At 38.2% G+C, this 60,948-nt stretch overlaps 2 protein-coding genes across 2 annotated transcripts; both read right to left on the bottom strand.

Moving 5' to 3' along the window:
• Positions 1–14,047: 14,047 nt before the first annotated feature.
• txndc5 (thioredoxin domain containing 5) lies at positions 14,048–25,473 on the bottom strand. The gene is made up of 10 exons (XM_042510567.2): positions 25,227–25,473; positions 23,400–23,552; positions 22,749–22,854; positions 22,528–22,624; positions 21,529–21,644; positions 20,730–20,816; positions 20,049–20,207; positions 17,971–18,053; positions 17,680–17,809; positions 14,048–16,349 (listed from the first exon to the last, which is right to left on the bottom strand). Exons 1-10 carry the CDS (start codon positions 25,409–25,411, stop codon positions 16,227–16,229), a joined length of 1,239 nt encoding a protein of 412 aa, XP_042366501.2. The 5' UTR covers positions 25,412–25,473; the 3' UTR covers positions 14,048–16,226.
• Positions 25,474–44,684: 19,211 nt separating this feature from the next.
• bloc1s5 (biogenesis of lysosomal organelles complex 1 subunit 5) lies at positions 44,685–48,746 on the bottom strand. The gene is made up of 5 exons (XM_042510346.2): positions 48,403–48,746; positions 47,887–47,969; positions 46,898–47,018; positions 46,499–46,557; positions 44,685–45,718 (listed from the first exon to the last, which is right to left on the bottom strand). Exons 1-5 carry the CDS (start codon positions 48,419–48,421, stop codon positions 45,545–45,547), a joined length of 456 nt encoding a protein of 151 aa, XP_042366280.1. The 5' UTR covers positions 48,422–48,746; the 3' UTR covers positions 44,685–45,544.
• Between the last annotated feature and the right edge of the window lie 12,202 nt (positions 48,747–60,948).

Raw genomic sequence — 60,948 nt, forward strand, 5'->3', positions numbered from 1 at the left:
TTCGCACGCTATTTTATCCTGTTTTAACATGTTTTAAGCTGTTTTTGGGACATGCCATTTTTGACATTTTTGCCTTACTATAGCCTTGCTGTTTTGGTCATTTTTTTGACATGCATTTTTATGCTTTTTTGGCCGTTTTGCAACAAACTATGCTATAGCGTGTTTCGCTATTTTATTCTGTTTTAACATGTTTTAAGCTGTTTTTTGGGACATGTCATTTTTGACATTTTGCCTTACTATAGCCTTGCCTTTTTTGGTCATTTTTTTGACATGCATTATTGTGCTTTTTTTTGGCAGTTTTTGCAACAAACTATGCTATAGCGTATTTCGGCACGCTATTTTATTCTGTTTTGAGGTGTTTTCAGTTGTTTTTGGGACATGTCATTTTTGACATTTTTGCCTTACTATAGCCTTGCCTTTTCGGTCATTTTTTTCAGGTGCATTATTATGCTTTTTTTGGCCGTTTTTGCAACAAACTATGCTATAGCGTGTTTCGGCACGCTATTTTATTCTGTTTTGAGGTGTTTTAAGCTGTTTTTGGGACATGGCATTTTTGGCATTTTGCCTTACTATAGCCTTGCCTTTTTGGTCATTTTTTCAGGTGCATTATTATGCTTTTTTGGCCGTTTTGCAACAAACTATGCTATAGCGTGTTTCGCACGCTATTTTATTCTGTTTTAACATGTTTTAAGTTGTTTTTTGGGACATGTCATTTTGACATTTTTGCCTTACTATAGCCTTGCCTTTTGGTCATTTTTCAGGTGCATTATTATGCTTTTTTGGCCGTTTTGCAACAAACTATGCTATAAGCGTGTTTCGCACGCTATTTTATTCTGTTTTAACATGTTTTAAGCTGTTTTTGGGACATGTCATTTTGACATTTTGCCTTACTATAGCCTTGCCTTTTGGTCATTTTTTTCAGGTGCATTATTATGCTTTTTTGGCCGTTTTGCAACAAACTATGCTATAGCGTGTTTCGGCACGCTATTTTATTCTGTTTTAACATGTTTTAAGCTGTTTTTGGGACATGTCATTTTTGACATTTTTGCCTTACTATAGCCTTGCCTTTTCGGTCATTTTTTTCAGGTGCATTATTATGCTTTTTTTGGCCGTTTTTGCAACAAACTATGCTATAGCGTGTTTCGGCACGCTATTTTATTCTGTTTTGAGGTGTTTTAAGCTTTTTTTGGGACATGTCATTTTTGACATTTTTGCCTTACTATAGCCTTGCCTTTTCGGTCATTTTTTTCAGGTGCATTATTATGCTTTTTTTGGCCGTTTTTGCAACAAACTATGCTATAAGCGTGTTTGCACGCTTATTTTATCCTGTTTTAACATGTTTTAAGCTGTTTTTGGGACATGTCATTTTTGACATTTTTGCCTTACTATAGCCTTGCCTTTTCGGTCATTTTTTTCAGGTGCATTATTATGCTTTTTTTGGCCGTTTTTGCAACAAACTATGCTATAGCGTGTTTCGGCACGCTATTTTATCCTGTTTTAACATGTTTTCAAGTTGTTTTTGGGACATGTCATTTTTGACATTTTTGCCTTACTATAGCCTTGCTTTTTTGTTCATTTTTTTGACATGCATTTTTATGCTGTTTTTGGCCGTTTTTGCAACAAACTATGCTATAGCGTGTTTCGGCACGCTATTTTATTCTGTTTTAACATGTTTTAAGCTGTTTTTGGGACATGTCATTTTTGACATTTTTGCCTTACTATAGCCTTGCTTTTTTGTTCATTTTTTTGACATGCATTTTTATGCTTTTTTTGGCCGTTTTTGCAACAAACTATGCTATAGCGTGTTTCGGCACGCTATTTTATTCTGTTTTGAGGTGTTTTAAGCTTTTTTTGGGACATGTCATTTTTGACATTTTTGCCTTACTATAGCCTTGCCTTTTCGGTCATTTTTTTCAGGTGCATTATTATGCTTTTTTTGGCCGTTTTTGCAACAAACTATGCTATAGCGTGTTTCGGCACGCTATTTTATCCTGTTTTAACATGTTTTAAGCTGTTTTTGGGACATGTCATTTTTGACATTTTTGCCTTACTATAGCCTTGCCTTTTCGGTCATTTTTTTCAGGTGCATTATTATGCTTTTTTGGCCGTTTTTGCAACAAACTATGCTATAGCGTGTTTCGCACGCTTATTTTATTCTGTTTTAAGGTGTTTTAAGTTGTTTTTGGGACATGTCATTTTGACATTTTGCCTTACTATAGCCTTGCCTTTTCGGTCATTTTTTCAGGTGCATTATTATGCTTTTTTGGCAATTTTTGCAACAAACTATGCTATAGCGTGTTTCGCACGCTATTTTATTCTGTTTTAACATGTTTTAAGCTGTTTTTTGGGACATGTCATTTTGACATTTTTGCCTTACTATAGCCTTGCTTTTTTGTTCATTTTTTGACATGCATTTTTATGCTGTTTTGGCCGTTTTGCAACAAACTATGCTATAAGCGTGTTTCGCACGCTATTTTATTCTGTTTTGAGGTGTTTTAAGCTTTTTTGGGACATGTCATTTTTGACATTTTTTGCCTTACTATAGCCTTGCCTTTTCGGTCATTCTTTTCAGGTGCATTATTATGCTTTTTTTGGCCGTTTTTGCAACAAACTATGCTATAGCGTGTTTCGGCACGCTATTTTATTCTGTTTTGAGGTGTTTTAAGCTTTTTTTGGGACATGTCATTTTTGACATTTTTGCCTTACTATAGCCTTGCCTTTTTGGTCATTTTTTTGACGTGCATTTTTATGCTGTTTTTGGCCGTTTTTGCAACAAACTATGCTATAAGCGTGTTTCGCGCTATTTTATTCTGTTTTGAGGTGTTTTAAGCTTTTTTGGGACATGTCATTTTTGACATTTTGCCTTACTATAGCCTTGCCTTTTCGGTCATTTTTTCAGGTGCATTATTATGCTTTTTTTTGGCCGTTTTGCAACAAACTATGCTATAGCGTGTTTCGCACGCTATTTTATTCTGTTTTAACATGTTTTAAGTTGTTTTTGGGACATGTCATTTTTGACATTTTGCCTTACTATAGCCTTGCCTTTTGGTCATTTTTTCAGGTGCATTATTTATGCTTTTTTTGGCGTTTTTGCAACAAACTATGCTATAGCGTGTTTCTGCACGCTATTTTATTCTGTTTTAACATGTTTTAAGTTGTTTTTGGGACATGTCATTTTTGACATTTTTGCCTTACTATAGCCTTGCTTTTTGTTCATTTTTGACATGCATTTTTATGCTTTTTTTGGCAGTTTTTGCAACAAACTATGCTATAGCGTGTTTCGGCACGCTGTTTTATTCTGTTTTGAGGTGTTTTCAGTTGTTTTTGGGACATGCCATTTTTGACATTTTTACCTTACTATAGCCTTGCCTTTTCGGTCATTTTTTTCAGGTGCATTATTATGCTGTTTTTGGCCGTTTTTGCAACAAACTATGCTATAGCGTGTTTCGGCACGCTATTTTATTCTGTTTTGAGGTGTTTTAAGCTTTTTTTGGGACATGTCATTTTTGACATTTTTGCCTTACTATAGCCTTGCCTTTTTGGTCATTTTTTTGACATGCATTTTTATGCTGTTTTTGGCAGTTTTGCAACAAACTATGCTATAAGCGTGTTTCGCACGCTTATTTTATTCTGTTTTGAGGTGTTTTAAGTTGTTTTTGGGACATGTCATTTTGACATTTTGCCTTACTATAGCCTTGCCTTTTCGGTCATTTTTTTCAGGTGCATTATTATGCTTTTTTTGGCCGTTTTTGCAACAAACTATGCTATGGTGTGTCTCTGCACGCTATTTTATTCTGTTTTAACGTGTTATCAGTTGTTTTTGGGATGTGCCATTTTTTGACATTTTTGCCTTACTATAGCCTTGCCTTTTCGGTCATTTTTTTCAGGTGCATTATTATGCTTTTTTTGGCCGTTTTTGCAACAAACTATGCTATAGCGTGTTTCCCACGCTATTTTATTCTGTTTTAACATGTTTTAAGCTTTTTTTGGGACATGTCATTTTTGACATTTTTGCCTTACTATAGCCTTGCCTTTTCGGTCATTTTTTTGACGTGCATTTTTATGCTGTTCTTGGCCGTTTTTGCAACAAACTATGCTATAGCGTGTTTCGGCACGCTATTTTATTCTGTTTTGAGGTGTTTTAAGCTTTTTTTGGGACATGTCATTTTTGACATTTTTGCCTTACTATAGCCTTGCCTTTTCGGACATTTTTTTCCGGTGCATTATTCTGCTTTTTTTGGCCGTTTTGCAACAAACTATGCTATAAGCGTGTTTCGCACGCTATTTTATTCTGTTTTAACATGTTTTAAGCTGTTTTGGGGACATGCCATTTTTGACATTTTGCCTTACTATAGCCTTGCCTTTTGGTCATTTTTTGACAGGTGCATTATTATGCTTTTTGGCCGTTTTGCAACAAACTATGCTATAGCGTGTCTCCGCACGCTATTTTATTCTGTTTTGAGGTGTTTCCAGTTGTTTTTGTGACCTGTCATTTTTTGACATTTTTGCCTTACTATAGCCTTGCCTTTTCGGTCATTTTTTTCAGGTGCATTATTATGCTTTTTTTGGCCGTTTTTGCAACAAACTATGCTATAGCGTGTTTCGGCACGCTATTTTATTCTGTTTTGAGGTGTTTTAAGCTTTTTTTGGGACATGTCATTTTTGACATTTTTGCCTTACTATAGCCTTGCCTTTTGGTCATTTTTGACATGCATTTTTATGCTTTTTTTGGCAGTTTTTGCAACAAACTATGCTATAGCGTGTTTCGGCGCGCTATTTTATTCTGTTTTGAGGTGTTTTAAGCTTTTTTTGGGACATGTCATTTTTGACATTTTTGCCTTACTATAGCCTTGCCTTTTCGGTCATTTTTCTCAGGTGCATTATTATGCTTTTTTTGGCCGTTTTGCAACAAACTATGCTATAAGCGTGTTTCGCACGCTTATTTTATTCTGTTTTAAGGTTTTTTAAGTTGTTTTTGGGACATGTCATTTTTGACATTTTTGCCTTACTATAGCCTTGCCTTTTCGGTCAATTCTTTCAGGTGCATTATTATGCTTTTTTTGGCCGTTTTGCAACAAACTATGCTATAGCGTGTTTCTGCACGCTATTTTATTCTGTTTTAACATGTGTTTTAAGCTGTTTTTGGGACATGTCATTTTGACATTTTTGCCTTACTATAGCCTTGCCTTTTGGTCATTTTTGACATGCATTTTTATGGTTTTTTTGGCCGTTTTTGCAACAATCTATGCTATAGCGTGTTTCGGCACGCTATTTTATTCTGTTTTGAGGTGTTTTCAGTTGTTTTTGGGATGTGTCATTTTTTGACATTTTTGCCTTACTATAGCCTTGCCTTTTCGGTCATTTTTTTCAGGTGCATTATTATGCTTTTTTTGGCCGTTTTTGCAACAAACTATGCTATGGCGTGTCTCCGCACGCTATTTTATTCTGTTTTGAGGTGTTTTAAGCTTTTTTTGGGACATGTCATTTTTGACATTTTTGCCTTACTATAGCCTTGCCTTTTGGTCATTTTTTGACATGCATTTTTATGCTGTTTTTTGGCAGTTTTGCAACAAACTATGCTATAAGCGTGTTTCGCACGCTTATTTTATTCTGTTTTGAGGTGTTTTAAGCTTTTTTTGGGACATGTCATTTTTGACATTTTGCCTTACTATAGCCTTGCCTTTTCGGTCATTTTTCAGGTGCATTATTATGCTTTTTTGGCCGTTTTGCAACAAACTATGCTATAGCGTGTTTCGGCACGCTATTTTATCCTGTTTTAACATGTTTTAAGCTGTTTTTGGGACATGTCATTTTTGACATTTTTGCCTTACTATAGCCTTGCCTTTTCGGTCATTTTTTTCAGGTGCATTATTATGCTTTTTTTGGCCGTTTTTGCAACAAACTATGCTATAGCGTGTTTCGGCATGCTATTTTATCCTGTTTTAACATGTTTTAAGCTGTTTTTTGGACATGTCATTTTGACATTTTGCCTTACTATAGCCTTGCTTTTTTGGTCATTTTTGACATGCATTTTTATGCTTTTTTGGCCGTTTTTTGCAACAAACTATGCTATAAGCGTGTTTCGCACGCTATTTTATTCTGTTTTGAGGTGTTTTAAGCTGTTTTTGGGACATGTCATTTTTGACATTTTGCCTTACTATAGCCTTGCCTTTTCGGTCATTTTTCAGGTGCATTATTATGCTTTTTTGGCCGTTTTGCAACAAACTATGCTATAAGCGTGTTTCGCACGCTATTTTATCCTGTTTTAACATGTTTTAAGCTGTTTTTGGGACATGTCATTTTTGACATTTTTGCCTTACTATAGCCTTGCCTTTTCGGTCATTTTTTTTCAGGTGCATTATTATGCTTTTTTGGCCGTTTTGCAACAAACTATGCTATAGCGTGTTTCGCACGCTATTTTATTCTGTTTTAACATGTTTTAAGCTGTTTTTGGACATGTCATTTTTGACATTTTGCCTTACTATAGCCTTGTTTTTTGGTCATTTTTTGACATGCATTTTTATGCTTTTTTGGCCGTTTTGCAACAAACTATGCTATAGCGTGTTTCGCACGCTATTTTATTCTGTTTTGAGGTGTTTTAAGCTTTTTTTGGGACATGTCATTTTGACATTTTGCCTTACTATAGCCTTGCCTTTTCGGTCATTTTTTCAGGTGCATTATTATGCTTTTTTGGCCGTTTTTGCAACAAACTATGCTATAAGCGTGTTTCGCACGCTATTTTATTCTGTTTTGACATGTTTTAAGTTGTTTTTGGGACATGTCATTTTGACATTTTGCCTTACTATAGCCTTGCCTTTTTGGTCATTTTTCAGGTGCATTATTATGCTTTTTTGGCCGTTTTGCAACAAACTATGCTATAGCGTGTTTCGCACGCTTATTTTATTCTGTTTTGAGGTGTTTTAAGCTGTTTTTTTGGGACATGTCATTTTTGACATTTTGCCTTACTATAGCCTTGCCTTTTCGGTCATTTTTCAGGTGCATTATTATGCTTTTTTGGCCGTTTTGCAACAAACTATGCTATAAGCGTGTTTCGCACGCTATTTTATTCTGTTTTGAGGTGTTTTAAGCTTTTTTGGGGACATGTCATTTTGACATTTTGCCTTACTATAGCCTTGCCTTTTGGTCATTTTTCAGGTGCATTATTATGCTTTTTTGGCCGTTTTGCAACAAACTATGCTATAAGCGTGTTTCGCACGCTTATTTTATTCTGTTTTGAGGTGTTTTAAGCTGTTTTTGGGACATGTCATTTTGACATTTTGCCTTACTATAGCCTTGCCTTTTCGGTCATTTTTCAGGTGCATTATTATGCTTTTTTGGCCGTTTTGCAACAAACTATGCTATAAGCGTGTTTCGCACGCTATTTTATTCTGTTTTAACATGTTTTAAGTTGTTTTTTGGGACATGTCATTTTTGACATTTTGCCTTACTATAGCCTTGCCTTTTCGGTCATTTTTCAGGTGCATTATTATGCTTTTTTGGCCGTTTTGCAACAAACTATGCTATAGCGTGTTTAAGCACGCTATTTTATCCTGTTTTAACATGTTTTAAGCTTTTTTTGGGACATGTCATTTTGACATTTTGCCTTACTATAGCCTTGCCTTTTTGGTCATTTTTTGACAGGTGCATTTTTATGCTTTTTTGGCCGTTTTGCAACAAACTATGCTATAGCGTGTTTCGCACGCTATTTTATTCTGTTTTGAGGTGTTTTAAGTTGTTTTGGGACATGTCATTTTGACATTTTGCCTTACTATAGCCTTGCCTTTTCGGTCATTTTTTCAGGTGCATTATTATGCTTTTTTGGCCGTTTTGCAACAAACTATGCTATAGCGTGTTTCTGCACGCTTATTTTATTCTGTTTTAACATGTTTTAAGTTGTTTTGGGACATGTCATTTTTGACATTTTGCCTTACTATAGCCTTGCCTTTTGGTCATTTTTTTCAGGTGCATTATTATGCTTTTTTGGCCGTTTTTGCAACAAACTATGCTATAGCGTGTTTCGGCACGCTATTTTATTCTGCTTTGAGGTGTTTTAAGCTTTTTTTGGGACATGCCATTTTTTGACATTTTTGCCTTACTATAGCCTTGCCTTTTCGGTCATTTTTTCAGGTGCATTATTATGCTTTTTTGGCCGTTTTGCAACAAACTATGCTATAGCGTGTTTCGCACGCTATTTTATTCTGTTTTGAGGTGTTTTAAGCTTTTTTTTGGGACATGTCATTTTTGACATTTTGCCTTACTATAGCCTTGCCTTTTAGGTCATTTTTTCAGGTGCATTATTACTTTTTTTTGGCCGTTTTGCAACAAACTATGCTATAAGCGTGTTTTCGCACGCTATTTTATTCTGTTTTGAGGTGTTTTAAGTTGTTTTGGACATGTCATTTTTGACATTTTTGCCTTACTATAGCCTTGCCTTTTCGGTCATTTTTTCAGGTGCATTATTATGCTTTTTTGGCCGTTTTGCAACAAACTATGCTATAAGCGTGTTTTTGCCGCTATTTTATCCTGTTTTAACATGTTTTAAGCTGTTTTTGGGACATGTCATTTTTGACATTTTTGCCTTACTATAGCCTTGCCTTTTCGGTCATTTTTTTCAGGTGCATTATTATGCTTTTTTTGGCCGTTTTTGCAACAAACTATGCTATGGCGTGTCTTGGCACGCTATTTTATGCTATTATGAGGTGTTTTGAGCTGTTTTTGGGACATGCCATTTTGACATTTTGCCTTACTATATAGCCTTGCTTTTGTTCCATTTTTGACATGCATTTTTATGCTTTTTTTGGCCGTTTTGCAACAAACTATGCTATAGCGTGTTTGACACATCTATTTTATTCTGTTTTGAGGTGTTTTAAGCTTTTTTGGGACATGTCATTTTTGACATTTTGCCTTACTATAGCCTTGCCTTTTGGTCATTTTTTCAGGTGCATTATTATGCTTTTTTGGCCGTTTTGCAACAAACTATGCTATAAGCGTGTTTCTGCGCTATTTTATTCTGTTTTAACATGTTTGTTGTTTTTGGGACATGTCATTTTTTGACATTTTGCCTTACTATAGCCTTGCCTTTTTGGTCATTTTTTGACATGCATTTTATGCTTTTTTTGGCCGTTTTGCAACAAACTATGCTATAGCGTGTTTCGGCACGCTATTTTATTCTGTTTTGAGGTGTTTTAAGCTTTTTTTGGGACATGTCATTTTTGACATTTTTGCCTTACTATAGCCTTGCCTTTTCGGTCATTTTTTGACGTGCATTATTATGCTTTTTTTGGCCGTTTTTGCAACAAACTATGCTATAGCGTGTTTCGGCACGCTATTTTATTCTGTTTTGAGGTGTTTTAAGCTTTTTTTGGGACATGTCATTTTTGACATTTTTGCCTTACTATAGCCTTGCCTTTTCGGTCATTTTTTTTACGTGCATTTTTATGCTTTTTTTTGGCCGTTTTTGCAACAAATTATGCTATAGCGTGTTTCGGCACGCTATTTTATTCTGTTTTGAGGTGTTTTCAGTTGTTTTTGGGACATGCCATTTTTTGACATTTTTACCTTACTCTCGCCTTGCCTTTTCGGTCATTTTTTGGACATGCATTTTTATGCTGTTTTTGGCAGTTTTTGCAACAAACTATGCTATAGCGTGTTTCGCACGCTTATTTTATTCTATTTTGAGGTGTTTTAAGCTTTTTTGGGACATGTCATTTTTGACATTTTGCCTTACTATAGCCTTGCCTTTTGGTCATTTTTTCAGGTGCATTATTATGCTTTTTTGGCCGTTTTGCAACAAACTATGCTATAGCGTGTTTGACACGCTATTTTATCCTGTTTTAACATGTTTTAAGCTGTTTTGGGACATGTCATTTTGACATTTTTGCCTTACTATAGCCTTGCCTTTTGGTCATTTTTTGACATGCATTATGCTTTTTTGTTTTTGTGATTTTGCAACAAACTATGCTATAGCGTGTTTACGCTATTTTATTCTATTTTAACATGTTTTAAGCTGTTTTTTTGGGACATGTCATTTTGACATTTTGCCTTACTATAGCCTTGCCTTTTTTTGTTCATTTTTTTCAGGTGCATTTTTATGCTTTTTTTGGCCGTTTTGCAACAAACTATGCTATAGCGTGTTTGACCGCTATTTTATTCTGTTTGAGGTGTTTTGAGGTGTTTTAAGCTGTTTTTGGGACATGTCATTTTTGACATTTTTGCCTTACTATAGCCTTGCCTTTTCGGTCATTTTTTTCAGGTGCATTATTATGCTTTTTTTGGCCGTTTTTGCAACAAACTATGCTATAGCGTGTTTGCTATTTTATTCCCTGTTTTAACATGTTTTAAGCTGTTTTTTGGGACATGTCATTTTGACATTTTGCCTTACTATAGCTTGCCTTTTGGTCATTTTTTCAGGTGCATTATTATGCTTTTTTTTGGCCGTTTTTGCAACAAACTATGCTATAAGCGTGTTTAAATACGCTATTTTATTCTATTTTAACATGTTTTAAGCTGTTTTTAGGACATGTCATTTTGACATTTTGCCTTACTATAGCCTTGCTTTTTGTTCATTTTTGACATGCATTTTATGCTTTTTTGGCCGTTTTTTGCAACAAACTATGCTATAAGCGTGTTTGACACGCTATTTTATTCTGTTTTGAGGTGTTTTAAGCTTTTTTGGGACATGTCATTTTGACATTTTGCCTTACTATAGCCTTGCCTTTTGGTCATTTTTCAGGTGCATTATTATGCTTTTTGGCCGTTTTGCAACAAACTATGCTATAAGCGTGTTTGACCGCGCTATTTTATCCTGTTTTAACATGTTTTAAGCTGTTTTTTGGACATGCCATTTTTGACATTTTTGCCTTACTATAGCCTTGCTTTTTTGTTCATTTTTTTGACATGCATTTTTATGCTTTTTTTGGCCGTTTTTGCAACAAACTATGCTATAAGCGTGTTTAGCGCTATTTTATTCTGTTTTGAGGTGTTTTAAGCTTTTTTGGGACATGTCATTTTGACATTTTGCCTTACTATAGCCTTGCCTTTTTTTGTTCATTTTTCAGGTGCATTTTTATGCTGTTTTGGCCGTTTTGCAACAAACTATGCTATAAGCGTGTTTGACGCTATTTTATCCTATTTTAACATGTTTTCAGTTGTTTTTGGGACATGTCATTTTTGACATTTTTGCCTTACTATAGCCTTGCCTTTTAGGTCACATTTTTCAGGTGCATTCATTATTATACTTTTTGGCCGTTTTGCAACAAACTATGCTATAGCGTGTTTGACACGCTATTTTATTCTGTTTGAGGTGTTTTAAGCTTTTTTTGGGACATGTCATTTTTGACATTTTGCCTTACTATAGCCTTGCCTTTTGGTCATTTTTGAGGTGCATTTTTATGTTTTTGGCAGTTTTGCAACAAACTATGCTATAAGCGTGTTTGCGCTATTTTATTCTGTTTGAGTGTTTTAAGCTTTTTTAGGACATGTCATTTTGACATTTTGCCTTACTAAGCCTTGCCTTTTGGTCATTTTTTTGACATGCATTATTATGCTTTTTTGGCACTTTTGCAACAAACTATGCTATAAGCGTGTTTTGGCGCTATTTCATTCTGTTTTGAGGTGTTTTAAGCTTTTTCTGGGACATGTCATTTTTGACATTTTTGCCTTACTATAGCCTTGCCTTTTCGGTCATTTTTTTCAGGTGCATTATTCTGCTTTTTTTGGCCGTTTTTGCAACAAACTATGCTATGGCGTGTCTCTGCACATTATTTTATTCTGTTTTAACGTCTTATCAGTTGTTTTTGGGACGTGCCATTTTTTGACATTTTTGCCTTACTATAGCCTTGCTTTTTTGTTCATTTTTTTGACATGCATTTTTATGCTGTTTTGGCAGTTTTGCAACAAACTATGCTATAGGCGTGTTTAATACGCTATTTTATTCTATTTTGAGGTGTTTTCAGTTGTTTTTAGGATGATGCCATTTTTGACATTTTGCCTTACTATAGCCTTGCCTTTTAGGTCATTTTTCAGGTGCATTATTATGCTTTTTTGGCCGTTTTGCAACAAACTATGCTATAAGCGTGTTTTACACTATTTTATTCTGTTTGAGGTGTTTTAAGCTTTTTTTGGGACATGTCATTTTTGACATTTTTGCTTTACTATAGCCTTGCCTTTTTGGTCATTTTTTTGACGTGCATTATTATGCTGTTTTTGGCAGTTTTTGCAACAAACTATGCTATAGCATTTCGCTATTTTATGCTGTTTTTACGTGTTTTCAGTTGGTTTTATGATATGCTATTGTTTTACATTTTTGTCTTACAGAATGAAATAGCGTACCGAGAGACACCATAGCATAATTGTTTGCAAAAACTGCCAAAAAAAGCATGAAATGGATGTCAGAAAATGACAAAGGCTAGACAAAAACATAAAGCAAATAACATGTAAAAACAAAAACAACGTAAAAACCATGTGAAAGATGACCCGGCGTAAAAATTTGCAAAAAAACAGACTATACGAAAATAAAATGAAGTTGATGAATGCCATGGCATGAAAAACAAAACGATAATGCATGTCATGCCACAGGCAGCAAAAATGGCATTGCAACAAACATGCAGAAATGCAGACTCTACACATGGCATGTTTTGGGATGCTGCCGGCAGTAAACTGCGTCGAAAAATGACCGACAGGCTATAATGAACAAAATCAAAAGACTATGGCAAAACGTGATAAAATATGTGTGTCTTCTCAAAAATACTAACATAAAATGACACAAGGCAAAGATGTGAGCATGAAAACAATTATGCCAGATGTGAGTGCAAAAACGCATATAACTGGATAAAATTGCTGTCTAAATGCATGTTAACATAAAAATATTGACAAATAAATTAAAATAAGAATAATCAGCTCAATAGCACATCAAGTGCAGCTGCCAAAACAACATAAAATGCGCGATGAAAAATGACCCGAAAAAATAGAATATAATGATCAACAAAAAATCCTGGCTTAAAACCTTAAAACTGGGATAAAATGGCGATGCAGCATATAACATGAGTTTGTTGCAAAAACAAACTAACATAAAATGCGTAATAAAAAATGACCGAGAAACTATGTGAAAATGTCAAAAATAACATGTCTAAAGCTAGCTGCAAAACAGATAAACAGGCGTGCGGGAAAATGAGAACTGTGCAACTTGACCAGCATGAACAAAATGCATGTCAAGAAAAACGAAGGTAAAAGCAAATAACATGCCCCAAAAACTGTGAAAAGCCTCAAAACAGAATAAAATGGCGATCTGAAACATATAGTTGCAAAAACTAACATAAAATGCATGTCAAATGACCGAAGAAGAACAATTGTAAAAACAAAATCAAAAAATGGCATGCCACTTACCTCAAACAAAAAACAGGCATGGTTGAAACAAAGGCACCTGTATGAGCAAAAATTGTTAAACAGATTCATGGCTGAAAGAATAAAATGCGTCTGAGCATATTTTGCAAACTGCCAAAACAGCATAAAATGCCAAAAAATAACCCGAAAAAATACATGTCAGGTTTTTACTATTTTGCAAAAATGGCCAAAACACTATAAAATATCAAAAAAATGATAGAACACGCAAGGACTTGCCATTATGGTCATTTTTTTGACATGCATTATTATGGTGTTTTTGGCTGTTTTTTCAACATATGATGCTATGGTGTGTCTTGCCACACAATTTATGCTGCTTATAGGTGAGTTTGAACCTAATCCAGGGCAGGTAAGTTTTACAAGCCGCTTCCCAAAGAAATGTCTGAAGAGGGCTTGCCTATTGCAAAATGAAAACACTATAAAAACTGCTGTCCAAAAAAATGATAGAACACGTTGAAAACAGTTGCCATCATGCTATTTGATGCTGTTTTGAGGTGTTTCAGCTATTTTTGGGGCATGTCATATTTTGACATTTTTCGCCATACTATAGCCATGCCTTTTTTGTCATTTTTTATTGCAACTTTGATTAAATAGAAAAATCGCATTCCTTGTTAACAGAGACAGATGCAAAAATGAAATGAATACAAACTTATTTTTGAAAAAAAATTTATTATGAAATTTCATGTTATAACTTGCCATTTTTCACTGTTTTTGTACAAAATCCATGGGTAGTGTACTACCCATGACTCACAAGGAAAAAAATACTTCTGTCACTGGTTCCTTAGACCATGTGTTATCCATAATAACTTTTACTGACAACTTAAAAGGAAAAAACACTGCTGTGTGTCTGACTGTTTCTGTGTACCTGGGTTAGACAATAAATGGTGCCATACATCGTGCAGCACAAACTTTTCACGTAACCCGGGTCAAAGCGCATCTGTAGTGTAATGGGCATGATGTCGTAACAGGTGGGTGAAGTCACAGTAAGTTGCAAAAATATGTGCTGAAAAGTAACCGCAAATGCTATTAGAACCAGGATATTACTGTTATATTAGCCTTTGACTGACTGATGAAATATATTAACCTACATAAGTTGGAATTTTGGGGTGATGGTCATGAAACTATGGAATGTAACACATTCCATAGAGAAAAATGAACGTTAACTGAAAAACACACCAGGTTTTTTCCTGAAAAATTTTCTCAGAATTTTAAGATAATAAGCTCATTATTTTAGAAAAAAAGAGCAGAATTCTTTCTTAATCGATTGCATTTCATTTTAATAGGATAGAGCAGATTCAAGATTTTATTTTGATCAATTTCACCATTCGTCAGTCAGAGTGGGAAACCGGCAAGCAGCCAACTGGTTATGGTTTATTTTGGTGCAATAAATGATCCTGCTTTTTCTTAGTGGTTAGCAAGAAATCGAGAAAAAAAATCAGTAGTTTTAACTATGCCCGATTCAGTCTTCAGTTCTGGGTGCTTAAAGTTTCTGGCTTAAAACAGTATACAGGAGCAGGAAAATTGAATTACGTGGACAAAAGACGCAGCTGGTTCGATCATTAAGTTAAGAGTAGATCACAATCACAGTAAAACAATGATAAGATGTTAGTTAGCCCACCTGACCCTGAGCTGCAGTGAAGGTTTAAGTTCAAACCTCACAAGTATTGTTACAAAAATGTCCAACCACAGAAGTAAGGTTGTAAAATCTCTAATGAAACATCACAACAAGCTGTGAGTGACAGTTCAGTGCTACAGCCAGAGTGAAGATGAAGTTCCTGTGCAAAAGATCCTTCACTTTAACTGCATGCTTTACCCTCAACACAAAGTGAACCAACATTCTTATTTCTCCACTTACTGGTTCCCAAAACTTTTGAGCATAGGCCTGGCCTGAGAAATATATCACAAGAACCTCACATTCACACCTTTTGTACTTCACTTGAGGATTAAATTATGGGTGAATTTCAAAGAAAGTAGTGGCTGTAACGATGTTCAGTAACGGAGATATGGAGCAACATGGTCCAGGCCTGGGAACCTGAATGCTAGGAAGAGTAGCGAGGGATGGCTGATGGACATCAGAGGAGTCTGAAAATGGGTCATCACTGAGAGAAAATAGTCCATGTGCCATGATCAGACCTGTGATAACAATGATGCCTCCATCACGACTCCTCCTAAGTCTGTGTGGGCGTTTCCCTGAGAGTTAAGTCAGATAGGCCATCACAGGCATGGATAGAAAGTGCCCTCAACTTAACACTCAACTTCACATTCGGGTGACACAAACATTACAAATTTTTGACTGACAGTACCGTAACATTGATGGCTTGTGATTTAACATGATCCCATGTATAAAATTTTGCTTTTTTTTAAAAAAAAAAAAAAGTCAAATGGCTGCAGAAGTTCAGAAACATTTGTTGTTGGTTTTTTACAGGCAGAAACTGGAACATCTGTCCTTCAGTGCTACCATTTTAATAAACATTTTATCTGTGTGAGGAAATCTGGTCCTGATTGATTGAGCTGTGCTTGCAAAGTGGTTGTCAGACATATTACTTCATCTGAAGACACAACCATAATATTCTCCATGTTAGGAGATTTAGGGTTGGGCAACGGCAATGAAATAAAACCCAATAAACATTCACATCCCAAACACTCTACTGAATCATTCTGCAACAGATTGCAGTCTGTCATTGGCTGACTCCTTTCTGAGAAGAACCCAAGTGGAGAGAAAGAGAGAGAGTTTGGCGACTGTAGGAGAGAGAGTGGTGTCCTACTGGCCAGATATGCAGTGTGGACAAGAAGAGTAGAGAAGTGTTGAGCGCTGACCTGACTCGCTTCTACAGCTCATCTCTCGCCTGTTTCATCACAAAGCTGTGCAGGCTCTCCAGGTCACGCCCGCCATGATGCTCGTCACCCTGCTCCCCCGCCCTGAAGATGATCAGGGTGGGGTAACCTCGAACCTAAAGAAAGAGGGAAGAAAAAAAAAGGGGTTTACTCCATGTGCTTCTTCATCTTTGGAAAACATTTAAATCTAATGTAGTAAGGAGTGTGAAACTATTTAACAGTAAACATTAAATGACACGTGATTAAATTATTTGGGATTTGATGAGTATTTACTTCCTCCTACTCCTTCTTGAACATGAAATACTTACGTTTTTACCGAATATATCAGATGGGCTTTCTGGTATTGTTTTTATTTTCTTACCTATATTTTCTGTATCTATTCTAATTCCCATGCTATCACTTTCAAGACAAGGCTGTACTACGAATTTTTCATAACTTTTTTTTTTTTTTGCATTTTCATGACATACTACACCCTGACTTTTTTATGGCATACTATACTATGACATTTTATGACATAGTACATGATAACTTTTTTCCTAACTATTTTATGACTTTTTTTTTTTTCATTTTTATGACATTCTACACTATAATTGTTTTAATTATTTTATGACTCACTACACTTTCACTTCAACTAAACTGCTGCATTAATGTATTTTTTTTAAAGAAATTCTGTATTTTATATTTTATAAAACAAAATAGGGGCAATAGTATGGAAACACAAACTTATTTCCAGACTTATTTACACCTGGAAATTAAATTCCATACTTTTCCAGACTGTGTAGGAAGCCTGTAAGAACATAACATAAGCCAACAAAAAGGGCACATTTAATCAAAGTGAATCATCACTTAAGTATTCAGAAAGATAAATCAACTGTGGATGTTGAACTCTGACGCAGCGATTCTGCACACAGTCTGACTTACACTGTATACAGTGATAAATGAGGTTTGATTTCAAAATAAATTAAAACAGTAATGGTCTCTTCAAGATGCAAACTGATTTATTATGACAAAGCTATTTATCACTTCATTATAAGTAAGCTGTAGGCTGACATTTGTAACCTCTTCACACACTTTAGTGCTATAACCTGAGTCAACTTTAGATATTGCCCTGAGCTTTAATCTCAATAACATAAATTAGACTCTTCATGCAATCAAAGCTGATAGTGTGTGCGTGTGTGACAACATTTCTTTACCTATGTCAGCGTTAAATCTGCTTTAGGATTACAGTCTGTGGCTTCTAATTAAAGTACATGGCAATCAGATTGTTTTATAGCTCTGTGATAAAAGCACCATCTGCAGTTTATTACATCCTGCATAACACATTTAATCTTGAGGAAATTAAAATGCTGACAGACGGGTACGTGAGGGGTGGATATACAGAGTGCTGCATGTTCACTTTAGACTGTGTCTTACAGTATTAATTGTGGCTGGCACCAACATACTTACAGAGTATTTGTTGCAGAGCGTGCGCTCAATAGTGCAGTCTACTTTGGCTATCTTGACATCTGTGAGGCCGGGGAACTCCTTCTTGGAAAGATCCTCCCATGTTGGAGCGAGGTTCTTACAGTGGCCACACCTTTAGTGGACAACAGGATAACGCAGGAATGACATCACCAAAAGTCACTGGGAGACTGTAATGTCAAGTGTTTGACTGAAACACATTTACACTAAATTAGTATCAGTAGGGCTTACTTCGAACAAGATGTTAAACAAAGAATAAGAAAACGGCCACCTTACCATGGAGCGTAGAATTTGATGAAGGTGAAGCCCTTGGCCACTGTCTCATCGAAGTTGGTCTCTGTGAGGTCCAACACGCTGGACTGCAGAGAGGAAAGAAACTCTGGTGTAAAACTCTGCTGAATGTTTATGATCCTTTTACTTGTAAAACTTCATCTAAGCGAATAGGAGCAACTAAGGGTTTGGATGCCATGCCAATTTTCTGGTCCTAAATTCTGACCCGTCATCTCATAAAACGCGTGGCATGGACTAGAGATGGGTTAAGCAGTGCATGTTTGTTTACTTTTTGGGGTGGTGAGAGAAGAACAGCTTTGTCTATTAAAAGACTACAACTGCACCAAATTGGCAACATATTGGATTTGAATCAAATAACAGAGGTGTCCTTACTGGATGCAAGCGCAGTTTAATGGTGAACTTTCGCTTTGTTTCTGTTTATATCTTATGATTGCTCTGAGAGTGCTGCAGTGGAAGAAGAAACAGATGATTCATAATATCGAAATGAGTAATTATTTATCCAAAACCCTCTTTTTTCACCACAAAAACCTAAATACCGTGTCTGGCTGGAGGGAGATCACCAGGAAGCTGAAAGTTTCTGCTAAGGTAAATAACTATCACTAAAACAAGCTTGCTGTTTGCTGCACTTGTATGTAATTTCCAACAGGCTAAATATCACATTATCAAACAAGTGTTTTCTGATTTAAAAAATAACATTACAAACGAAGGAAGAAGTGTTCGTGTCTCTGGTCTGATCTCGGGCGCACAGCTGATAGCAACGGGATTTGTTTACATTAAGAGACCAAAGCTCATATTAAATGGATTCAATTTGGACAGAGAGCTCTGGTGTTACGCAATGCCACATGATAGTCGGACACTTGTTTTCTGTTGCAACATGGAGTCATTATATTTCACTCAGGAGCAGCTGCTGAGTCCAGTGGACACCTGGTAAAATTCAGTACATAGGTCTGGTCGTGTGTTTGGCTTTATATCAAACCGGTTTCAAAATTTTCACACCAGTCAAACCCTAGCATGGACTTCTTCAGGGTTGTCAGAATTATTATTATTAAGGATGATGTCATTGTCATCAACACGCCATTCTGAAATTCTGGCATCCATCAGGAGGAAAATAATTAGCTTTACCATAATTGCTAGTTGTGAAGCACATACGTAGTTGAGAGGGTGTTAGGATCAGGAATCTTAATTCATATGCAGGTAAAGATGGCCACTGCATATTTCGTCCACCATAATGAATCACTGTTGTTTTATTGTGCCATTAAAACCACGACCGCGCGCCTGTTTGTTAAGTTTGCGTAGGACGGTGAAGTTCATTGTATTTTGGGGTGGCTCCCTTAGAGACAGGGCAGTGTGTGTATTTGTGAGCGTATGATGTGAGTGGTTGAACAAAAACCGTGCGAGCGGGTGATGTGAGTGTCAATGAACGCTTATGAGTATACGAAGCAGAGCAGAGAAAGGGGTCTTTGCCTTTGAATATACAGAGTGAACAAAAATTAATGTGAATAATGACATTGCTGATCCCCTGTGATCGGACTGGAGCTATCCATGCCAATAAGTCATCCAAGGCATCACGCCTGTTAAGGAATTTTTTGGTGTGTAAACACCACTGGGCCTGAAAAAAATTCTAGGGGGGGAAACACTGCAATTTCATTACATACAACACAATCCCATGTCTTCTCCAGAACTTTCAATGATTTTTTTCTATTTCAATGACATTTCCAGGCCTGGAAAGTGTGACTGTGAAATTCCACGACTTTGCATGTTTTCCATGACTGTGGGAGCCCTGCCCTTTTGAGGCTGCTCATGCAAAGCAGATTCCCAGTGAATGTCATTAGCGTAGCTGAATACCGGTATTCAGTACAAAGTCAAACCGGTTCTGTAATTCTCTAAATGTATACGTGTCTAAAACCGTTCAAGCGTCACAGGCAGAGTCATCTCAACACATTTGAGAAACAAAAGAAATGTTTTTAAAACATGTTCTCTGAATGTATGATCACCTGCTCAACAGACATTGTTACATAGTTTTCTTATGCGTGACTTCTCCTCTTTTTGTTGTTCACACCCACCTTTACCTCCTCTTCGGCGGGCTCATCAGTGGGGACCTCGTTTGCTTTTTGCTCCTCGCTTGGCTCAGGCTCTTCCTCCTGAGCTACAGCGGCCTTCAGCTGGTTGTCCACAAAGTCTTTGAAGGAGTCCAGGTCTCTTTTTCCTTTGTACTGATCTGTCTAAAAAAAGACACACATACACAAACTAGAATTAATACCTTACTGCTGTTGTACTAATTGTGGAGGCTATTTGAATAATTTCTTAATAAAGTGAATTATGCCATACAGATGTTGTCATATCAGTACATTTTTCCTTTGGACCTCTGCAGCTCGACACTGAAGGATTGGGTCTACTTTAGGAGAACACTACAATTGACAACCACTGAAACTTTTTGACCCACTAAGCATAAATACTAATACTATGTGTGCCTTACAATAACTGACAGAAGTTTAAGCTGAAGCAAAATGTAAATTGATTACTATCAATATTTTAAATAATTGTTAAACTCAGATATTCAGTGGACCCAATTTAATCATTTAATGACTGATGTGATAAACATGCTAGCACTTATGCATTTAATAATTGCAGTATGATGTGTCATGGAGGTTTGTTACAGTTTGTAGTAAATCTTTAGAAAGCGTTGAGGCTGTGCATGCAAGGATTATTGGAATGTCTGAAACAGTCAAAAACTTCTTTGTTACCTTCTGTCCATTGTAGAAGAAGAGCAGTGTGGGATATCCTCGTACGCCATTCTCAGAGCACACCTCATAGTGCTGTGTACAGTCCACCTAGGTCATAAATATACAAACATGTGTTAATAAATTCTAGTGAAACATCAATGCAAACACAGACCCTGCAAATTTGTTTTAGAGGAGTGCATTTATAACTGAGTATGCAAACAGGTAGCATGTCATGCAACCAGCATCCTGTTCGGTCAAATATGAAGCAGGATGAAGATGCCAGGTGGTAGTGTCAGGAAAGACATATGGAGAACTACAATAACTGTTTGCACACAACGTGTCATAAATGCAGCTTATAATGTTGGATGAGTGAAAAAAAAACCCACAGTAAACTTCTATTTGTAGAAAGAAAACTAGCAGCCATTACTGTAATAACCTTTTAAATTCGGCCCCTCCAGGATTTTGCAGTCTTTTTTCCAATATTTTTGTTGTCTAAAACGCCTGATTTGACTGCAGCCTATGCGATGAATTTTTTCTTTTTTGTTTTTTGAAAGAAAATTGAAGGAGCAAGTGAAAATTGCAAAAATAATGGTAGAAAAGTTGCATTTATTGAAAAAAATTGCAACTTTGCGCAAAATTCATGAGGATTTGATGCATTTACATTAATTGTTGCGATCATAACATCCTGAAGGGGCTGATTTTTTGAATTGTTTTTACCGATACCACAGTATGCAGTGCTTTATTGTTTTAATATCTGATGTATTTTTATTACAAGCTGTATCATGAACCTGTTAATCTGTACACAATCTGAAGGACCCACCTTTCCGATCTTGACGTCATCAGAGTGCTCAAAGGTGGTGGCCAGCTGCTCCCAGGTTGGAGCCATGGCTTTGCAGTGACCACACCACGGGGCAAAGAACTTCACAAAATGTGCACCTGAAGAAAGAGCAGACAACATATTAGAGACTGACACTGCAGGTAACCAGCAAGAAAACCAAACACAAATATAAATTAAATAATACATTCAAAAAGAAGTAGGTAGAAAGAATATTGCTGTGCAGTATTTACCAATTTCTACATGGAAATAATGCCACAAAGTGCAGACCTAAGTACTAAAGTGGGGCTGAGCAAGTTTATGTGTTCAGAGTTTCGGTTTGATGGAGTACTGCTAAAAGTTGATTCCACTACAAACTGAACCCAGCCTGCTGTAAATGAAAACATCTTACACAGAGCTTCTACGCAACCAATTACACAACGTTTATTGGAGCTCTGTTGCCAAGATGTGAAGGTGGGACCTATAAACACTGTTTTAAAAATGTCTATGTCATATCCTGCCGTTTTTCGTCTCCAAACAAGAAATCATTTATTTTTCTTCAAAACCAAAACATTCAGCTTCGGCAGGGCTTAAAAGCCACAATTTCAACGAGACAATTATCGTGAGCACCGTTTGTTTTTGCACTCGTTGTCTGAAAAATACAGAAATGTGAGGTGACAGGAGGCGAGTGTCATAGAGTTGGGTCGAGCTGACAGACGATGTGGACTGTGGCTCAGGTGCTCGTGTTGAAACGTCAGTTATGTCAATCAAGGCAATGAGGTGTTTCCATTCTCTAAGGAGGAATCCAGAAACACTACTTAGTGTGGCTGAAATCTGAAAGTACATTTTTAATTTGAGACAAAACAGAAACCACTTATCTGTTGCAGGCAGGACGCAGCTGCATAAATATACAAGATGACTTTGACTATTCATTTGCCTGAGTCAAGTGGTAAAACAGCTCCTTCATGAAGCCTTAAAAAGCATAAAAATCTACTAGATCTTTACCTTTGGCTATGTGGGCCTTAAAGTTGAGAGCAGTGAGCTCATACATGCCCTGTTTGGGCTCTGGGGCTTTAGGAGGCTCCTGCTCACTCTCTGGTTCCTGGCGGACACACAATAACAAGCAACTGTGAACACCATCATTCTTGCAACCTAAGGGCCACTGACTTATAAACTTGAGGTGTTAAATGAATGAAACACTGAATGAATGAATCAACACAACTCACTGAGGGCTCCTCCTGGAGTGTCTTCAGCATCCAGGTCTCCAGAGACTGAAGATCTCTGGGCCCCTGGTACTTAATGGCCTCCTGGTCTGGCTTAAACAGCTTCAGCCTACATAACACACATACAAAAAAAAAGTTTTGACCTGATTGCATTGCTGCGTGGTAGACCTATGGTTCAAGTTTAAAACTTCTCAAGAAAGTGTAGTAAAACTCAACTACCCATGCCATGCACACATAATTTTCTAACTGGTCTGTTTAAATCATCATTACAAGCTCTTGGACCCTGTAATTCTTAGTTATAGAATTAGTTATAGAATGTCAATCATTATCCAGGGACTGCTGTGTTTGCTGGTCCAGCATGCAGTCAGCAACATCCAAGATTTAAGAGGATGTCATTGAGATACTGGCAGAATATTCAGCTTAATGCGGGTCAATGTATCACCTCCCTGTCAATCATTGATGAACAGGACTGTTTATTTCTATGTTGCCTGAGTAGTTTTTATCCTACATCCAACAATCAATGAATTATTTTTTCAATAAAGATATATATTTTCGGTTTATATATTCTATGTAAGAATGTGAAATATCTAGGCTGATCTAAAAAGAATTTAAATTAATTGATAAAATTCAAGAAGTGGTATAACAAGCACTTACGTGGGGTAGCCCCTGACCCCGTGGACATTGGAGCAGAACTTGGTATCCTGGACGCAGTCTACTTTTACCACATACACTGGGGGGTCATCCATGCTGTTGTATTTGTCTGCCAGGTCATTCCACGCTGGCTGTAACCTCTGGCAATGGCCACACCTGAACACGACATTGGTACAAAAAATGATTAGTGTACAACAACTATTCTTAAAGCTTTTGCATGTTTTGGTCTAGAGTTGTCACGATCCAGAAATTCAGTGCAATAAAAATATTGATATTCAATACCATTTTCAGTGCTGCAGGAAACGTTTGACACTGAGGGCATAGAACTTAATCTTTTTATTAAAAGATAAATATATCAAGGCTCTCTTGGTTGCTAGCAGAGAACAGCAGAATGACTGTAGGAAACATTAAAATAAGAGAGAGTGAGAACTGCAGGTGATACCAGTGTATCGATACTGCAGAAAATGAGCAATGAAACAGTTTTGACTATTAAGAATCAATATGTTTTGGTTAACTGACATTTCTGACAACAATGTTATGGTCTTGTCAAAAACCTACTTTATCCAAACTGGGATCCTGTTTGCACAAAACGTATTTGAACTCACATCACTTCCAAAGGAAATGTGAATTTACATCTATTACAGACCATATGATGAGGATGATATGAAGGTTTATAGTGTTGTTTTCTGAGGCCAATTGCATTCTTAGAAATACCATGATGCAGATGGTCGCCTACTACTGTACTCTCTCCTATGAGACATCAAAGAGAATAAAAAAGGAAGCAAACTCCTGGATATGTCTGGCACTGAAAGCCACACAGAGTGGTTTTATGTAGTATTTAATCATTTTAATAATAATTTAAAAATAAAAAAGACTAGCCTTTACCATCATGCATTGTGTGCCCTAATGAATACACACACATATTAATGAAAAAGCAAAGTGTCAGTGGCAAAGCCAAATTTGAGATGAAAATTCTTCTACTTCTTTACTAATATTATGCACAATTACAGTGTTGAACTGTTGGCTATTTTTCATTTTTCACAATTATGTAGTGCTGCTAGTTTTTGGTCTGCCATTCGTAATTCACAGCTACTAACCATCTGTACTCTCTCACTTATCTCAGGATGCAAAACACTGTGCAAAATTGTATGTAATCTTGAGTGATCAGCATTTGACATGAAAAAAAGAAAGACTTGAGCTTCTGATGTAACCTTCAGACACAGTCTCTATCTTGATTTCCATCCAGTTATTCTATCTACATAAAATTGGGTGAGGATCGAAGCGAATCTCTCATTTTTTGCAATTCTTTAGACCCCCTGAAGGACCTCTGAAGGATCCGTGGACCCATTTTTGGACCCGCTCACATAACATCAGTCAATCAGTGCGTGCCACGTAAGCACAACTTCCCAAACCACAACTTTGAACTGTGCCTGGCTATTTCTGTGCTAACTGTGAATAAGCATGAAGCCACAAACTATGTTTAATTCGGTTCTTTGTTCCACGTTCACTATACAGTTTTCAGCTAAATTTGAATAGCTGGTGTACTACTAGCATTGTTAGCACAGAGGCCGCTGGAAAAAAGTGCTCCAATCCACTAAACTGCAGTTGGCTACGCTAGTTAGCGGCTAAGCTAACGACGCCGGTCGTCCAAAAGAATGGGGCTAGCCGGCCAACTAGCTTGTTTGCTAATTTGCCGGCTAGCTCTAATCCCACTACAAGCGCTTTCTATTTTCGGTGTATATTCGGGGTGTCAAAACAAGACAAAGGTTACTGACAGTTCATTTATTCAACGTCGACTGGAAAAAACTTTGTAACAAACTGTCCACTTACCATGGGGCGAAAAACATGACAAAGTGGGGTGCAGTGGGCACCGCCTCGTTAAACATCTCAACCGTGTACGTGTGCTTAGCATGCTCATCTTCTTCTGCATCAGCGTCGCAAAATACACTGGCAAACAGTATCGAAAAATAAATGAAACACAACATAAAGGGTGTGCAATTCAGTGCTGAGGCCATGGTGAATCTCTCTGTGGGTGCACAGTGTCCCTGCTGGTGTGAAAAAAACGGCTCTGTACGTGCACGCCCCTCTGGCTGCCTCGCAGTAAAGGAATGTAGACTGTGGATGGGACACAAGCAAATGGAGCTTCCTGTTATTACAGCGGCGCATGCAAACAAGGATGTTGTGTAGATCTGTAAAAACCCGCGGGCGCTTTGCCTTTCCATTCAGACCGACAGGCTCAAACAAATGCCGTTCTTTGAAGTATGGAAGCTCATGTGGTAAAAGCTACTTTACTGGAGGTGATATAATGCATACTATGTATACATAAAACTAAAGAAGATATCGTGCAGTATTCCTGCAATAATGTTTGCATACGTGCATTTTACTATGATGTTTTCCTGCACAATAGACATTGCTTGGCCCAGCACAGGGGTGTCCAAACTTCTTTGAATGGAGGCCGGATTTGATAATGTGAAATTATCATGGGGTTTACTACCTCTGGCATAATGTGGGTTATCTGAAAAATAAAGAAAGAAAGAAAGAAAGAAAGAAAGAAAGAAAGAAAGAAAAGAAAAGAAAAGAAAAAAACGAAAAAACATACAAATGAGACAAACAATTGTTTTATCTTTCTGTGAAAAAGAATTTGCCATTGACTTATTGTTTACTGTAGGGCTCTGTATTGGCAAGAATCTGGAGATACAATACATACCACAAGTTTCAATTTAACATATAGTGATGTGCAATATATTGTGGTATTTTTTAAACTAATGTAGGTAAAGTTTATTTATAACACACTTTGAACAGATAAAAATTACAAAGTACTTTACATAAAAAAAACCCCAGATATACAGCAAGGCAAATTAAAAATACAAAATAAATGAGCTGTGATAATCAGCAAAGAGTTGACAAGTAAAATCCCAGCAACAAACAAGCCAGATGAGGGAAAACTCACCATATGCATACAATTTGATAAGTTTACTTTTGTTGTCTGTTTATGAAAACCTATTTGTTCCACCTGTGCAATTCCCACTCCACACATATCATCAAACTGTGTAATAATCCTATCATAGTGAGGTGAACATAAAAAATACAAAGTGGTCTGCAAAGTGATCTTTAGTAACCAATAATGCATGGGGCCACATGTAGTTTATTGTGAACAACAAGCTAAGGGCCGTTTAAAATCTGTGTATTGGCCACATTTGGCCCTAGGGCCAGACTTTAGACATACCTGATCTATCACATTTGGCACCCTCCACAAGCTTTCCCTGCCCCCTCTCCTACGTCAACTACAGATGTGCCACTGCAAACAAAGTAGGCTATTTATTTAATGGTGTCCATGAGCATAATCTTGAGTTGTGTTGATTATTATTAATATCCCATTCAGTGTAAATATATTGATTTCCACTATAAAGTCAGGATTTTTAACATGGATGTTTATGGGTTTTTACTCAGTTTAAGAGCCACCTTCAAGTGGCCATTAGAGGAACTGCAGTTTTTGGCACTTCTGCATTGACTTCATTTTTCACCAAGCTGAGTTTAGCATCTAAATTTAAATCTTAAAAAAAGGAAATAACAAAAATAATAAGAATAAAACATTTTTTTGCAGTGAAAACATACCTTTACTTCAAAGTTGTTCACCTAAAACCAAAATCCTATTAGTACCAGCATCCTTGCTACTGCATGCTGGAAATGGAAATTGCATAGGGTTTAGATTAAAATAGGTGTAATGATGTGAACATATTGATAAATATGAGATGACAAAAAAAAAAACTGCAGTTTAATTCATGCCAAGCCAGGATTCTAGACATTTGGTGAGGCTGCTGAGGTCTAGATCTGTCAAAGACATCAAAAAATACTGCGCTACCCAATGTTTAATCCATTGTGGTGCCCCTTGAATATAATTCATATACTTTTTCCTGTTAAAGCAAAAAACAAAAATCCGTCTATCTGAACCAAGGGTCTAACAATAGAAGGTTTCGTATACTGTCTTTTAAGCCCTTTGAGGCAATTTGGTTATTTGTGGTTTTGGACTATGATGGACTTTACAGGATTTGGCTTTCTGAGGGGAGACAGTATCCCCATACTTTATTAAAATGTGGATAAAAGATGTACCACATCACTGTTTTCCCATTTATATTGTGGATAGCCTTACACAACCTTTTATATATGGGTAGACACAAGATTCACAGTTTAGCACCATATTTAAGTTGATTAATGTGATGTTAACAGAATTTCAAATATGAAATATCACTTTGAATGTTAAAGGAAGGCCAATGAAGTCATAAAGGAAGCTCAGCAAGAAAAATGTCATTAGGATATAATTTAAGAGACATTTGAGAGTTTGCTCACCTCTGGAAGAAAAGGAAAAGCCAAATTGGTTGATTATAAATGGTCCAGTAAGTTTTGGTCGACTGCACCTCGTTGGCAGGCGGTCTGAGTTTCCTTCACACCTAAGGCTGTCTTTCTAGAACAAACTGGCCGCTCTTAAAAAAGCTAATGGTATAAATCTATTAAAACATTCATGAAAAGATGAAATATTATGAAAATAGACCTGGGAATTAAGAGAGCACAAAGTTAGCGTTTTGCTTAAACTGTAAAAATATGGGCACCACAGCTCAGGTGTCTGGTTCAGATGACAGATGGACTGTTGGGTTGCTACACCGATGGTCAGATATGAGTCAGAGTTGCCTCGACGATGGAAACGATGCTTGAGAGTGAGAACATTTTTAGGCAAATATAATTAATCCAATTTATTACATTGAATAAATAGTTCCCCTCGTGGGGGCTGTAGTCTGGCATAACGGCGACAGTGTATATAAATCACGCATCTATTCCCACAATGGAGTGTGTCTGTGTGTGTGTCTGTTCCCAGAGTACCTGCTGGCTTCATGGATTGACAGCTCTTTGGCAAGTCCTCCCTTCTCTCCATTTCACCTTTAACACAGTCATGATTTTATGAAGCCAAAAGGAGACAGCCTTCACATATACAGTATTTCTCTTTTTAATCATCCCCCCTTTTTTCCTTTCATCTGGACAACAGGAAGAGTGGGATGAGGAAAGGAAGAGGTCACAGCATGGAAACAGACAGAGGTGTCACCCTGAGCTCACTATGGTACCGTATATAACACTATTCCAGACTGTCGCAGCTCTTTCATAAAACCAGTTTGTCTTGAATGTCTGTATGCTAAAGGGTGAAAATGATCCTACCATGTACAGTCAGCGTCTGAAGTTAGATATATATGTTACAGACTGAAGTGTTTATGAAGTTCTCTCTGTGTAGCTGTGAGAGTGTGTTTCCGTAGATTTGAGGCGACTTTTGTCAGGAGATTGTCCTACTGTTCCCTCAACAACCATTGAAATTCCACTGTCAAATGCATGCACACACACGCACGCACACGCACACGCATGCACGCACACACACACACACACACACACACACACACACACAGATCATTCTGTCCACAGGGAGTAAAAACATTCAATGGAGAAGCAATATACTTGTAAGAGACTCCCTCCCAGAGATAGATGACGCTACATTGACCTCAAGGCTGACAGAAGGCGATCTTTAACCTTAGGCTGTAAAAATTCAAACGCACTTTATCTTTGAAGAACTTGAAAAGTCTTACCTTTTGGCCGTGACCTCAATTGCAGACTGGAAAAAAAATATTAAACATACAAATCCAAAGGACCAGGAGTCTCCAGATGCCAGAATGTTTTTCAAATCATGCTTTGGGAATAAAACTGAATTATTTGGCTTCCCTATAGCGGGTATATATAAGAGAATTACAGAAATTTGGATTCCAGTATTATATCTTTGACAGCATGTCCAAAGATCATGTATTAACATGTTTTATCTTCTTCTATATGTGTGAGTATTCAAAGTGTAAGAATGACAATTTAGAACTATTTCCACTATTTAGAAGTGTGTATTCTCTCAAAAAAGTTGAACACCCATATGTTACTTGTGTAAAGCAAACTATATTGCCTTCATGAACTTTTTCCATTTCGCATCAAAGTTATATTTTAACGAACTGTTATGACTGCTATGATCATATTCCTGCTCTGTACTGTGCTGACATGGAGGTGTCAGCAGTACGAGAACTCCCACCCACCAAAGTTTATTTGGGGTATTACATCAAAAAATGGCCTTGACATCCACCCGTGACCCGAAGTTCTCACTCACATTCCAGCAGCTGCTCGCTCAGTGAAACACAAATGCCTTTATGGTTAATTGGAGGTGAAAAATGATATATGAGATTATTTTCCTTGACTTTTGCACATGATAAATAACATCTACACACAGGCCCAACCCTCCCAAAGGGGCTCTATTGTTACCATGGCGAGCCAATAACCACACATCACTATTTAATCTCAACATGTCATATAGCTGTGGTAAATATGACCAAATTGCTGCTGACACATTTTACATTTTGCTGGGTGAAGGGGGGGCTGCATAGTTGTGGGTGTCTACTAGTTACCCATTGTTGATGGCCAGGCACCTTGCTAGGCTTGTTATAGCGCGGTGTAATAGGAAAAAGAAAGATTAATGGATCCTGGGGACCCGAGGACATTCTGTTTATTTTCTTAATTGCCTGAAGTTAGTGGCTGGGAGCGCAAGAGTCGGCAGGTGGCAAACCGGGTGGAAGTGAGAACTGAGAGTCAGAGAAAAACAGAGAGGAACAGTGCATGTGAATTTAAAAACAGTCAGCGCTAAAGTTAGATATTGTTCTAGACCACAAACTCCAGAGAGCGAGCAATAACTCTGTCTCTGGTCTAGCTACGCCTTTACAAGTAAATTTCTCATTAAAAAGTGCTGCAGTCAGAGCAGAAATACATTGTGTTTCAGGTTGGTCAGGAACAGGATATTAGATTGTCTAGATATTCTTGGACTTTCTGGTTAAAACAAACAATATGAATCATTAACCAGCTGGCCACCATTGTTCTTAAGACATTGATGTTTGGTCGAATTTTTGTTTTGATATCCTGTGACCAAAGTTCAATGTCAGGAAGACGTCTAATTTGACAAAGAATACTGATCACAGATGACATTCATTTTGTTGGTTTTAAGTTGAGTTGTTAAGCAACAAAAATCCAACATCTTCTCAACATCCCATGCCAGCATCTTGAAGTAGAGTAACTATAGTTTTATTGTGAAGTATGAAGATTAAAAACCCTTGTGATTGAACAAAGCCCTTTGAAAACCCTTTGAAACCTAAGCAAATTGAGTTGATTTCTTCCAAAAACACAGGAAGAGGGCGATGAGCAATGAAAGAAGAAATTACCCAAAAATTATAAAAATTAAATACAAGAAAATTACTTAAAAATTATTATTTTTTAAAAAGTTAAAAAACAACAACAAACAAACAGGGTATCAATTTTCCAATCTAAATCTTGGCAAGAAGAACTTCCCAAAATGCTGCACTACTATATTTTTCCCTAAAAGATTTATGTACTCACAGTATAGCCACAGGTGAACATAAAAACCATCATGAAGTAATTTAAACTCGATCATCATAAAATTTAAATAAATTGCAGAAACCCTCCTCTCTACCAGCTGTGCACTACCTCTTACAAACGGTATCTATTTCAAATTGGGGTCTGCTTTCCTGCGCTGCCAAGGAACACACTGAGAAAACCTTTAAGAAGACTTTCTGGAATATTTCAGGGGCTATTTTTGACCAAATCTAATTCTGTCATGTAAACATATGGGAATTACCTTGTTGGACATTCAGTCTTTCTGTAGAAATGCTTTCAGCGCCGTCTTCCCACAAGTGGACATCATGTGATCCAACACCAGCCGTGTTTCCATTTGGAACACAAAGACTCATGGCAGTATCATATCCGGGACACAGGATGTGACCAACGGAGGGGAACCAATGTCATTTGCAGACAGCTTATAAGAGTCACTGCAGCAGGCACCTGTGCTGGGAAAAGACGGTGGGGAAAGGGCTCTCCCACATGACTGGAACAATCCCAGAAACTAACCTTAAGGGATGGAAATCGGAAAGCCTCGTCTTTTCATCTGGGAGGCTAAAAAAGGGAGAGAGGAAGTAAAGGGAATGTGAGAGAAATAAAGAGAATAAGGGAAAGGAAAAGTGAAAGAAAGAAAGAAATTTAAAATACATTTATGAACGAAAGGGATGGTATAGAGAAAGAAATAGAATGAATGAAGGAGAAACGATATGTAAGAAATTGTTGTGGTGGTTGTGGATTACCATGACAACTCCTGCTCTTACCCAAGTGTGTTTATGTTGTACTGCTCTCTGCTGGATCCAGGCGGATTACTGAAGCTGTGCCAAGTCTCCTGAGGTATCAACAGTATTGGAATTACCATCATTTTCCATAAGCCCTGTGTACTTACAGGTTCAGCTGCTTTCCCACCGCTGGAAAGTCTGCTGCTGTAAACAGGTTGAATATTGACAGGTGTGACTGGAATTTGCTGTTTGTTACATGGCCACAAAGTGTTTCAATTACTGTAAAAGTATTGGCAAAGGACCAAAATTTCACACAGTTTTTCCCTTAAAACAGCAATACATGGTTTCAGTGGTTACTGTACAGAAATATAAGTTAACAACAGATTAATTAATTAAGTAACCTCTTGAAACCTGAGCAAACTGGCTTAATTGGTTTCAAAAACAAGGGAGGACAGCATCTTTGGTTAAACTTATTTTTTATTCATTGTCTGGTCAGCTTTTTCTTATTTCTTGGAATTTGTGGAATATCTCTTTCAATGTTGCTCATTGCCCTCTTAGCCACATTTACAAAAGAAATTAAACCAATTTGCTCAGGCTTTAAAGCTAAAATGCTTGTGAAAGGTGTCTGAGAAAACTGATGTCAATCCAGGTTTCAAGGGGTAAATGACAAAGCTCAAATTCACACTAGTGATTAGCAAAGCTTAATAAATGTACCATGGGTGGGATAAAACTCCTTAATGTTACTTGTCCAATAAAGACAATGCTGTCAAATGCCTTTCCGGGAGCAGACTTAATTGTCTCAAAATGCTGTTCACCTGTCCCCCCCAGCAGAGCCCTCTTGTCGTTCCACCCTCTCATCACTACTCCCCAATTATGTCGCCACTGTTTCTTAAACTCAGAACACACTCTAGGTATCAACTTGTTCCTGACACAATTATTTCTCACCCTCTGAGCACAATAACATCACCTGCGTGCTGATTGCAGATACACACACCGACTTGTGTACAGGCTGCAAAGGCATAAATCAATATTTTAAACTCTTATCTTGCATTACCAAACAATATGATTCTAAATTATTATATTTTTATTATGTAAAATGTTGGTTTATTGGTCCCCGGTCCCCCACTTTAATTCAAAGTAAAATATTCCAACTATTGGATAGTTTGCAATGACATCTGGCACAGACATTCATGGTTTCCAAATGTTTCAGCCTATGTCTTGGGGGATCTCCCTTTCCTCTCTCATTGCTGTGAGGTTTACATTCATGGTTTTACATTACACTCTGTTGGATGAAATTTGGTAAACACATTCATATCACCCACAAGATAAATGCTGATCACTTTTGGTATCCTTCACTAAATCCATCAACCCTTACTCTGTCCTGTTCTCTCTGTTGTCTTCACCTCATTTTACCATCCTTTCTTGTCAACTAGAATTATATGTGGTTTGCTGTCTACCGTCTGCCTGACACCAGCTGACTGCAGCATTAGCCTTGTTAATTTAACATACAAGATGATTTTTAAGCAATTAGCAGTACAGGTTTGATCTGCAAATCTTATTCTTTATTTCAATTTTTTGTCAGAGAATTATTCTTGTGCAGGTTCACCTACAGAAAACGTATTACAAGTTTTACTTCCTTTAGCTCAGTGTCCTCTCCTTGCAAAGTGTTAAAAAACTTCAACTGACAAAAAAAAGTTAGTTTGTCCTCTTTTTAGGCTTGGGTGACCGAATAGTGCCCCTACCACCAACAGATGTTGTGGTAGAGTTTCACTTCCTGTGTAAAATGCAAAAACATCGACTTTCCGATCCTGCATAAGCTAATGCGTATGATGATCAGCACATGTTGTAAGCAGTTAAGGCTATCACTTAACATTTTTTGTCTTGTCTATGTCAAAATGTGTCTGAAAAATAAAAGAAGCTGCACAGCACTATAGTGTGTCGAACACTGAGGTGAGATGCAACAGGTGGTGACAGGACCCACCTCAACTTGGTTCTCAATCTGCTTCTCACAGATGTGTCTTGGTCCAGAGCCTTCACTGTAAAAGCCCCACTTCCTGCTGGTAAAGCCATCAGGATGCACTGGCCAGATTGTGAGGGGGCTGAGGTGGGGCAGAGAGAGAGAGAGACAGAGAGAGAAGGAGGTAGAGGACAAAGTATTAAAAAAGAGCACCTGGAATTATGGACACCCTGGTGTATCCAGACTGCAGGCCCACCACCTTTATATATCACCATGACAATTGGTGCCTCAGTGTGAAAGCCTGTGGAAACTCAGCATGTTATGTTTTTGAAAGTTTTAGGGCTAACAAACATTTTTTTCTATTGCAAGTAATCGCAGAATTTTGATTGTTAATCATAATGTCTTTAACTTCATTATTTTGCACTTCTACGTATATTGACAAAGTAAAGAAATTCTTACCAGATTGTTTTGATTTAGTATCAAATGACAGCAAAAAAACTGAATGGGACTGGCATTAAGTCTGTAAAGTAGAGACTCATGGGTACCCGCAGAACCCATTTTGACTCGGATATCTTGAGGTCAGAGGTCAAGGGACCCCTGTGAAATGGCCATGCCAGTTTCCCATCGCCAAAATTTGGCCTAACTTTGGAGCGTTATGCAACCCCTTCTTGAGAAGCTAGCATAACAGGGATGTGGATTCCTAAGGTCTTCTAGTTTCATATGATACCAGTATCATCACTCTAGCTGTAAAACTAAGCCCGGTACAGCCTCTTAAGGGCAGGAATGTTGGCTGGTGATTAAACAAATAACGCGTTATGTAAGGACCTTAATTGCCTCGCGATAAACGTATTAATGCTGACAGCCCTAGATATTTCTATGCTCTAGTTAACCACCAATAAATGGAATTATGTACAGATGGATGTTGAGTGTGTTTGAGGTGCTTTAAAACCTTTACAATCCAGTTTTAAAAAGGTTTTAGCAGAGTATTAAACAAACCCCCTTAGCATTATCAAATGTGAAATGCTACAAAATTAATACTGTGGTATAAATTATAACAGAGTCCTCCTTGAAGCCCACATGTTGGAAAGCATCCACTCTCTCAAGTGTCCTTGAGCGAGACAGTGAAATGCTACCAGCTCCATGGGTGCTGCTTTGTAGCCAGGCCCAGCCTCTGAAATAGAAAACAGAGTTTCCCAACAGAGATCAATAGAGGATGACATACTGTTTGCGTCCAAGAAAAGAAAATGCAAGGTTGCTCTTACATGTGCGGCGCATCCAAATATCATTTACAACCTACAAATCAAGCGGCTGCCATGAGGGCTTGAAGCTACAAGGAAAGTAGGGCTCTAAAGTGATATTTCAGCAGACAGTATTTCATATGAAGCGAGCCGTAAATGTCATCAATAACCAATGAGGCTTCACTTTGCCTGAGTAAAAGCCTCACATGAAGACCGTCCATGGTTTTATTCTTTTTGGACATGCTGCAAGACACATTAAGAGTGCTCCGGTACCTGCCTTCATTGCGTCAGGGTTTGTTTTTGTTTTTCCCCACTTAGAAAAAAAAAAAGAAATTACAGATGCTGTCACCCACTTACTGGTACTCCCGCTTGCTCTCATGGAAAATGTAAAAGGGGCCCAGCCTCGTTGAGGTCAGGCTGACATTGCCAGTGAGAGGTGGCCAAGTCACAAAACAGATGTTTACTGTTTTTCTAAGGATGATTTGTTCTCTGCTTCATATTGACTCGGCTCCAACCACAACCAAGGTCCCTTCAACAGCATTAGAGCGGGAAGACAGGGGCACAATGCTTGAACAAGGTGTTTATGTTTCATTGTAAATGTCTTTTATTGTGTGCATGCTTCATCAGTCCGTGGGTACTTTAGGCGACTTTATGGTCCTGACAGGTGTCTGGATTTATGCACTCTCAAGCAGATGTGCAATAAAATGATCGGATGGATCACACGTAGGAAAGTTGTGTGTGTGCTGTCCTGGATGTGTCACCCTGTGTAGGCAGTGAGTAAGTTTTAGGAAGCCTTTGAGTGTTTCTGTATGTGTGTGTGTGTCAGCCTGCACCTCTGAGCGTCTGCAAAGGCAGTCATGGACCCGGTAAAGGTCTCTCCACAGAAGCCATTAAGCAGTGTGTCTGCTGGAATAATGTGTTTGACTTGGCCGCGGGGCAGCAGCAGGTGCTGGGAGGACCGGCCTGGAGCTCCTGCTCAACGCCCGCTTTGATCTGCAGGCCAGCGTCCAGTCTTCCCCTCTATGCGTCTTCACCTCCCATCCCATCTTTGACTTCCTCCTTCCTTGTCTTTGTTCCTCTCCTTCCCCTCTCTCAGTTTTTCTCACTGCTGTCATTGCTTCCATTTGCTTCGTGTGACTTTATCTGCCATGCTTTTGGCTTTTCTGTTTCTCCCTCTCCCTCACTTTCTGCTCTCCCCATATCATAGCTGTCAAAAAGCTTAGTTGTCCTCCAGCCACACATCTGCTAGATCTCAACGATACTACTGGGTGCAGAGCAATGAGTGCAAGTTTAAATTTATGCATTCAGTGGATCATTGAAAAAGAGGAAGCAAAGGCTTGGAAGTCCCTAACAGGGAAGTCAATAGTAGGTGTAAAACTGTTGTCTTTCCTCACCTTTAAAAAGAATTGTTCAACAATTTTGTAAATTTTCTTATTGGCTTGTTTGGCTGACAGTTGGATGAGAGGATCATGTTTGTGTGTTAAATGGGAAATTATCCCTTTAAGATAATGTCTATTCTTTTAAATGGGCAAACTCATTTCACAGGATTTTCCTTCATGCATGATTCTCTTAATACACTTTATACCTAAGATACGATTTTCAACCAGCTGTGTACCACAACAATTGAGTAGATTAAATTAACAGTTGTAAACCTCCCTACATCTTATCCACGCCCAAATCTATCTGCTTAGAGCTTGGCAGATTTTTGCTGGAATAAGAGCTATTGCTCGAACTAAAGATTGTACTTCCACATTTTTGTTTGCCCACCAACATTGACACGCAGAGAAGCAGATCAAGAGAGAGAGCCGCCACTTACTCTCTCACACACTCAGAACACACTCCCATCCAACAGTAAAACTAGGCAGTGCTGATCAAATATAAACCAAGATTTTGTTACTGTGTTGCCTTTTTTAAAAAATGTCTTCAGAAACATATTTTAGTGCACTGTTTGGCTGTTATGGGCTACCAGAGGTTTTAAACAGGAAGTTGGCGCCATACTGTTTCCTCTATTGTAAAAATTAGGGCTTAAAAAACTAAGATTAAACAGTAAATCTAAGCACTGCTGATCAAATACAAACCAAGATTCTGATACTGGCTATTTCTTACCTCTAACATTTTTAGTTTACAGTTTTACTGTAATTCGAGATTAACTGTTACCAGACAGCAGACATATTGTTTCCTGTGTGTGTGTTCCTGTATATTGTTTCCTGCTTGCATTACATCACCCACCAGCCGGTGTGTTTTTTGTTCTGGTGCACTGCAGTGGTAGTTGTAGGTTTTCTATGCCACAGTCCTTTTTCTCTGTTGTCTCTGGTTGTGTTTATAGCACCAATTTCAAAAGTATTTGCATCTTCTTACTGCATAGACAGCCAAGTTATGATGAAAAGACCCTCTTCCCAGCAAAGAAATACCTCTTCAAAAATCTGGTTAAACATCTGATACGCATCATCTGCTGAATGACAGACAAAACCACACTGAGCACTGAAAAGATGTCATGACATCCAGTGTTTCACATGGGCATGCAGTAGTTGAGTCATAATTTTAGCTCTGGACTCCCCTACTCCATGTCTTTCACTCTCAGCCTCAAGGTAAAACCATTACGCTTGAAACGAAGCAGCAGCAGTAGTAGCAAAAGCAGCAGCCCACTTGGGTTCAGAGAGACAGGGGAGGGAAACGATGAAAAGCAAAGCCCAGGGCCGTCCCGGGCCCTGAAGGAGAGTTGCCTTTATTGAAGGAGTCCACTCCCATGCATTCTTTTGCCAAGAGCCCAGGCCTCCCTGGAGAAAGCTGGGATCAGAGGCTGGCTCACATCTAGATGGGGGCTCACTGGCTGGAGCTGCAACAAACACACATGGACACAAAAATCACATCTACACAGAGGCACAAACAAGCATGCACCTTTCTCCTCCATCTTCTGTCTGCCTCATTGTTCTGTCAGTCAGGATGGGCTTTTAGCTGTGATCCACTGCAGGGATTCCCCACTTCCTGAACGGGTAACACACACGCGGGCTTGTAAAGCACAACTGATTGATTTATTGGGTTTCGGGGGCTGAGGCAGGTGGGATATTAGATGCTCCTTGGAGAGCTCATCATGAGATCATTCAGCGAGAGCAAAGGGCTTGCTCTGAAAACAACAGGGGAGAAATTCCGCTGTCTTGAGTCCAACAATAGGACAAAAGTTGTTGTTTTGTAAGGAGTGGTATGCTTAAATAGCTTTGTGAAATGTTCACTTCTTGGGGAGTCTGTCTTTTTCTTCCATCACACTTTGGTTCAGCCTATGAAAAATGTTCAGGGATAATCCTGTTTTTAAGATGCCTATCATTTATCATGAGCCAGGAGGTTTCCAAAAAAACTTCTGTACGTACTGGAAAAAAAGGAGAATCCTACAGTCACTGTTACAGCCGATTTAATATTTTTCTTTGTGTATATTATATGACCATCAATCATTTTACATTCTGTGATGTCTGTAATTAAATCTTAAATGTCTTGAAACCTCTTATACTGGCTAATAAACATGTAAAAATATAAAAGACATGAATTTAAGTGTAATATTTTCCATTGGATTCTTGGATCAAAAGATCATTTCTTGTTATGGACTTTCATTTCTTTCTATAGGTTAAAGGCAACAGACAGTAAACTGGGGCCGATCAGTATTGTGGCTGCAAACATCTTGTCCAAATCTGGAAACCACCTGTTCACTGAGAATGGTGTCTGATTTTATTGACTATTTGAACTTTTACAGCTATATCAGTTTTATTTTATAGTATCCCTATTGTTACAGGAACTGAAAACGTTCCTTTGGTAAAGCCCTGAGGGCATGGCTGGAGTTCTCAAAAAGTCACATTTATGAACATACAACGAACACTGAACTCACGAACAACATACTTAGATATTTTGAGTGTGTCATTTTCAATTTTCAAAGATTGTCTCTTCAGCATCTCTGTTTCTACAATCACCAAGGCTTTGAATCATCCTTACTGCTTACCCTTCTCCTCTCTGTTCCATGACTTATTTTCATAAATCAATACCCAGACAATGAGCTATAAATAAGAGATCAAAAAGACCCAGAGCACATGGTTTTCTCATGACGAGTAGATTTAAATCATACCCCTTTATTTCATAACAGGAACATTTCAAGGGAAGAGGATGTAAATCTAGAGTGCAATGAGCTGGCAGGAAGTTCAGTGATGGAGTCAAGTAAATTGACTGAGGTGAAATCTCTTGATCTTGTTCTGACTGGATAGCTGGTGATCTGATTATTTAATGTCACAATAATAAATATTTTTTATATTTACAACAGACCGCATGACTACTTGTATGTGGAAGGGGTCACTTGTAGTGACAAACACACTGAGGATTATTGCCTGTTTTGCAGTTTTTGTCAGTTCTATGAAGTTTAGTGCCTGTCAGCTCATGTTTTGTTTTTTTGCTGTTTCGGTTCACTCTTACTACTCTTATAAGGCGTTTTGGGCTAAAGTCATGTTATATCTGCTGGATAGTAAACTGCAAACAATTTAAGTTAAGTAATGCTTTTCCATATAGAGCAAACTTTTCTGCCATTCGGATGCTTCAAGAAATTGTGTCCTATCATTTTAGGATTAAGCATCATTGAACCCGCAGCAGCCAAAGAGAGATAACATCAGGAAAATACCTGCCTGGTACAGAAAACAGGGAAAATCAAGGCCATTGAGGAGGTATGTGGTTGGCAGTGAAGCCAGACATTCCTCCACGGTTCAGGAATCTAGACGACAACAAGCTTTGTTGCTGCTGGTGGCCGCTGGCTGATGACAGGCCGTTCTCTGCGTCCTTGCTGGCTATTGTTTGCCCTATGATTGACTGAGGAAGGTGTTTGTTGTTGCTGGACTCTTATCTGTGTTTCTTGGACCTGGCAGGAACACTGAGCTGTTGTATTAGCGAGGCTGTCTGATGAAACTAAACAGACGCAAAACATCACGCACAGTTCAGCTAATTAGACCTTCAGCTCTTATTCATAAAAGACAGCAGAGGAGTGTGGGTCTTTCAAAGAGAGATAACCTGATCAGGAAATGTGGTTAAGAAACAGACTCTGTTCACTGTACAGAATAAAACTGACATGTCAGCCTTCACCAGGGAGCATATCACTGCTGGTTAATAAGGGAGTGCTGGCATTTACAGTGAAAGGTGGGACGTTTAATTTCCATCCCTTTTCTTTCCAATGATTGCTTTTATGTGCCACCCAGTGCTCATTTTCTAAGCTGCCAGAGTCTGAGACTATCCAGCATGCCTTGCAACTTTCCCTCAGAGAAATATCAATTTCTTAATTTGTTTTACTGCAGCTTTGGGAGCTCTCCGTCTCTTATTTAGTGATCCACTGGGTGAACATTTGCCATTGCCAAAGAATTCATATTGCCACCTGCATTACCATCCGCCCAGGACCCATCACTGACTCCCCGGGGTGGTTTTATGCTGCGTTATTAACTTGGAAGCACAGCGCTTTTGTTCATTGGCATTTTCATTTTGGACCCCTTAGTAATTGAGTAACAGGGGCCCATCATGTAGCACAAAGGAAAGAGAGTAAGCATGCAGAGGCTGAAAATTCTCATAAGCTGTCAGGGAAGCCGGGGTGAATGAATACGTAGTCGCTGTCTATTGTTCCAACACAAAACAGTGAAATTGTGTTTCTGTTAGACCTGCTTTTTCTCATCAGTCAACTGAAATGAAAGGCAATCATGCCCAAAAAAAAACGAAGAAAAAATTAAGTAACGCCAAGTTTGCTGTTAGCTTTGTCGAAACTGCAGCAGCCCTCTGAGGTCATGTGTATTTTATTTGTTTCTTCAAGGAAATTCAAGCTCAGCTGGTATTTTATTAGTTTCCAAACAGTACAGCAGTAAAGGAGAGTGAATAGACATTTAAATATCAAGCCATACCACAAACTGTGTTTGACTTGTAAAAGTGTACGCTGTACCTTTTATCCTGAACAAAAAAAAGCCAAAGACAAGAATCCATGCATCTGCAAATTTGATTACCCAAACTGTCTTTGTCAGAAAGTATACAAAACTGTAGACAAAAATCATAGGATAGAAACGGGACACAAAAAGTATCCTGCAATCACAGTTACCTATATGTTTATGAAACTTGTATGGTCCAGTGTGTAGGATTTAAGGGGAAATATTGGAAGAAATGGAATATAATATCAGAGGTATGTTTTCTTTAGTGTATAATCAAACTATTATAGTAATCGTTGTGTTTCTGTTACCTTATATAAACCCGTTTACATGGACATGTAGAGTGGGTCCTTGTCAATGGTGTCTGCTAAGCTTGTTCTCACTATTAACTCATCAAATACTGCTGCTTTATCAGTGTACCTCAGTGTCAGTTTTTTCAGTTTTTAACTTTTTTTTTTTTAACTTTCAGGTAATTTTCCTGCACTCTCCACCAATTCCCTGCCAGTCTTTTGGGTCGTCTCCTCATTCTCTGCCAGCAACTACCATAATGTAAAAAGTGAGAACATCCATATAGGTTGGGTGGGAGGGATGTTGGATGGTTCAGACAAATACTGGACTTTCACCTTAGAGCCCGCTGTTCGTTCTTTGGTAGTAATCGTAGCATGCAACGCTACTGACATATGTCACATGATGTGACAAACAAGTAGTGACAGCTGTAGCAAGCCTAACTGTGATGCTTTGTTTTTAGGTTTTACTTCATAAACTTCAGGCAACAAAAGCAGGTGATTAAGTTTCCAAAAAAAACTGTTTAAGATACTTTGTTAGTTGATTTTGTTAAAGACTATATGCATGTAACAAACACAAATATACATTTTATTTGAAAAGTGTATTTTAAAAAAAAACATGGGGGAGAAGTTTTAGCAGGTTGCAGTCTGAAATGCTCAATGCTAAGTGCCACTAAATCCTACACACTGCATCATTACCCTCATAATATCCAGTGCCTCCTGTCAGAAAGCTGTGTATGTGACACAAAACATTACTGTTACTATGTTTTTTATAAGTTGAGTCTGCACGAAAATGATATATGATTACAGAATTTGGGTGGACTGCACATACAGTCACATCCAAAAAACTACAAATTTTTGGCTGGGTTGCTAGAAGCAAGTAAAACACACCTTACATAGTTTATATGCATATTTTTAGTATCAAAAATTGTTTTATTGACATGTTGAGATTTGGTCACTGTTACAAGCAGATGTTTAGGTATGTCCAAATTTAGTGCAGAGTAATGTGGGTTGATGAAACTGATTTTCTTCTGTCATTAAAGCTAAGCTTCAATACTTCTCTACATGCTCTCAATCCAGCGTGAGCTACTAAAGTCAGATCCTGTTTTTCACTAAATGTCTTGATTCAATTTCACATTTCATGCCTGGGTTACATTTCAACCTTTTCCAGTGGACACGGAAAGCTCTTTTTCAGACTGAGCATCAGATTGCATTTACTAACACACCCCTTATCTCTGTCTGTTGCCCTGTGGAGCTCCAGCTGGGTGCTGCTGTTTCCTTCACCATTTGTGTTGGCACAGGGAACGGCAGCTCCGTGGCCCGAGAGCACTGCTCTCCCTTCAAAACAGGAAGAGCACGCTGCTCTCTGATGCACACTGGAGACAAAAAACAAACCAACGAGGGTCCAGAGGCTTGAGGCAGCAGGCTGAGGAGGATGATAACAGGAGATTTCAGCCGGTGCCCAATATCTGCACACAGAGTTGTCTTACAGGTCGGTGTGGAGGGAAAGTGTCTGTGCCAGCAACCTGAGTTCATGGGATGCTTGACAGTTTGATGGGTATCTTTCCAGATAGACCAGATTCACTAAAAATGTAAGAAAGCTCTAATGTTACGGTGCTTTTCCTGTTTCCCACTGAACACAGCACTGATAGTGTTGCTGATAAACACAAGTTACTCAACAATTACTTGACCAGGTGCTGAGATTTCTGGATTTATTGACCTTTCAGTCTGCGCTTTAACATAAAACCAAATTCCTGTGAATGTCGAAACCTGTTGTTGTTGCAAACCCTCATTCGCAAACAGGCGTTGATCTAAATCCCAGATTGCTTAATGTCAATTTAGTTTGGCTGAGTGCATGTTATTATTGACAGCAATGGCCTTGTAATGCAATAAAAGATGGTGGAGGGTTATTCTGACCTGAGAGCTTTCCCACACAGCCTCAGGCTGGTCGTATTTTCTGGTTTTGTGGATTTGAACCTGCAAAGAGCAGACCTGGCATCGACCAGAGAAATGTCTAGATCTACATGTGCACGTATTTGCCTTGTGTTAAATCCTGGAAGAATCACTTTTACGTGTTCCCTGGGCTTACTCAGTTCACAAGAGTTTTTTTTTCAAAACCTGACATTACACAGCGGCGTCAGAACTAATTCTAACAGGTATAAATCCTGTACTTATCAGGTCCAACAAGTACTTACTGTAAGCTTATGACTCCACTCATGAATAGCTAACACTCATATGACTTTAACGCTGACCTTTCGTGTACTCTGACTGTTTTTCTTTCATTCCAATGACACCAAAAAAATAAACAAGGGCAGATGAAAAGGTGCCTTGCTGGCAGAGGTGGGCCGCGTTTCCGTATTGTCGCTCCTCGTTAGCCGATGATGAGCTGTCTCCAAGCTGGACAGCTGCAGTCACCGAGGCGGAGGGAAGGCATGCGCACACACACACATACATATGCAGACGAACATCTGCTGCCATGTCTGTGTCCTCTCTGATCTCTGACGCCAGCCATCACCAACTCATACACACACATGCATGCACAGTCACAGGCAGAGCGACCAGAGGGTGGTTTTGCACGAGAGCTGGGGCGACAGGTCACTGCTAGCCAAATGGAAAAAAAGCTGCAGCTTCTGAGAAAGGGGATACAGAGCCGAGTTCACTTCAGCAGTGTTGTCATACAGTGAAGGGACTCCACTGCTGGATTGTTTTGTTTAATTCTCATTTTTCTTTTTTCATTCAGCTATTACTGAAGTCCAAACCTGTTTCTTCAGATGTAACATTGGACATTGGAGATGTCTGGGCAGTTTAAGGGAGTGTGTGGTAGAGGTGTGAAGGGGGTTTCCAAAATATTTGTTCAGTTACGTTGTGCGAGATGAACTGTGTTCTCAGCCATGCCAGGAATGTGCCCAGTGTGCCCACCCATCCATTAACCTGCCCAACGGCCCACTATTGTCTGAAGCAAAATCAAAACAATTCATTAAATGTGCTGCGAGTCTAATATTAACCTCAGAGATTCTCCGCTTCAGGGTCAAGAGCCACACAGATGATTTCACTTCTTTTGTAATTCATAATGTAACTTGTACATATTACTGTGTTTACTGTAAACCTTTGATAAATATAAAGGATCAGTGTGTAAGATTTAGGGGGATTTAGTGGCATCTCTTGGTGAGGACTGCAGGGAGCTGAGTTATCCACAGAGGTTTCTTCCTCTGCAAAACTAAGAAACCGGTGATTGAAACCAGTAGGAACACTCAATAAAGCAGTGTCACATTAAAAATCAGAATTTCTCCACTGTCATTTGGCATGTCAGAGACTGGCCAGAATCTGCTAATGTGACATACTTTTTTTCCTCCGATAACTTCAGATCCAGATGTCCAGGAGGTTTTTAACTCCTGGACATCTAAGGAGCTGAATTATCTGCAGAGACCTGCTCCTCAACAAAACAAATGGACAGGGATGTGCAAGATGGCGATCTCTGTAGAAGAGGACCCGCTCCCTATGTAGATATAAATGGCTAATTCTAAGGTCATGAAAACACAATGATGTTTGGTGATGATGGTGATTAAACACTTAAGAAAACATGCCAAATCCCTAACATTGGACCTTTAACAGGTTTTTATATCCATAGCATCTGCTGCTGTGTTCAATTAATCTAATAAACAGAAAATGTAAAACAGAAAGGAACACATGGCGTTTGTGTTTATCATTCTTTGTATTTTTAGCACTCTATTTTATATATGCATAACCAGAAAGAGATGAAAACCAGGAGATGAAAATCTGATATTTTTCTGTTTAAACAGAAATAAAAATATTAGATTTATGACTCATTGAAATCAAATTGGTGGGGGCAAAACAAACAAAAAACAGCTGTTGCTGATCATTAAAACTGGTTTCAGCAATGGCCTTTCATTATTAAAATTACTTCATAGACAGTTGGTTTACTTGAGGCTAATGTCAGAGGTCAAATGTTCCAAACACAAGAGAGCTGCTGAGGGACGATTTGTTCTGGAAACAGTTTTGTTTAAGCTGGTTTCTACAACACTTGACCCATGCTTTAAACACACCTGCTCAGAAGGGCTTTGCTAACATTTAATGTTCTGGCTTTCAGTGCTTTGAGTATCTCGCCTTGATGCCAAACACCAGGTTCCTTTCAACCGGAGGCTGACGCAAATTCATCATCAGCACCCTTCAGGCAAGCATCCATTAAAAATCTTGAAATGTTGAAAACTTCACGGCCAAGGAACAATCGAATGATTGCTTGTTTAAAAATGACATATTCCAGCCCTTAAACATGCTGTGAAAATTCCATGTGCGAAAGTGAGAAACGTTTGAGCCTGATGGCCTGTGAAATGCCACACCGTTAATCACACTTTCATAGTTATGATTTGGAAAGTGTTGACTCTAGTGCAGGCTCAAGACCTCTATGCCAACCAAGTTCATCAATCAAAGCCAAGAGCTTCGATTTGTAGGACAGACGTCCATGTCCGTAACAAACACAAGTACGTAATAAAAAAGGTTTGTTCACTCACACCCGCGCACAGTCCTTCAACTGATTAGAGGGGTGAAAATTTGGCCAAGTCTTTCTTCTTCTCACTGTACTGTGTGCTGAGTTGTCCTACAGCTTTGGCGTGCTCCTCATCCACCTCCTCCTTTAACCTCTGCTGCTCCTTCAGAAAATCTGCCCACTCGTCTTTCAAACGCTCCATGTTCCCCTGCAGCTGGGTGCTCTGGAAGGACGCACAAAGATGAAATGATGTCTGTCTCAATTTTACTGCTTGTACTACTTCAGCTGTTACACCCTCTTTCAGTCATATACTACACTGAAGATGCTGATAATGTAAGGCAGTGTATATGGGCTCAGTGTGGTGTCAGAGAGGAAATAACATCACAAATGCCTGTACAATCTGCAATCCAGTCTGGTTTTTCAACACTATGACAATGTCCACTTGCTCTATTAACCCTCCGAAACCTAAACAAATTAGCTTGATTTAATTCAAAAACATGGAAAAGGAATATCGGCAACTTAACAGGAAATGACCCAAAAATTAACAAGAATTTTGTAAAAAGTTACAAGAAAATTACCTTAAAAAATAGCAAAAATAAAGAAATTTTAAAAATGACCTTTAAAAAAAGGGCAAAACTTAAAATAATAATAATGATTAAATAAAATATGTATTCTTTCTGTAACATAATTTTTTAAAATAATTTTACTAATTAGAACTATAGTTTTCTGAACATTTTCCCCTGGTTTTTCTGGGGGGATATTTTAAAAAAAAATACTTCTCTCTTCCTATCTTTTTTTCACCTTTTACAAATTACTTGCATTTTGTGAGACTTTTCTTGTCAAATTGCTGATTGCCTTTTCACCCTTCTTTTGAAAGAAATCAGACCAACTTGCTCACATTTCAGAGGTTTAAATGCCTGTGAAAGATTTTTTAATGCAGTAAAAGAAAACCTATGTCAGTCCAGGCTTCAAAGGCATAAGTCGTTTCTCTGAGTTGTCTTACCTGCTGTGCCTCTAGCTCCCTCTGCTGGACTCTTTCTGCCATGTGATTGGCAGCCTCCACTGTGGGAGCAAAACAAAAAACAAACAAACAAACAAAAAGATTCTTAATACCTGTTTTCAAAATGTTTATTTACTCCAACATGACAGATATTGAAATAAAAATATTAAGTTGCCATTGTTTTTCAAAGAAGGTTTCCTGTGATATTATACCCTCATAAGGATTAAAATGTATCATATGAAACATAGTGGATGACAAATGCAAAATAATAAATTGCAACTTTTTCCAAAAGATACGGCAACAAATCCTCGTGTCAGATTACATGACAGGTCAAGCATGAAATGACACAATCTTAGCAAAATTTGCAAAGTCTCTATTTTGAATCTGAGAGAGGGGACTTACACCGTTTAACAACATCAGACAGCATGCCCTCTAAATCCGTGGGCAGCATTTGCTCATTTGCTTCCGGGACCATTTTATTGAGGTTCTCCAGCAGTCTGCTCTCCCTGTGTCCACGTTTTTCCTAAACAAAAGCAGAGAATGCTCAGACACTGGGAAAAAAAAAAAAAAAAAAAATATTTAGTCATTTAGTCTATCACTGAGATGTGCTGCTGCCATTAAAACAGGTAAGAAAAATATCAATAAATGAGTTGAAATCGTTTCCTGGATTAAAAAAAAAAAAAAAAGAACAAGATAAAATACAATATTTTTCAAGAATACTGATCACTCCATCAGAAATGTTGTTTGGTCAATTTGTACAAAAGACAACAGAATGCTTCTCTCACTTATTGAAAAAAAAGATACAAAAATACAAAAAAAAATACATACAAAAAACAAAAAAATACAAAAAAATAAGCTGTTGTTCACAAAAAAAAATGCACTTCATTCATTAGAGTACATTATTAAACATAATGACAAAAAACACTATTGTGTCACATTGGTGACACAATAGTATCACTAGTATCACTAGTATGACTGTATCATTGGTATCATTTCTCTGAAGGTTATTCATGTTTTTTGCGATGACCACTGTAGTTCTACAAGTTGGCACACAGGAGTGTCTGTTCTGCAACCTCACTGAACTCTGCCACTAAATCATACACACTGGACTTTTATTGTCCATGGTTAGTGTTTTACTAATACTTGCAAAAAGGTAGATTCTGGTAGATTCTCAGTGTCTGATGCACAGCTTAGTGAGTGACAGCAGTGTTTAAGGATAAAAAAAAAAATCTAAATAATGCTTAAAAAAAAGTCCAAATATCTGTTATCAGTGACATTGCACCCACAAGTCAAACACCAAGGCATAATCACAACTGTAAGTAGATCTAAATTTTTAAATACGGTTTGCAGCCTTATATTTAATACATATCTGTTAGGCTCATGACAAGTACCTCAAACTCTCTCACAAAGTAGTGGATCTCTGCATTGATGACTGGTCTGTGGTCAAACAGCCGGGACTGAATATCACCCACATCTGCAGAACCAAACACAGCTCAAATTACATTCAGTTTATATATGAGGATCACACACGATAAAACATATTTACAACATTGTTGTGACAATATATTTTTTTAAACACAATTTTAAGCACGCCTTTGAAGACTGTGTGTGCTTTAAATGTTGTGCTAGATATTCTGCATGCTATAAAAAGGCACAATCGTATCATTACAAATCTAATTCCAAGTTCTTCCATCTCATTCAGTCTTTACATGTGCTATATAAATACTGACAAAAAATAATGTCTATCACAATATTCATGACAGTGAATGATGTCTTAATGAGCTTCATACCAGTCCTCCAGTTCCTCATCAGACTAGCTGCAGTCTGAGATTTAAAAAGTAAACAACAAACCGAAATACCTACATGTATACAATCAGAGGGATTTTTCAGCTGCGCATTTCACTCACCTTTAGTAATTTTGTCCATTTTTACAAACTCTGCTCACGCGTTAACTTGAGTAGTTAAATCAAAGTTTTGTCTCCTGTGAAGTAGCTAGCTAAACCAGCTACTAACCAACTGCTAATCACTTGCTAAATGTTCCAAATGCTAAGCTAACTAGCAGCCAATTGCGAAAGCGCTTCTTGGCACAACTAAACCGTTAGATATAAACGCAGCCCACAGTTTAATGATACAGTAAAACATGCCAGCTACATTATTTTTTTAAAGCTGCAGTGGTCTTGTGCTAATTACAATCAGGTGAATAGAAGTCAGCTGACGGCGATGCAAATATTTACTACTACTTCCGGGTGTAAGGCCGCGGACTGAACTAAGAGGCTAAAAGAGGGGTGTCACATTCAGCTTAGTATCGTCCCCATGCAATTTAAGATTTTTTTATTTTATTTTTTAAATCAGTTAAATTAATATATTATCCTCTGCAGTCTTTACTCAAGGTAAGCTGCAGAGACGTGCTTTTTATTCTGATAGTTTTAAATGTCGAGAGTGGTGTAGACCGAGGTTTTGTGTGACTGAGGACAGCAGATGTCAGTCTTGCTCTGTGGTGGAACAAAGTCACATAAAACCTACTTTTTGAATTAATTTGCACACGTTACTTGTCAATTCAAAATACATTAAATTCGTCAATAACATAAGAATGTATCCTTTTTATATGTAACAGCACTCTATTTTTTCCCTTACTATGTGGATTCTGTTTGCACTCTTTCCCCATCTGGTTCATTAAACTAATAGAAGTCCTATAACTTTATAATAAGTTAATAGCCTACTTTTTAAGAATAACTATGAGGTTGCTAGGTTGTTAAAAATAACCCTACATCTGGTGTTTTTCCTCCTCGAGAAGAAATCTTGCTTTATGTTTTATTTCTTTTTTAAATTTTTTTATTAGACTCATTATTAGATCACTTACCCCCAGAGTATCAGAACCAAATTCTATTAGACCTATTTAGAATTTTTATAAATCAATTCTATGACTGAAATATTTATTCAGGAATTTCCAACTCTTATAACCACATTATTACTACATAGAAAGGATAAACACCAGCGAGAGGAACTTTTTCACAACCTGGACACCCCAAAGTAGATATTACTTATGTCTAATAACTCACGTATAGCATTTACTGTTAATTTGTTGACTACTAATGAAGCAATTGTTTGTTTTAAACTCTTAACAACGTGTCTCAGTACAAAGTGGTTCCTTATAGGTCTACAATAATGATTGAATATGAGTCTAATATTTACACAGGGACCGGAGTGTCCATAGTTGGTTACTTATTATGAGTATTTACAATCTAGTATTGAGTATTTACTGACCTTATCCTATGTTCAGTGCACACAGCAAACAATACTATAATCCTAATAGTGGTAGGATACTATAAATTCATCACACCTCTTTGTCCCTTTAGAAATAATGAAGGAATTTTCTATTTATTTATTTATTTATTTTATGTTTCATCTATTTCCTTTTATGTGTGGTTTTATTGCTTTTATTGCTTCTGTTGCTGTTGTTTTCGGTCTGTTTCTTTGTTCTTTGTATTATTTCATACCGAAATTATGTGTCTTGCATTATTTGTCCTCTGGTTTTAATTTTATCCTAACTCTACTCTAGTTCATTTGCTTGTGTTCAATGGGACTGTTTGGCTTTTTGTTGTTGTATCACATTTCTGTGAGTGTAAACTCTGTTTTTAAAGCTGCTATATAAATAAAGTTATCATTATTATTATAATGATTGTATGTAGTGATACTGCATACTGAAATCGTACTTGTAAGTAAATTAGCAAACACACTTTAACCTTTAGATGATAGAGAAGGCTAAGTCCTCCAGTCGCTGACCTCTTTGGGATGAATGACTTCATATTTAGTTTAGTATACAGTATACAGCATTTCCATTTATCAAGATATTTCTATTGCAAGATTAACAAAAACATTAGATACAAGTTCATAGTATGTGTCTTTGAAAATGCCACAAAGCCACCACAAGATGGCACTAAATGTCTCACATTAGTTTTGAAAATCTAGGGCTGGCAAAGCCCCGGTAACTGAATTATCTTGGATTAGCAAATGCTTTTATTACACATTATGAAATGCAAATGTATTGGCATGAATGTATTAATAAACACAGCACTTGTGGCAAGAGCAAAGTACATGCAGTTATTCAGTCAGAGTGAAAGGAGGCATTGTTTGGGGCAAATGTTGCATATTAGTTGTCAAAAGTTTGTTTGCGAGCCCTAAATTCATTAGGACTGTCATGCTCAGTTAAGAGAAAATCATTAAGGCACCACTTAAGTCCCCCACTGTCCACATTGCTTAGTTAAACACTTATTACATGCACCATTAGTTTTGATTTGGGCCTATTAAGGAGATTAAATGATTGATCAACAGCCGAGGGATAAAAACAAGCCCTTTGCTGGAGCCTCGTGTTTGTCTGAAGAAGCACGAGAGGATCTCTGACAACAAAACATGTCAGATCCAGCAAAGGCCTCTGTGACAGCGACGTGCATCCTGTTGTGTTGTTTATTCATCATTCTGCAGGCTGAAATTAAAAACATTTAGATCAACCCTGAGAATGGTAGAGGCTAGTTATTACACGCAGCATTCATTAACATATTTAGATGGAACAGAATAGCAGAGTAACATAAAAATATAATTTGTGGTTTACAATAATAAATAATAAAATAAGAGATATTAAAATAATCTTATGAATTATTTCACAACTTCAGCAATTTTTTTAGATCAATAAAAATGTGTAATTGCAGTTCAGCAACTCAAACTTTTTTCATAATGCAATCATTTAAAAAAGAATATAATATCATTATTAATGAATTGATGTTCTATTATTACCATATTGGTTTAGATTTGGAGACAGAAAAACAAGTTCTCAAATATTATTCTGATCTTAAAATGTTAATTTAACAATGTATCATTGTATATGTATTATTATTATTATTATACTGCAATTTAATAAACATTTAGTTTAAATTCGATTTTGCACAATTAACTTGGGGCTGGAAACAATGTATTTTACATAGTCAGATTTTGAGAAGGGAGAAAATCAGACCTCAGATCCTTTTAAACTTGTCCAAAGTTGAGATTTCCACAGAATTAAAGAATTTGGAGGGCAAAGCCAACATCAACATAACAAGGAATTATGTGTCCTCCTGCATCATTATCTGTGAGCGTTCTGATGTTTTCGGCTGCAGTTTGCATGCGAGAGCTCGTTGCATGAGAGCAGATCATGTGTTTCTCTGTATTTCTGTCCCACAGGTCTATTAAGTGAATTCTGCTTTTGTATCTGACACCCCTACACAGAGCACAAGGCCTTTCTGGGACGCTCTCCAAAACTGTCACTAAAAACAAAGATAGTGTTCAAAGTTCTAAGTGAGAGCTGAAACTTATTCATGGTAAATATACTTATGCTTTATTCAGCCGTAACCTCTATATTTTAGTAGTCGGCTGCACTAGATAAGATAAGATAATTTGCACAATTTTATTGAATTGAGTTCAGTTAACTGCAGTTCAGCAACAGGAAATCATTATCTTATTACTGAGTAGGATGATATTTATATTATCCTAATTCTGTGTGAGTGACCTATTTGATATATTGTCAGTCACTTTACACAAATATGAATGCTGTTACTGTAATTTAATTGAAACTTTTTTGAATTTCTGCAAATGATATCTTGTTTGTTTTGTAGGAAAATATTAAAGAGGCTGAAATTAAGAAATAATTAATCACGAATTGACAATTAAGTTCCGCTTCCCCTCTTAATCCTGATACCTTTTTTAAAATGTCTTGTGTAAACATATTTAAATAGTAGGGGTGGGGGAAAAATTGATGTAGCATGGTTTCATGATATTTTGCGTGACAATGATGTATCAGTACACAGACGTCATTGTTAATATTGCAAATACAAATGAAACTTTTGGTAGCCTACTGGAATAATAAAATCAGCTGCTTTTCCTGTCCACTATATACAATTTACTACAATAAGTGAGATTAATAGACTGAGAACTTAGTCTTATTAGATGAAAACCAATTAACAAACAAACAAAAAACAGTTTTCCATTGGGGACACAATTTGTAGTTGGAGAAAAAAAGTAGTAAATTGCAGCATATGTTGTCACAATACTCAACATATAATAAAAGCTTAAAAATCACAATATTATTGTATTGTGACTTAAGTATTGTGATAATATAATATAGCATAATGGGACCTCTGGTTATTCCCACCAATGTTTAATTAGTATTATCTTATTATTATTTTCCTGCGAAAGAATCTCATTTAATTATCCACCAGCATGAAACCCAAGACTCTGGCTGCTGATCCATGAAATATTTTTCCTGTGACTTATGTACCTGAGCACACTGTACACACTATAACCAGATGTATGTGTATTTTCTCCCTCATCTTCTTCTCATTACACATCCACATATGATCTGTGCTCAGCATGTAGAACCAAAGCAGCAGTGTTTGGCCCCCCGTGCGTACACGCTCGCCAGTATCCAGATGATCTCCTGCAGCACTTCCACAAACGGTGCTTCAGCAGTGTAGTGGGAGGTCTGTGATTGTGCTTTACCAAACATGCCCACTGGCCCTGCAAGCTCGCCCTGGTGACGCTCATGCCTCTGTGTCTCTCTCCTCCCTGGCCCGACCACACCGCCACGGTAACGACGGTGCTCACATTACCCACTGGGTATAATTATTCTGCATTTTTCTGCTCTCCATTCCCTCTCTCTCTCATGTTCTCTCTGCCTCTCTCTCTCAGCTCGGCTGGGTCTTGACACTGAGGTCCAGGCGGAGGGCCGCGGGGCCGCTGCTTTGTGTTCACAACACGCTGAACGCCACTCACTGCACTGTGGCTCTGAACAGGTGGGGGGTGGTGATGGGAAAGGGGGGAAAGGAAAGGAGGGGGGTGTTACTCACTGGATGCCAAGGCCTCTGGGCCTGAGGGGAGGTGGGAGTGGACCTGCTGCCCAGCAACCCACCTACCCGCTTCTGCCCTTCTCTCTCTCTCTCTCTCTCCTCGTATCCAGTTTCTTATTTCATTTACTCTCTCTCAGTCCCTGGGCTGAAAGCAGGTCGTTTGTCCCAGTGCCACAACGTTCTTGTCCCTCTGCCTGCTGGAGGCGAGATGCTTCAGAGCTGTCCACTATGAAGACGAGGTGGAGGGGGTGAGAGCAAAAAATAGAATCAAAGGTAGATGGTAAAAAATGAAGAACGGAGTGCAGCAGGAAGGTAAAGACCCAAATGAACACACTGAGGGCCTTTATGCAGTGGCGCTTTACAAGTCACTGTGTGGCGTGACACTATCCTGCTGTCACTCTGTCCCAAGGCCTGATGGGAAGACACAGTGGCGGTACATAGCTCACAGCCTGAAAATCAACATATGTACTCATCATCCTGCGCTTTTCAGGGAAGAGAAGATGTTTCTCTTTCACAGTAAAACAGGACGAAACCTTGTCAGTCTCATCTCGCCATGACGGTGAACTGGCCCTTTTCCTTAGAGCAGGAGATCTGCACTGAGGCATCCAAGGAGGACTGTGTGTATGTGTAAGGGGAGACCAGTGTGTCGGCCACGATTAGCATTTGCGCAGGCCCCTGCCGCCATCTCGGGGCTCGTCCCAGAGATTAACGGGAACTGTGCTGTCATTTCTCCCATGGGGCTCTGTCCCCCTGTCCTCTCCTGTCCTAGCAGAGGGAGGTATCGTCTCTTTCTCCAAGAGGCAGCGTCGAAGTCGACTGAGGGCAACAGGCTGGGGGAGACTGCAAACCTGTTGAGGCAGAGCGTCCCGCAAAGTGCCCACAATCAAAGTGACAGATGTGGGATGGAGGGAGCGCTGGACGAGGATATCTCTCCATTTGTGGTTGGCAAAATTGCATCTCCTGGCTGGAGCGTTTCAAACACACACACTTAAATAACACATACACATGCACACGTTGCAGCTCGAGCAGAGGAGGAGTTGAGACTACGAGGCGGAGGGGAGCGTCGACTGAGCTCAACTTGATGGTTTTTGAAGTTTTTCTTCAGTTTGCGCGTGTGTGAGTGTGCGTGTTTGGTGATATTCGACGTGGGACAGAGCAGAGGAGAAAGGCAGGGAGTAGGAAAAAAAGGGGGTCTGCCCTGGGGTCACACACCCAAACATGCACACACACACACACACACACACACACACACACACACACACACACACACACACACACACACACACACACTTCTTGGGCTGCTGTGGCATGTTTGGAGCAGTGCCTCGTCAGATTAGGGCCATGCTGGCTGTGTTTGATGGCCAACCTGGACAGACAAGGCCTGCCAGGCACAAACTGCTCAGGCACATGATGTCAGGGCGGACACACACACACACACATGCACACACATACACAAAAATTATCCCGCGCCAGACCAAAGAGACAGATGACACCCAGCATGAAGCTAAAGCCAAATCTGTAAGCATCCGCTGCGATCCAGCTGGCTAGCCCTAGGGTACCTGTCTCTGCGAAGTGGAATCAGCGTCACCCCCGTGAGCTGTCAAATTAGCTCACAGGGCTGGAAATGCTGAAGAGATTTGGCCCCTCGTTGTGGAAGAGCAAAAAGAGGGGGGAAGGGAGTGTTGTGTTAAAAAAACATTATTAATTCATTCTCCTGTAGGAGAAAAAATGGTTAAACTCCCAACAACATAAATTTAGGAAAAATTGACTTATCAGTGTGAACCTGTAGAGATAAAGACACACACACACAGCACACATGTTTACATAAACACACGCTTTGTTCCAACACCAATGAACACACACATGCACGAACATACATGCTGATACTAGCAGATGCACATGCTCAGACACAGGAAAAAAACATTCATTGCATGCACACACACTTCATGACTAGCACACACACATATGTACATCCTACATCACACACACACACTCACACACACACACGCACACACACGCACACGCACACACACACACACACACACACACACACACACACACACACACACACACACACACACACACAGTGCCAGGGGCAAGTTTTCAATTACTGCCAGTGCTAACCAGTCACCTGGGAGAGATATACCATGTTTGAGAGGAAAGGCATTTCCACCCATTTTTTTTACCTCTTCTTGTCCCAGTTGTGAGACAGCTGTGAATGTCAGGCACATGATCAAAAATGACATTAAACAAAACATTAAATGTTTCCTCAGTGAACATTTACATCACAGGAAATGATCAAGGAAAGCCTGTCTGAGAAGTGAGATTTGAAACAACTGTTGAATGTGTGAAAATGTGCATGATTGAAAGCCCTGAGGATTAAGCTGTCAATCTAGTCAAAATTAGATCACGTAGTTACTGTGAAGAGCTGAAAACATAGTTAATTTAGATTCTAAGTGGTGCAGCAGCATAAAGGGACGCGTCACACACTAAATTAACGTAAATACATAAAAGACATAAACTAATGAAAGACTTGAAAACAACTTTTTCAACTAAGAGCTGTTACCACCATCACCTCACCACTAGGAAACTTAAATTTAACTACGAAAATTTAATTTAGACACTTTATATTTGAGAAGATTATGATAAGGAGCTGTACGGAAATAAACAGGAGAGGGGGTTAACCATCCATTTTAGCTTCCAAAATTCGAAAGTTATTTTTGCTTCAGTGATTAACCCTTTAAACCTGGAGAGACTTCACTTTTCTTTTGCTGCTTTTAGACACCTTTTACAAGTATTTAAAACTTTTAACCTTGCACAGATTGGTGTGATTTCTGTGACAAACGTGGGAAAAAACAACAAGCAACTTCATAATAAATGTTCCACAAATTAATAGAAAATGTGTAGGGAAACAAAAAACAAACTAGGGGGAAAAAACACTATATATATGTGTGTGTGTGTGTGTGTGTGTGTGTGTGTGTGTGTGTGTATGTGTGTATTTTAATTAATTTTCAAGTAGTTTTCTTGTACTTTGCACCAATTTCTTGCTAATTCTGGGGTCTTTTGTTCTTAAGTTGCTCATCGCCTTCTTCCCATGTTTTTGACAGAAATCAAGTGAGTTTGCTGAGTTTTCAAATATTTGTACGTGCATCAGGTATTTAAGATGATGTAATAAACCTCAATTATTTTCACAAAGTCATCAATGAAAAGTATTACCCGTGGCTATCACAAATTTCTTATATGATTTTTTACAGCAATTTATGCAATATATCTGACAAACAGGAAATAAAATAACAAACCTGGGATGAGAAAAAGTTAAAAGACCACCCACTGCCTTAAAATAAAGTATGACAAAAATATAATTTACTCACTTTTATGACCCCCTAAATTATTTAATAAACACAGGTCAGCCAGAAAACTACAAACATTTAAAACATTTATATGCAAACATACAGCTCAACCTATATGGAAAACAAACCTGTCAATAATAAATAAATAATAAACAAACATTTATTTTGGTTTTAAATTTCCTTTAACAATAAATCCTTTTTTAACTATAGTTAGTTCCAAAAGAAACTTCCTTGAAAATTATTAGAAACTTGCAGACCCAGAAAATAAAGCTTTACCGAGATAACTCCAAAACTAATAACCCATTCAGATTCCTGTTGTATGTCATATAAAGTGAACGGCAGATTTTTTTTTTCCAAAGAAGCATGCACTGCCGCAGACCTGCACTTAAAAATGAACTTGCAAAATAGGGGTATGTCTCTTTTTCATTACTACGGTGCACTGCCTGCAAACAAAGCAAGAGAAAGAACTTATTCAACCAAATAAATAAATAAATAAAAGATAGCTGCCAAGTTTTAGGCAGGGTGAAGTCCTTCTGGGCCCAAAGTGTCCCTGCCATGCTGGCACGCTAATGGCCACAGCAGGTCTGTTTGTGAGGTGACATGGACAATAGCGAGAAGGTACTGCCAACAACAACACTGCTCCCTGGTGTGTGTGACAGCACGCTGACCCCTTTAGAGAGCCTGTCCTGCCCTGAGACAGACCCGTGTGTGTGTGTGTGTTTGTGCGTCAGGGTGTAAGATGGAACCTGACAGGAGTTTAGCGCTGATGACCACCATGGCGAAAGATGGCAGCACTCCTCCTTGAGGGAGATACTGTCACTCTACTATGTTTGTATGAGTGTGGGCGTGTGATTGTTCTTACTTGTAGAGCTTCTTGACAAGTGACGTTCTTGTGGAAAATGTTTCTCAATATGTCTTTTTAAAGAGAATATGTTTTTTTCCTTGTCACTTGAGTGTACCTGAAGTGTTTTGAAGTTTGGAGGTTTTTTTCTTTATAGACATTAAAGGTTAAATATGTTAAAGATGTTAAGCTAGTTTCACACCAGATATAAAAGTGAGCTTGAAGTGGTCTGTAGGACAAAAAGCATTATTTTAAGCATTAAAGCAGTAATCTACTGTAGGATAATTTGATTTACACCAAAACTACAACTCTAACTGTATCACCCCACTGAAGGTAGCATGCATCTTCTCATGGATGAGAGGCTCATGCTCGTCCATTAGTACATATCACGTCATGATTTCTGGAAAAAGCCATCACCATTGGATTTTTTAAAATGCATTTTTTGAGCATCAATAATAATCAAAGAAGTCCCAATAGGGTGGATAGGTCTAACAAGCTCAGGACTTTCACCTGGGAGTCCACAGCTGATACCCTGATTATAACGTTAACTTATTTTAGAGACATCACATTTATATGGAGTCACAAGTTAAAAGTGCCCATGCTGTGTCATTTTATAATTTCAGGGGAAAACAATATCTGCATTTTTGAATTTTTTATTGTATACTAACAGCCACATGTTGAAACCACTTCACAAACACTACACTGTCATCTCTGAACGTGCCGAAAGTTATGGATTGCAGCTTTTAAAGCACTTCTGCATTGCCTTCATCGTTCTTCTCTCCTCTCTTATCTCCTCTCCTCTCTTCTCTCTGCTGATGTTTGTCCCTGGAGGAGCTCTCTTAATGTCTTTGACTAAACTTCAGCCAGTCTTGGCAGTGACGGTGCCCCATAGGAACACAGTTGAGAGAAGACCAATATGATTGTAATGGAGGGTTTGAGGGCAGGGTCTATCACACTGTGTCACCTATAAAAAGCACAAAAGCCAACTGGCAGGGTGCATAACACTCTTGGCTACAGACATAAAAAAGTCATATAAGCTACTCAACAGTTCTATAGAGATGCTGTAGAGAGAGGGGACATTTTCATTTTTGTCTTCCTGTTGTGTCACACTCACCACTGAAGCATTGAAGACCGCGGTGTCAAATTAGCTGTAGAGGGGAGTTCTTAAAAAATAAAAGTCTAAGTGACGTTATCTGATTTTTGTGCCATAATGAAGAATGTTCAAGTTTTTAGAGCGAGCAAAATTATTTAATTTTATGAAATGCTTTTCTCTGATGAATGCGGCGCCTTGATTTACGGTGACTAAAACATTTCAGTCATACATGGTGAATTTTGTGTGGATTAAAGTGCAACAGGGACACATTTAATTTGCAGTGTAGATATTCTAACAGACAGATAATTGAAAATGGAAAATGTTTACAACCTTAATCATGTGTAAAAAACAATTTTTGATAAAATTTGACTTTCAGAACACACATATTCCTCCCACAATGACAACGTTAATGATATAATTAGCCCTAACACACAAGTAGGTACTTAATAACCAGATCATTAGCATTGTAATGACAGAATAGTGTGAAATGACATTATGACAAATAACATGCCACATTAACACCATGTCAGCACTTCGCAAGTCTCTTAACTTTTTACTTTAATCTATGCATTTGTGTATATTAACTATGTGTGTGTGTGTGCTGTGTGTGTGTTTGTACATGAGGCGTTGTCACATGCTTCCGTCCCTGAGGTTAGCAGATGAATGAAAGCTGTAAAGAGGAGCATGACAGCTGTGAAAGTCACAAGGGGAGTCCGCAAGCGCCATAAAGAAGGCAAAGTTTCCCTCCCTCTGGGTATGGCCTCAGTGTGTGCGGCCATTTACTGTATATCTCTGTGAGGAAGTATAATACTCATAGTGTATGGAGTGTATACATTTTTTTTAAATGCCACACTGAATAAATGTATGCGTGTATTTCTGTGTTCTGTTTGCTTGTGTGAGGCTGATCCCGGAGCTAAATGCCACACACTGGAGTCTATCGTAGATCCTATCAGCACTCTATCAACGCCTGGCGTCCTCAGCAGGATCTTTCATTGCAGACTCACCCTCCCACCTTCACCCCCGAGGCAGGCAGTGTGCGTGTGTGTGTGACCGTGTGTTTGTATCCTCAGGATTTCACTTCAAAGACTGGTGGTTTTGGAAGGGTCAGAGTTTGTGAAATGCAGCAGTATCTTTTGAGATGAAGTGATAGTTCACTGTGTGTGTGTGTGTGTGTGTGTGTGTGTGTGTATCTCTAAACCCTCACAACATTAGAGGATCAGGAGTTACAGAGATGACTTTGTGTTTTCCTGACCAAATGTCGATTTCACACCACCCCTTGTTTGTGGGTGCTTTTCATAGAGGCCAATGATCAGCTGTGTGTCATGTGCTGTTAAATTTAGCCTGAATAAGGAGGGTTTTTTTTTTTATCTTCCCTCGAGATCAAATGCTGTTAACACTGCACTAAAACATACAAATCACTGACTGTCCCTCTGGGTCACTCACTTTAGGAAGGACCTTAACCAATTTTTTCAACATTTGAAGTCAATCAACAAAGTGTATTTATCTGACTGCCGTGCAGTCAGTCTTGGATTTCAGGGTATGAATCAAGACCCCTTGTCCTTCACTTTGACAACAAGACCCACTGGCTATTGTACTGTACAGAAATGCTGTAATTCAATTCATGGGACGCAGTCAGTGAAATAAAAGCGGCCCTCAGCAGCACAGTGCAAACTGGAGAATTAGCTTGTCTTTAACCTTTCAATGATGTGTTTGTCATCTGTTTATTCACAGGGGCATGTGTAGTGAATGGCCTGGGGCAGCAGGGGCCACCTCTGAAATATGATTGGCCACCCCAAGTGTCACCCTGTTATTATTGGTTATCTGCCCAGTCAGTTTGAACTATTTAACAAATAAACTGAATTTTTGTGTAGAGCTGCAATTCAGTCTTAAAAATGAGAGGCAGTAATGTGCCAGAGTAGTATCTAGTCCGTTTCAGATTTTTTGCATGGTTTCTAGAGCTTAAGGAGGATTACATTTAAGACTTTTTAAGATTGCTTTATTGCCAGTTGGACTTAAATTTAAGACCAATTTAAATAATAACCAAGTAAAAAACACAAACTGACATGAATGACTTAAATTTTGCTAAAATTTATATTTTAAGAATTTACAATGAAATTTCAAGAAAAAAGAAAAAATATTCATAAAATCCTACTTCCCATGTCTTGGTATTTTCAAGACTTTTGAAATATTGATTTAAGACATTTTAATACCAATTAAGGCCTTATTTTTAGAGTGCCAATTTAAATGCCTTTTACGACCATTACAGATCAGCAGAAACTCTGTTTTGGCACTTT

This window comes from Plectropomus leopardus, chromosome 21, assembly GCF_026936395.1.
Source record: "Plectropomus leopardus strain MGB_pleo_1.0 chromosome 21, ASM2693639v1, whole genome shotgun sequence".
NCBI classification, from domain to species: domain Eukaryota; kingdom Metazoa; phylum Chordata; class Actinopteri; order Perciformes; family Serranidae; genus Plectropomus; species Plectropomus leopardus.

Bases quoted from the DNA above. Each gene is read 5' to 3' on its own strand.
- txndc5 (XM_042510567.2), bottom strand. From the start codon at position 25,411: ATGGCCTCAGCACTGAATTGCACACCCTTTATGTTGTGTTTCATTTAT. The intron at 22,855-23,399 runs GTAAGTGCTTGT...TGTGTTATGTAG, and splicing joins GGGGTCAGGGGCTACCCCAC to GCTGAAGCTGTTTAAGCCAG. The intron at 21,645-22,527 runs GTAAAGATCTAG...CTCTTTCTTCAG, and splicing joins TAAGGCCCACATAGCCAAAG to GTGCACATTTTGTGAAGTTC.
- bloc1s5 (XM_042510346.2), bottom strand. The intron at 46,558-46,897 runs GTAAGTCCCCTC...TTGCTCCCACAG, and splicing joins GTCTGATGTTGTTAAACGGT to TGGAGGCTGCCAATCACATG. The intron at 45,719-46,498 runs GTAAGACAACTC...GCGTCCTTCCAG, and splicing joins GGGAGCTAGAGGCACAGCAG to AGCACCCAGCTGCAGGGGAA.